General features: G+C 39.4%; 4 protein-coding genes and 2 long non-coding RNA genes across 7 annotated transcripts; 2 read left to right on the plus strand and 4 right to left on the minus strand.

Annotated features, from left to right (window-relative positions):
- Nucleotides 1-7,701: 7,701 nt before the first annotated feature.
- Nucleotides 7,702-14,035, plus strand: LOC133732059 (5-methyltetrahydropteroyltriglutamate--homocysteine methyltransferase-like). The gene is made up of 12 exons (XM_062159514.1): nt 7,702-8,043; nt 8,273-8,632; nt 8,715-8,802; nt 9,433-9,560; nt 9,645-10,036; nt 10,134-10,297; nt 11,966-12,046; nt 12,143-12,309; nt 12,411-12,516; nt 12,628-12,878; nt 13,028-13,229; nt 13,472-14,035. The coding sequence occupies exons 1-12, from the start codon at nt 7,925-7,927 to the stop codon at nt 13,832-13,834; spliced, it is 2,421 nt and encodes an 806-aa protein (XP_062015498.1). The 5' UTR covers nt 7,702-7,924; the 3' UTR covers nt 13,835-14,035.
- Nucleotides 14,036-14,170: 135 nt separating this feature from the next.
- LOC133732060 (double-stranded RNA-binding protein 1-like) lies at nt 14,171-16,616 on the plus strand. Its single transcript, XM_062159515.1, has 5 exons — nt 14,171-14,784; nt 14,886-14,992; nt 15,338-15,560; nt 15,793-15,903; nt 16,018-16,616. Exons 1-5 carry the CDS (start codon nt 14,547-14,549, stop codon nt 16,404-16,406), a joined length of 1,068 nt encoding a protein of 355 aa, XP_062015499.1. The 5' UTR covers nt 14,171-14,546; the 3' UTR covers nt 16,407-16,616.
- Nucleotides 16,617-31,375: 14,759 nt separating this feature from the next.
- LOC133728594 (uncharacterized) lies at nt 31,376-32,603 on the minus strand. Its single transcript, XR_009855919.1, has 3 exons — nt 31,904-32,603; nt 31,700-31,813; nt 31,376-31,626 (listed from the first exon to the last, which is right to left on the minus strand). It is a non-coding gene; the product is annotated as an uncharacterized LOC133728594 (long non-coding RNA).
- A 14,552-nt stretch (nt 32,604-47,155) lies between these two features.
- Nucleotides 47,156-47,551, minus strand: LOC133730648 (uncharacterized). The gene has a single exon (XM_062158200.1). It carries the CDS (start codon nt 47,549-47,551, stop codon nt 47,156-47,158), a length of 396 nt encoding a protein of 131 aa, XP_062014184.1.
- A 3,090-nt stretch (nt 47,552-50,641) lies between these two features.
- Nucleotides 50,642-52,270, minus strand: LOC133732439 (protein RESTRICTED TEV MOVEMENT 2-like). The gene is made up of 2 exons (XM_062159987.1): nt 51,958-52,270; nt 50,642-51,649 (listed from the first exon to the last, which is right to left on the minus strand). Exons 1-2 carry the CDS (start codon nt 52,079-52,081, stop codon nt 50,748-50,750), a joined length of 1,026 nt encoding a protein of 341 aa, XP_062015971.1. The 5' UTR covers nt 52,082-52,270; the 3' UTR covers nt 50,642-50,747.
- A 9,693-nt stretch (nt 52,271-61,963) lies between these two features.
- Nucleotides 61,964-65,926, minus strand: LOC133728380 (uncharacterized). Of its 2 annotated transcripts, none has more exons than XR_009855825.1 (3): nt 64,672-65,926; nt 62,912-64,501; nt 61,964-62,310 (listed from the first exon to the last, which is right to left on the minus strand). It is a non-coding gene; the product is annotated as an uncharacterized LOC133728380 (long non-coding RNA). The 2 variants fall into 2 exon arrangements; XR_009855824.1 differs by having other exon boundaries at nt 61,976-62,310; nt 64,440-64,501.
- Between the last annotated feature and the right edge of the window lie 3,456 nt (nt 65,927-69,382).

A 69,382-nucleotide genomic window follows, 5' to 3' on the forward strand; every position in this document is an offset into this window, starting at 1 on the left:
AGAAAGAAGCAGCCCAGCCCAGAAAGGAAGAAGTCAAAGCCCAGAGAAAATGTCAAAGCCCAACCCACTGACATGAGTGCCACATCATCAGCCATGTCAGCCTGCCACGTCATCACCAGGGCCACGTCATCTCGACACGTCATCACCAGTCAGCAACAGTCAACCCCGGTCAACCCTTCGGTCAACCCTTCGGTCAACATTTTCCGGCGACTTTCCGGCAGCTTTTCCGGCCACTTTTCCGGCCATCTTCCGACCAAATTTCAGGCAACCTATTTTGAGGTATTTTTTTCTAAAAGTTCCAGTTTTTTAGAGTTTTTAAATTCAATTTCTCTTCTTTTTCTCGGGGACTTGCAAACTCCCTTCTTCTACCCCCCTTTCTTCATCATAGGGGAGACCTAATTAAGCTGAACTGTGGGGGTTCGTGCTCACTCCAAGCTTGGAGCTTGTTGAGATCTCCAAACTTAGAGTTTGTGGAGAATTTACGATCGACCACTTACGTCATTGTTTCGATCTAATCTAATACCTCTTGGAATTGAATTTCTTGGAAGCGATTACGCTCAGAAATTCCCAATTTCTTGGAAGTGATTACGCTCAGAAATTTTTATTGTTTTCGTGGTAGCCTTTTTCGCTCCGAAACTAACCCTATTTTCTTGTTCTATTTCAGGATGAGTAACCTAAACAAATTGGACTTTGCTCCATTGGGCACAACTGGCTCTGGATATCATAGGTGGGTTCGTGATGTCCGCCAGCATCTCAAGGTCGATGGAATCCTAGATACGATTCTCAAGCCTAGCCAGGACGTGCTAATTGTTGAGCAAGCTCAAGCTTTGGAAGCAAATAAAGCAGCCTTAGAGGCAAATAAGGTGAAAGCCATCATCCTAATGACTCGTCATATGGATGATTCGCTCCAGTACGAGTGTATGAATGAAGAAGACCCCAGAAGGCTGTGGGTCTCACTCGAAGATAGATTTGGCAACGTCCATGACTCCCTGCTTCCTGACCTAGAAGTGAGATGGCATAGCCTCCGCTTCTGTGATTTCAAGTCAGTTCTTGACTACAACTCAGAAGCACTTCGCATTAAATCCTTAATGGAATTCTGTGGTAAAGAGATCACACATGCGATGTTGATTGAGAAGACTCTCTCTACCTTCCCCGTGCATTGATGGTTGCTAAGAACTATCGAATCGATGTTGCTGCAGGACGGATCACAAGATTTCATGACCTCATTGGAGCCATGAATGTCGCTGAAAAGCATGACAACATCCTTGTGAAGAACTATAATTCGAGATCCGTGGAAATAGAGCATATTCCGGAATCCAATTATAGTCGCGCCCCTAAGAGAAGGCGCCAAGAGCGAAACCCTAACCTTAGGGATACTTTTAGACATTCTGGTCCATATAATCGCTCTACTTGGGAAGGTAACCGCCAATATAGGCTAACACGGAACCGAAGAGGTCAACGTGGAAAGAGAGAGAGAGGCAACGCCTCTGGCCATGTTGGTAGCGCCACCAACACTAAGAGCCATCTAAATGACACTTTCAAAGCTCCTCAATCAATGGAGTTTGAGCAAAGAGATGTATGTTCTCGATGTGGAGTGTCTGATTATTGGGCACACATTTGTAGAGCTCATGAAGAAATCGTCACCGCCTACAAAGCATATTGTGAAGCAAGAGAAGCTCACTATATGGAACAAGAAGATCAAGAAGATGATCTAGAGTGAAGGGTTGAAGACTACAAATCTGGCTGGATCAATAGATCGCCAATTCTGTTTAAGTCTTTATTTTTCCAAGAGATGTAATAGGCAATTGTCATATACTTTGTAGTAAATGCCAATGGTTTAAGTGTTTCTTCAAAGTAGGCTCACCCAAAATAAGTGTGATGTCTAGGAAGGTTCTGAGATTAGTGGTACTTAAGCGAGTCTTGCTCCACCGACATCTCTCTACTCACCTGGTCACATTTATTTTAGAATTACTGAAAGAAGTTAGGCGACTACCATTGTTTTGCATTAGCTAGCATTTTGGATTAGATTTTCTTTGGTCAAAGAGACAATGATGTAACTCTGTTGGCTTATGAATAAAATTTCGAGTTCTTTATGACTCTATTTTGATTCTGAGCATATGACTTTTGTGACTACGATGGCTGGGCCATCAGTATTAATTCAAGGACATGGAATAGCCCAAGTTCCACTTGCCAAATGACACCTTAATTACTGTGACATAAACTCTCTACGTTCCTAGGGCCAATCACACCTATGAATAGCCAACGGATTCCATGCGAAAACGCATGTAGAGAACGGAAATGAGTTCCTTTGCAATACCTCTAATGATTGCGAACAAAGGCGCATCTTAGAGAAGTTTATGTGTCTCTCTAGTGGACTCTATGTCACTATTTGAGCTATAAAATCCAATAAAGTTATGATAGAATATCTCTTGGATTTAGACACATATTGGCTTTATCACTACATGATAGATCATCCTAGTCATGATATGATGATCCGTCTACTAAAGACTTCACATGGACATCATTTCTTTCGAGCGAAACGAAGCATGAATCAAAAGTTGATTTCTGGACTAAGTGTGACCAACGCAGCTGCCTAGGGCACCGCCTCCGTCCACCACCAGCCTAGGGCTAGCGCAGTCCCTATCCATGACGCCATGGATGGCGTCCATCATGGTGATGGCGTCCATCCTGCAATCACCAACTTGCTTCAAATAGCGTTTCAGTTCTCATTGGTTGCTTCTAAAGCCTCTCGTTCGTTTTACAAAGCCCGTTCCTTAGGGAAGTTAGGACTGAGACCGTCCTATACAAAGGATATGAAAATACTCATTCTGTTCTTACATAAAATCCATGGGGATTCTATGGACTGATTCAACCAACTTGCGGGCGTTTAAATATCTCATGATGTTGGTTGACACGCAAACACGCTGGTCACGTGTTGTGCCATTGTCCACTTATAATGCTGCTTATGCTGCACTCCTAGCACATATCATATGACAACGGGCTCATTCCCCGAATCATCATATTCAGTCAATTGGATTTGACTATGCTGGAAAGTTTACATCGAAGACTTTCAATGGTTATTGCATTGGGACTGATGTTGGACATCATATTCTCATGAACACACCCAAATGGTCTCGCGGAAACGACTACGATGGTAGTCCGGACATTGGTAATGCGCATCAATCTCCTTATATCCGCTTGGGGTGATGCAATATCGCATACAGCTATACTAATTCGTCTACGATCCACCGCCACTTAACCTACCTCTGCGTTACAGCTAGTGACTGGGTACAAGTATTGTACTTACGCATATTTCAGTGTGCCTTTATGTGCCAATTGCGCCACCACAGCGCTCTACAATGGGTCCTTACAGACGAATGGGCAACTCATATGGATTTAAGACTTCAACAATCGTCCGCCACTTCATGCCCTTGCTAGGCGATCTCCTTACCGCTAGATTTGCTGATGTCACTTTGATGAGATAGTCTTCCCATCATTAGGGGCAGATAAGAACACAGATGTTCAGCAGGAACGACAGGAATTGTCGTGGTCTGTCCCCACTATGTCTAATCTCGATCCCTACTAAAGTGACGAGATCACACATCTGCTGCAAATATGCCTGCAAGGAAGTACGTCCCTACGAGAGGACATAGCGCCACCCTACACGGAGGTAGGTATGGCGCCAACGCCAAAAAGAATGGCAATCTGGCGTTACAGGCCATGGCCCCAGCTAGGATGCATGGGAGGCCCGTGGGTTCGAAGGATACTTTGGCACATTCCAATCCTTTGATCATCAACACTCAAAATCCGTCTCATGAGAATCTTCCGGATTATGGTTATCGTTGGGGGACGCCTCAACGTCAGAGCCTATTCCTGAGAATATAGAGCTCTATGAAAATTACACTAGTGTACATGAGACGTGGGATAGAAACTCAATCATAATTGATGATGTAGTTGCGCATGAGTTTGTTGAGTCAGATGATATCAAATCACGCTCCGTTGATGAATGAATGCCAACGTAGAGAGATTTGGCATAAATGGAAAGATGCGATCCAGATTAAGTTGGATTCTCTAACGAAGAGGAAGGTTTTTGAGCTGGTGATGCCAACACTTCCGAATAACTGAACATGCAGCTTACAAATGTGGTCACTACGTATCTATATGGGGATCTAGATACGGAATATACATGAAGGTTCATGGTGAACTTCATCTACCCAAGTCAAGTGGCTCTAGACCACGGAGCGCGTTTACAATAAGATTGAAACGCTCACTAAAGTGACTACTTGATTGGGAAGGGATATGCCCACACGTTTCTATAAAAAGTTTCGGATTCTATCGCGGTTCATGTTGGATATGATCTTCATTGGAAACCCTTAAAGAGTTAAGGGAAACCGCTGAACATTTGAAATCTGAGTTTGAGATGAAGGCTTTTGGGAGAACACGATTATGTCTCGGTTTGGAACTTGAGCATCATGTCGATAGATGCTTAGGCATTTTGACAAGGTCAAGCCTTCAAGCACCCCCATGATCGTCCGTAATCTTGATCCTGAAAAAGATCCTCTTCGTCGAAAGGATGATGACAAAGATGTGCTAGAGGCAGAAGTGCCTTACTTAGTACAATAGGCGCATTATTATACTTAGCTCAATGCACAAGACCAGACATCTCATTTGCCATGAACTTGTTAGCTAAGGTATAGCTTTGCGCCAACGCAACGCCATTGGATTGGTGTAAAAGATATCTTTCGATACTAGATGTACGACTGATATGGGCATGCTTTATCCCTACAGAGAGATGATGGATTCAGATCCATCACACACCAGGAACGCCGCCAACACTGACCTGCGTCCTCTATCCCCATCCCAAAACGACATGTATTTTGGAAGGTTTTGCTGATATTGGGTATCTCTCTGACCCATACAAAGGTCATTCCCACACTGGTTAAGTGTTCACCATGGGTAAAACTGTGATATCTTGGAGGTCTATAGAACAGACCCTAGTCGCTATATCTTCGAACAATACAGAGATTATTGATCTTCACGAAGTGATTCGTGAATGTATATGGATTGGATCCATAGTTACGTATGTTGGAACAATTGTGGTTTGAAGTCTACCACAGATGAGCCTACGAGCATATAGGATAATGCTGCTTGTTTTGAAAGCAAGGCTACATCAAAAGCGACTACACCAGGTATAATCAGCAACAACAAACTCTCCTCAAGATCAAAGTGAACTAGGTTCGATCTGAGGACAATATGGCAGGACTTGCTCACTAAGTCATTGCCTAAATTCCACTTTCGAGAAACATGTTGGTAGCATCGTTTGCGGAAGTTATCCGAACTCCAATGACCGTAGTCATCAGGGGGAGGTATCTACATGTATGGTCTCGAAATGTGAAGGGTGTGTTGTGCTCTTTTTCCCCTTCGACCGAGGTTATTTTTGTCCCACATGGTTTTTGTTACTCGGCAAGGTTTTTAATGAGGCAACGAGAGAAGCACCACGTTTGGGCGACACAATGGGGAGTGTTCAAGTAAATCCAGAATATGTGTCTGGCCCAAACTCTAGGTTACTTGACCTAGTGGTAATAGAGTTTAATTAAGAAGAATCTAGATATTATCTTTCCTTGTATGATTCAGACTCTATGCATTGTAATCCTCCATATAAAGAGACCCATATTATCAATGAGAATACACAACAATTTTCTCTCAATTCCCGTTTCTCTAAAACATTTAGCTGATTTTGAAATGAAATAAAACTAATTTCAAAATGGAATAAAGTTGATTTCGAAATGAAATAAAGTTGAATTCGAAATGGAATGATATTTTGAAGTTAAGGGATGTATTTGCGCCCGGGAACCGACCCACCCCATTGCGGTTGTGGACGGAGTTGGTTATTTGCCAACCAACTATCTGTTGTCGTCATAACTTGTGTTGCATGCATTTCCATCTCTTCATCTTCTTCATCGTCTTTTTCATCCTCTTCCTCTTTTGCACGTAACCTTTCTTGCCACTTATTGAACCAATTAGAACTCATTTCGAAAGTGTTTAAACAAAAAAGAAAAAAGTATGAAGCTTTAGGGAGAAAATGAAAGATTTAGAATAGCTATATATGAGGAAGTAGAAGGAAGATGTGAAAAAGAAGGTTGAGGTGATATGTATTTATAGTGTAAAAGTTAAAAAAAAAAAATCAAAACCAACGACTATTAAAAAAAAAAAAAAAACCCAACGGCTAGCTGACGTCAGCAACTAGCCGTTGCTTATGTCACATTCTACTCCCAATCTGTGGGCCACAGCTTCCTGGTCCCATTTGTTTAAAGGGGCAAAGGGTTATCTTTAGGGCTAAATTTAGCCCTCTATACTCACCTTTAGCCCTAATTTTTAACACTTTGATCCTTAGCTTGTTGAGTTGGAGATGGAGTTGGATTGGGCTTAAAAATGGCCCCTTAGGCCATCTCTAACCCAAAGGGCTAAATTTTAGCCCTAAAATATATTTTAACATTTTGGATTGGTTATATATATGTGCTTATTTTTTAAAGTCAATTGACTTATAGTAATTGAAATAATTTTTATGATAAAAAATATTTTTTCTGTTGTATTTTTTTTTAAAGATAATTAAAAATATCTTTAGTGTTGTAGAGAAACTGAAATTGAGAGGAATTTGCTGTGTATTCTCATTGATAATAGGGGTCTCTTTATATAGAGGATTACAATGTATAGAATCTAAATCATACAAGGAAAGTAATCGTACATTGAATAGGAATCTAGATCCTTCTAATGTAACCCTATTACCACTAGGTTAAGTAACCTAGAGTTTGGGCCAAACACATAAAAGAGATTTCCTTAAACATTTAGCTAATTTTGAAATGGAATAAAACTGGAATCATCTTCCAACGGTGATCAATTCACACTTCTTTTCAACGAACTAGCCATTTTCGATACAAGTAAAATAAATGAGAGATTAAGAATAGGGAGAAAATGAAAGATTTAGAATAGAGAGATATATATATGAGGAAGTAGACGGAAGATGTGAAAAAGAATGTTGAAGTCATATGTATTTATAGTGTAAAAGTTTTTTTTATTTTTTTTTAAAAATTATATATATATAAACCAACAACTATAAAAATAAAATAAAAATAAAAATCACATTACCAACGGCTATAAAAAAAATAAAAAATTTAACCAACGGTTAGCTGACGTTAGCAACTAGCTGTTGCTGACGTCATGTTGCTGTCATCCTCCACTACCCGAGTGGGCCAGCTTTAATCTGATCCAGTTTTTTGAAGGGCCAAAGGGCTCCTCCAAGGGCTAAAAATGCCCCTTTAACCTCACCTTTGACCCTAAAAAATGGCACTTTACCCCTTAGCACCATGGGTTGGAGAACACATGGGCTATTTTTTGGCCCTTTGGCACTTTAAACACTTGGGTTGGAGAAGGCCTTAGCACTTTGGTTTGTTGAGTTGGAGGTGGCCTCAGTATCGCTAGACATTTTTAGGTCAGTCTTAATTAATCTACAAATAAGAAAAGAAAGACGAGATTACAACAACTCACTCTCATAGAGAATTATAACTTTTAGATACATTTTTAGGGAAGCAAACTTTGCTGTGGACGCTTGTGCACATCTAGGATTAAACTGTAACAGGGAAAAAGTTTGGGAACCTTGGCTCCCACTTAGTATTTCTAGAGCTATCCTTTTTTATCGTCTTGATCTTGAACATGGTTGTTTAAGAGGCGATTGCATTTAACTGTAGATTTTTTTTTTTGGCTGAGCATTTAACTGTAGTTTGTATTTTCTTATAAAAAAAAAAAAAAAAAAAAAACAAGCTGAAGTTGCCATGCCGCCATGACTGGCTTAGACAAAGAAGAAGGTTGGCAGTGAATCGAATCCATTCGAAGCAAAAGGGATAGTGTGATCGATACTGAAAGAGAGATGAGCCAACTTTCATCTCTTAGTTTCCGGCCTTATTACGGCTCTCTCTGTTTCTCAGTTAACCGGACACCCTCTTTTCGTCGCTTCAACCTCCTCCCCTTCCGATGCCCCACTACCAGGTATTAATACTCTCTCTCTTTTTTCTGGGTTCTCATTTCTCACTTGTCTACTCTTTCATCTGCTTCATTCTCTTTGTCCAATGATGAACTGCAACTGATGGTCTGTAACTGTTATATCTCTGTGTAGTTTCAGTTTTATTGCTTGGATGAACTTGATAGCATCATAAGTAAATGGGTGTACATATAATTCTATAATATTTATTATCTAATTTCGACAATGGTGGTACAGAGCAATGGCATCCCAGTCCCACATTGTTGGTTATCCCCGCATAGGACCCAAGAGAGAGCTCAAGTTTGCTTTGGAATCATTCTGGGATGGAAAGACTAGTGCCGACGAATTACAGGCCGTGGCTGCAGGTATTAGGTCATCCATTTGGAAGCAGCTGGCCGACGCCGGTATTAAGTATATTCCAAGTAACTCCTTCTCATACTATGATCAGATGCTAGACACCACCGCCATGCTTGGGGCTGTACCCCCTAGATATGGTTGGCAACGCGACGAGGTTGGATTTGAGACTTACTTTTCCATGGCTAGGGGAAATGCCAATGTTCCTGCTATGGAAATGACCAAATGGTTCGACACCAACTAGTAAGTGAAAATTTCTAATGGATTTCGATTCTATTTGACAAATTTTTGTAACGGGTAACCAACGACATGCCCTATTGTGCAGCCATTACATTGTACCTGAACTAGGCCCTCATATGAGGTTCTCTTATGCGTCTCACAAGGCAGTGGATGAATTCAAAGAGGCCAAAGCTGTAAGCTTTCCTAGATTTTGAGATATTGTTCTCTTTTGTTCCAAGTACCTGTTTAATATTTTGAGAAATCCAAGTTGTCCACCAAAAATGGAATTCTTTCTCCCACACCAATCCACCTTCCTCTTTTGTATTAGTGATTTGCTATTTAGTTAAGCAACTGCAGAAAGCAGATATAGTGAACATCAGATATTTGATCAGTTCAAATGGCTGAGTGGCCGCTTATCAGTTTGAAAACTTTAAAAGACTGTTGGAATAGTTGTTTCAGAAAATTAAGATGGACTTATCCAATTTTATTTGCGTGAAATCTATGTGTCGTAAAATAGAGGGATTGTTTAAGAGTTAATTCACACTTGATGATCTCCTACTTTATCATTTTGACATTGTAATCTGAGAATAGTATCTCATTTTAAGTACTTTCATTTCTTATGCCATGGATTTTGTGGGTACATATATCATATGATTGAAAGGAGATGAACATTTTTTTTGAATTTGTTTCACAATTTGCTAATACAGAATTAGAACAATTTTTTGATGTAAATGAGTTCCTTTGTGGTTTTTAATTAGATGACCTATCTTTGTATGAATTGTTGATGTAGCATTTCATTAAATTTGGTATTTTATACCATGCAGCTTGGAGTGGATACCGTACCTGTCCTTATAGGACCTGTGTCGTACTTGTTGCTATCGAAACCAGCTAGAGGAATTGAACAATGTTTTTCCCCCCTCTCCCTAATTGGCTATATTCTTCCGGTTTACAAGTAAAGTCTTTACATTTTTGGAAACATTTATTTGTTTGTATTAGCTGTGTTTTAATCATCTCTACTAATTATAAAAGCATGCAGGGAGGTTGTGGCTGAACTGAAGGCAGCTGGTGCTAAATGGGTCCAGTTTGATGAGCCCACCCTTGTATGGGATCTTGATGCCGACCAATTGCAAGCATTTACGCATGCCTACTCAGAGCTAGAGTCATCTTTATCTGGTTTGAATGTTCTGATTGAGACATACTTTGCTGATGTTACAGCTGACAACTACAGGACACTCACCTCTTTGAAGGGTGTTACTGGTTATGGGTTTGACCTGGTTCGTGGAGCAAAGACCCTTGAATTGATTAAGGATGGATTCCCTTCTGGAAAACAACTCTTTGCTGGAGTGGTTGATGGAAGGAATATATGGGCCAATGATCTTGCATCTTCCGTTGGTACCTTGCAGGACCTTGAGGACATTGTTGGAAAAGGTTTTGATTAATAATTGCATTCCTTTATGTGAAGGATGTATCAACTTGCTGGAAGTAGTGCTACTGCTATCTAATTCCTTTTCTTCTTTTTTTGTAGATAAGATTGTGGTCTCTACATCCTGCTCTCTTCTCCACACTGCAGTTGATCTAGTGAATGAGACTAAGTTAGATAAAGATATAAAATCATGGCTTGCATTTGCAGCCCAAAAAGTTGATGAAGTAAATGCCTTGGCTAATGCATTATCCGGACAAAAAGATGAGGTTTTTTTTTTTTTTTTTTCATTATTCTTTATTATTCAGGCATCATGCAAAATGTAATTATAGTTATATATTAAAGTCTGCCATTTTTTGGGTTAATGGTGCATTTTCTTGCATCTGCTGTGTTATGGCTTTGTGCTTTCAGCTCATCATCTTGTTCTAATCATGTACTGTTTGTTTTGTTAGTAAAAGTTTTTTTCTTCTCAAATGACAAAACAAACTAAATATAAAACCTCAGCATGTAGATAACATTGTTAAATATTTTACAAAAATATAAAAAACATTCTCCAGAAAAAAGATAAGGTTGTTAAATATTGAGAACTTTTTTACTTTCTGATGGCAATCTATTTTCATCAATCCTTAAGATATCTGAACATTCCTTTTAACAAGTTCAATATTGAAAGTTACATTGTGCAGTTATGCATGCATTAACAAACTTGGAAGCACTGAGCTTTCAGAGTCCCAAGCAAAGGAAAAAACAATATTGGTTTTGATCTTTTTGAACTGAACACATATGATTTTATTGCATGTCATATCTTCTGTCCAGACATCAGAATACAGAAGGAACAGGTTAACTTGGTGATCTTCATCTCCTCTGGCATGAGCATTTAATCCACTGTTTGTTAGTGTAGTGATTCTCCCCTTTTCTCGCACAGCTGAAATACAAATTTGGTATCTTCCTCATATTGTTTTTTATTTATTTAGTTATTATGGAGTGTGTATGTGGAGGAGGGGGAGGAGGGGGGGGGGGGGGGGTGTTTGGGGCTCATATGGAAGATGTGGGCTACCAATTTGAGAGTAGTCCTCTCTTATTAATCTTGAAGACTTAAATCTGTTGCGATGGTGGTTTGATGGTGAGATGCAAAAGGAAGAAGACCACAGTTTTTGGGGTTGGAAGAAAGCCAAATTTATTGTCGAAGAAAGCAGAGATATTTTAAGAGAAGGTTGGGGATGGACAAGGTGAATTAAGGATTTCAGGGATAGGATTGATTGTGGTCTTCTCTTTGGGCATCGCTTACTTCTGATCTTAGGGACCTCTCATTCTCTAATGTTTTGATTGATTGTGACGCTGCAATGTTGTAAAATGCTGAACTTTTAAGCTCCTATTTGGTTTGCCTGTATTTCTTGCTTCTGCTGTCTTGTTTTCAGTTTTCTTGATGTAACTGTGTGAAAATTTCTTGTCCAGGTATAGTCGTTCTTTTGCATACCAATGCAGCTTTTGTCATTTTGTCTTTCTTCTTTTATATTTTTTTAAAGGAGTTTTTCAGTGTCCTTACCAGTATTAGTTTGAGATGTGCATGAATTCTTGTGTCAAACACTATGTACACCATTTTCTTTTGCAGTCTTCTGTTCTTCACTTGTCATCTGTTGTCGTTTACTTTGATCCAGTGGCATTGTGAACATTGAATTTGTAACCGTAGTTAATAAGAACTTTCTTGTTTTTCAGTTAAAGCTAATTGCTTGTGTAGCAGCTGGTGAGTAACTGCAAATAAAATTGAGCCCAATCATTTTATTTGTTCTCCTATTTGATTGATATTTTCTTTTGGGGTATGATATTAGATGCATTCTTCTATGTTGTGAAACTTTATGGTAATTCTTCAAAGCTTTCGTACTTTTAGAATCTTTTCTTATGTGTAGTCTTTCAGGTGCTCACTACCTATTTATTTGCAGGCACTTTTCTCTGCCAATGCTGCAGCTCATGCTTCAAGAAAATCCTCTCCAATGGTGACGAATGAGGCTGTCCAGAAGGCTGTAAGTGTTAAGGTCTTTATGCTTACATGTTCCATACTGAACATGGCTTACATTTTAGGCACTTATGGGGGTTATTGTCCATGTTTTCTTGCCTAGGCTGCTGCTCTGGATGGCTCTGAGCAGCGTCGGGGCACAGATGTGGGTGGCAGGCTGGATACTCAGCGAAAGAAGCTGAACCTTCCGATTCTTCCAACAACCACCATTGGATCTTTCCCTCAGACGTCGGATATTAGAAGAGTGCGCCGGGAGTACAAGGATAAGAAGTGAGAATCCTTTTTTTTTTTTTTTTTTTTTTTAAAGTTTTGGTACCTTGTTGATTTTCTTATCTACAGTATACAATAGATTGCTCTCTGTATCTTTGTAGACTCTCGCTGGAAGATTATGTCAATGCAATCAAGGAGGAAATTAACAAAGTTGTCAAGCTCCAGGAAGAGCTGGACATTGATGTGTTGGTACATGGAGAACCCGAGGTGAGGTTTCACTAGTAGAATGCTTATTCGCTGATGTGTAGGCCTTGCTTTTCTTGTCGAAAGAGGGTTTTTGATGTTTGATTACATTTTTCCTGTATCTTGCCAACCCAGAGGAATGACATGGTTGAGTATTTTGGAGAACAATTATCTGGTTTTGCCTTCACTTCCAATGGGTGGGTCCAATCCTATGGTTCCCGTTATGTCAAGCCACCTATTATATATGGTGATGTGAGCCGACCCAAACCCATGACAGTTTTCTGGTCTTCACTGGCTCAGGGTATGACAAAGAAACCGATGAAGGGAATGCTCACCGGACCAGTTACAATTATGAACTGGTCTTTCGTGAGAAACGACCAACCCCGGTAAGAATATTGGAATCATACTCCTTTTTTTTGGTTGAAGCATACTAGTTTAGTCCTGCATCTTCTTTTTTGGGGGCCATTATTTTTTATTTATGTATTTATTTGTTTTCTTTTGTGTTCTTCAATGATGAGTATACACCTGTTCTTAGATTTGAGACCTGCTATCAGATTGCTTTGGCCATGAAGGATGAGGTTCAGGATCTTGAGAAAGCTGGTATTACTGTGATCCAAATTGATGAACCTGCTCTAAGAGAAGGTTTACCTTTGAGGAAAGCTGAGCAGGCTTTCTATCTAGATTGGGCCGTCCGCTCCTTCAGGATAACTAACTGTACTGTTCAAGACACTACGCAGGTTCCTTCCCCCCTTCTCTACCATTCATTTTGTGTCTGTCAATCAACAAGCTCGAACATTTTTAATTTTAATGCTATGTTTCTAGTGCTTGACTAGGTAAACATGTGTTCAATAAGGAAAAAGAAAAATAAAGAAATAAGTTCCAGCAACTGAAATACTGAATATATTGGAATTATGATATGAATTGGCCTTCTTGATGAGAAAATTAAAAGTATTATGCTCGACATTCTTGTTTTGGACAGATACACACCCACATGTGCTACTCAAATTTCAATGACATCATTCACTCTATCATTGACATGGATGCCGATGTGATCACGATTGAGAACTCCAAATCAGATGAGAAGCTGCTATCAGTCCTCCCTGAGGGAGTACAATTTGGTTCTGGCATTGGTCCTGGTGTTTATGATGTTCACTCACCAAGGATCCCATCTGACAAAGAAATTCGTGACAAGATTAAGAATATCGTTAAGGTCCTTGAAAACAACAATGTCTGGGTTAACCCAGACTGCGGTCTCAAGACACGCAAGTACTCTGAAGTACGGCCTGCGCTCAGCAATATGGTTGCTGCTGCCAAGTACAATCGGGAGATGTTGGCAAAGTAGATTCTATGGTCAAAGAGTGGCAGTTTTTTAGTCTTAAGGTTGGTGACATCGTTTGTAGCAGTCTTTGTATATGCTTTCTTAGCTTTTAGCGTCTCCCACTCTACTTTTCCCTTTTATAGTATGCTTCTGCTTTATCTTTATATTCTAGATTGTAAGATCATTGAATCAAGTTTTGAGTAAAAAGCAATTAGCTTCTTTTTATGACCAATTGTTTCTTAGTGGCCTGAATGCTGTGACCATCATATGCTAAATCGCAGAGATGAATCAATGATTTGACATGGAAATGGAAGTGACAGCCAAAGAGAAGTCTTAATGATATAGTTATGAACCCATGATGAAAACACCTTCTCTAATTTGATCGGAAACATATTTATGATGACGAAAGTTAAATAGATTAACTTATATTTAGAACATGTAATTTAAACCCACCATGTATTTTTGATTGGTCAGAAATGCAAATAGAATGCATTTTCTTCATGCTTTTAACATGCAGAAAGAGTGATATCTGGACCTCACTAAACTAGCTCCATACCAAACAAAATCACCTGATTAGCCTTGACCATTTCACTCGGAAGAGCGTGGAAGAAAGAAAAGTAACACAGACAATATATGATCATAAAACATGCGGGAAGCATTTCATGTTGTGTTAATTAGAGAATGAACCAAAAGGGATTTCATCCATTGCAGAGAAAGAGAGAGAAATTAAGAACACATGATGTACAAGAGTAAGCTGCAGGAGCTGTGCCATGAAAAGAAGTGGGGTTTGCCAAGATACACTGCCATGAAAGATGGACCGGATCACAATCCTTGCTTCAAGGCTTGTGTCTCAGTAAATGGCTACTCCTTTGACTCGCCAGTTACTTGTAAATCTTTCAAACAAGCCCAGAACCAAGCTGCCATGGTCGCTTTTCTTCACTTCACCTCTCCACCTTCTTCTTCTTCTTCACCGGGTATGATTTCTCATCTGGTTTCTATTTTTGCTGTATTAATTTTTTGTAAATGGACCCTCTATTAGTTCTTGAAGTTGGGTTTAAGGCTAGTACGGTTACAGTGGATGAGCATAGCACCTCGGAGAGCCCAGAGTTCAACACTAGTACTTTAAAGAAGGCAGAGAATGCTGCTTCTATGTCTATTTCATTCTCAGACGGGTTTCAGGATGTAAGTTCTCGGCCCTACTTCCTGTCATTATGATATCAGTTTCTGTTAATTGGTTGCATTACTAAACAGAGTAGTATCTTGTGGCTCGTCTTGTTATGTACATGACATTATGGATGTGAAATGTTGCATTTGCACTGTGAATTGGAAGTAATTCTTTGAATTAGAAGACAAGTAAAAGAAAAAGAAAAAAACAGATAATTTGCAAATGATTTCTTGTGAATTGTTATTCTAAATGCGTTTACTCAATCATATTCGTTCAATGCAGTGATTTTCTATAATTTCATTTAACCCGTTGAACCTTGTGCCGAAGAAACCTCTGATTTCTTTCTGCCATTCTATATACAGGACGAACCTGGTCGTCTTTACAAGAATCTCTTACAGGAGTTGGCTCAGAAAGAAGGTTTTTCCATGCCAGCATATACAACTGTGAACTCGGGTGCATCTCACATGCCAACATTCTCTTCCACTGTGGATGTAGAAGGAGAGAAATTCTCCGGACATGTGGGGAAATCCAAAAAACAGGCAGAGTTGAGTGCTGCGAAGGTTGCTTACACCACCTTAAAAGAGCGTAAGTTAGTTATGGTTTTCATTTACTGTGAGCACTGGCAAGAAGTAGATCTGACCCATTTTATCTTCTGGGTATCTAATGTTCCTATCTTTATTGTGCTACACATTGTTGCAGTGCCAATCTGTTTATCTAAGTTGGAGTCATGTGCATGCTTGATTGCTTCTAATAATGCACATTTTCCTGGCAGAATGTGTGTCGCACATTGACAGTAATAAGGTTAATTTCTGTGCAGGTGCTCTCAAAACCACTCAAAGCACTAACTGGAGAATGAATGTTGTTTCTGAACAAGATTTGGTTTCTTCTCCTACTACCAAGAATAAGGAATGTGCTTTAGAAACTAAAGGTGGAATATTCCTCTGATACCTAGCACAATATTCAAAATCCTCCTACAGATTCTTATGCATTTAAAAACATTTTCGTGTTGTTTAACCAAAGCGCTTTTACATATTTCATGCAGAGATCGATGAAGTTAAAGAGTCAGACAATGTATCAGACAACATCAATCTCAAAGCTGTGTACTGTAATGCACCTGATGCAATGGTACTGGAAATCGATAATATGAATAAAACTGGAAAGCCTTCCTCATGCTTGGAACCAGTGCTCTCTTCAACTAAAGAATACCCTTCCTCTCCAGCATTTATGCATACTGATCTTTCGGCAATCTCAATTGCGGATAAAAATGAAGGGAAATTAACGGGATTGAAAAGTTACTTGCTGTGCAACAGGTTTAGAGTCTACACACATTTTCCAGATATTGCATTCCCCAAGTGCATAACTGCGCTGCCCATCAGTGATGACAAATGGGTGGCTGTCAGGTTGGAGTTCCCCAACGAAGAAAGCAATTAGGTTGAGGTGCTTCTACCATCCTATTTATATAGATGGTATTGAATAAGACTTGGATTTACAATGTGATATCCAACTAGACTTTCACAATTCACATATTCTACAAGGAACTAGAATAATAGTTATGTTTAATTCTTCAAGTTTATGAAATGTAATTATTGCTTCACATGCTACTTATAACTAAGAAAAAATAGTCTTAGTACCGTGAAATTAATTTTCGAAAACAAAGCGGTAAAGTTTACCTTCAGTGATTTAAGTGTTCTCCAGAAAATTGTGAAGCGTCCCAGAAGTACATGGCAAGGTTCTCCGGAGAATTGAGAAGAGCTGATTCTTCTGACCAAAAAATAGCAGAGCTGGTTCTAGAACCAAAATCCCTGCTACTTCATGAACTAAGATTCCACAAAAGGCGAATGAAGTTCAGTACGTTGACTAAAAAAGAGAGGTACCAAGAAGGTCTAGGGTTTAGGCCACAAGTATTCAACCTTCCCTGAGCTATAATTCAAGGTAACACTTTACTATGAGAGCAAAAGAGATAGAAAAGGGTTGTCCATTATTTGCTAGAGAAGACCCCAGAGCCTCCAACTTCCATACTCTTCTCTTCTATCTTCCCAGTAGGAAACAGCTTACAATTTACAAGGCAGCCAATTCTATGAGCTCCCCCACCTCTAGATCACCTAGATTTCTGCGAAACTCAGTAAAATACTACGGATATTTCCACAACAATTTCATATAACATCTGCTAAGATACTTAAATGTTATCTAAAACTAAGATCATCTGAAGAAGAGACTCTACCTCGTTGTCCAAAACTAAGAGTCTACCTTTTGTTGGTTGAACATTAGAGGTGGCAAGTTGATCTCCAGGAATAGTGTCCATTACCAAGGCCGCAGCATTAATGTATCAAAAATCTTGGACCAGTACCATACTCCTCCTCGCCTACATATATGACATGATTAATATTTGATACAACTATACAAGATCAAATTACACTCCAATTTGATATAGTAAGAACTTAGAGCAGCATTCCCCTTATGAAGTCCACTGTGTCTTATTTTTACATAGTACAGGTTCTCAAAAGAACAACTTTCTTGCACATAGCAGCTACAGATATCAAGGACTGAATGGTTTTAGGATCTAATGAATTATCATAATATCAAGATATTTCATTTCTAATGCACTGTATGAAAACTTGAGGGTGTTCAATTAATTACTAGAAGACTTCAGAGTGGCCTCCAAGCTCTTCTGATCAATAGAATATCCCAACTTCCTCTCATTCAACCAAAACAATATTGCAGTACCAGTACCAAATTAAGAAGTAATGAAAAATGCCTAACAAACGTCAAAATCTTTTTCTGATGCAGACCACTCAACACTTTGATTTAAGTCAAGAAAAGATATCATTGAATTAACTCCAGCCAACTAACCAAGTCATCTTATGGTGCAGTACAGCTGTACAGAGAATGACCGGAGCTCGAGTGTGACATTATTAATCTTAACTTGGAGTTAAACTTATGCCTTCTTCTGTGTACTACACTATAAGATGACTTAGTTGAACAAGGTACAAACACTATTACTCGTTCTCACCTTCTTTAATTTGAATGAACATTCCGAATAATACACATATCATTGAGCACAAAATTCAAAAACAGAACAATGTTAAAATTAAAGCTATCGTTTTGAGAATGTTGATGTTAGAGAGACAAAATCTTCTCCTGAAATCAAGTCATCTAATTCTTCTCTATTGATTTGTTCATAGGCTGTTTTGATACTGAGCTATAATTGCTTATCAGTTTTATTCTAGCTGTACATATATTTTAATGTCTGCATTGTAACATCAGTTTTTTTTTTTTTGAGAGAAAATAGGTCAGCCCTTTCATTAGATTCAGCAAGCAGTACAAAAACGAAACACCCCTATGGGGTCGACAGAAAGCAATCGTTCATTAGAACCTCAAGAAACCCTATTCTAGAAGAATAAAATCCCAAAAAATCCCGAGTACACCCACCTTTTAGGAAATCCACGCACCATTATTTTAACAAAAACCAAGAAACCTCTAAGCAGACATAAAAGGGAAACAACTAAGGCACTGGTTTTTGCGACCCAAACAAAATTAAACAATACTATGGGTCATAAAGACCCATTCCATTCTAACCCACAACAAAGGTGGATTCCCACTCCCTAATCCAGTGAGCCCAAGAAAAAAGCCCACAAAGCATTCCAAGGCCCAAGGGGCCCAGTCCATCCACAGTTTGAGTGGAGCAATGGAGACAACGGCGTTGCCGCAGCACCAACCACCACCTCCACATCCATCTTGCCCGTCCATGCAGCCATTTCCGATACCGTCATCAATAGCCACCTCGCCCCAGTCATCACCACCAGATGTCGAATCCAAACCAAGGCCCGCATCCCCTATAGCAACGCCGACATCACAAGCCGCACCACCAGTCCGCCACAAACCATCGCTGGTCTTGCCTCCATGCTCCCCATCGTTATCACGACGCTACTACTGAGATCAGGAAACCTGAATACCATAGCCACCAGTGCAGCCAACTTCGTTGTCGCCCAACACGGTAACAAGAAGGGGACACCAGTGCTGCGACTGCTGCCTCCAACCCATCACTCCAGGCTCCCTACCACCGTCGGAAGTCAGACGATCCCGATCCACAACCCAGTCGCGCCGATCTAATACAAACCCTCCCAGAACCACACCATCAGAGCACGGCCTCAGATCAGCCACCCAAACATCAAACCTACCATCCCAAACAGCAACCCCAGGGAACCCACACCAAGGCGGCCGCGATCCAAGATCCAAACCGATGCCAACCGGTCGACCACGATCCACGATCCAGACTCGCCGATCCGCCGTAAACCAACATAGCTCCACTCCCTTGGAGCTCGGCTTCAGATCAGCCATAGCCCAACCAGCACCCCCAGACATCCCCATCCAAGGCGGAACATGATTTGTGTGCTTAAATGCAACTTACGCGCAATAAGGGCACGGTCATCAAAGAAGTGGGAAATATTTGAACCCGAAATTATCGTACCACGGGGATTGAAAAGCTAACTACAATCCTTGGTTATGCCGATTACTAAGTCACCAACAATTTAACAAACAAAACCTAAAAATAGCACCAAACTATTTACATGCTCGGCTCGGACAACCAAGCCTAAAATTGGTCAAGAGAACCACAAATAAATGCGGAAGCTCACAACCAAATGGTATGGACAATGAAAGTGGTTTGCAAAATTTGATTTTTTTAATTGTGAAAAAGAAAATTGACAATTGAAAATTAATATTGCAACTAAAGATAAAGATAATAGAAACTTATCAAGAAATGGAAATTAGGTCACTAGGGTATCCTCCTAGCCAAATTTAATGCATAAATATATTCCGACAATGGTCATTCAATTCATAATGGTATCAAGAACCGCACCCAAGGCTTTTCAAGGCTCATGGGTCATTAGATTCCTTAAATGGTATTCCTACTCCGGATCAAGGGTCGTAGAAACTCAATTGGGACAATCTAGAGCCTTGTTAGGGCCTCGAGTTGCACCAAAAGGCGAAGAGTCCTAGAATCAAGGTTCCCAAGCTAGCCAATACGGCAATCGAAATTGGTATTGTAACTAACCATGTTCTAAACAAGTGTCCTAGCCATAAATTAGAGAAGTGATTAGGTCCCCTAATTTGTTCTAGATATGCTCATCTACACATTCAAGAGTTAATCAAGCTCCTAAGCATGCATCTAAACCAAATATTATAGAATAGAATATATGCCAAACACGAAATTAAAAACCATTAAATCAAAACATATTTATTACATTAAATCCATGCTAGGGCTCAAACCCTAGCTTCCTAAATAGACTACTCACAACCCATCCACATTTTATTCATCAATTAAAGAGGTAAAGGTAAAGAGGAGTGGAAAGTAACAAGAACAAGTCACAAATTGCTATGGAGCAATTATGACAAGCCTTGATTTATGGCTTCCCACTATACCCAATCTCAAGTCTTGATGTAGATGAGATCCCTTGAAGCTCCTTGAAATCCCTTTGAGAAATTGATGAAGATTTGATGGAATTTTGGTGAGGTGAATCTTGGTGAGGAGGAAAATGGATCTTGGTGAGGTGATGGTAGATCTTGATGAGGAGGTTCTTAGTGAGGAGAAGAAATGGTGTGGAGGGGTGGTTTTGGGTGTGTTGGAGAAGAAGAGAGAGAGAAGGGTGATGGTGGGGAGTGCGGCAGGAGGTGAAGAAGAATAGAAAAGGTAGTGTGTTGCGGCTCTGTAGCTGCTGTAGGGTTGATGGATATGAGGTATAATTAGAATTGATATATATATATGGTTCTCGGTGGTGGAAGGCTGGAAGGAGAAGAAGATAGAATATAGGACACGTGGCAGCTAGTGATAGGAAGAAAGGAAGAAGATAAAAAAATAAAATAAAAATAAAGAGAAAGGGGAAGAAATGGTGAAGGACATGCACCGGGGGGGGGGGGGGGGGTGGATGGATTCTGATGCATGACGTCAGCAAGGTCATTATTGCTATTATCATTTTTTTTCCTTGTCTTTTTTTTTTCTTTTCTTCTTTCTTCCTTCTTCTTTCTTCTTTCTTCTCAATTCATTTCCGCAAATACTATCGGAGGCAATTAGATTCCGTTCCCTTGATTGGCATTGACCATGGTTGATCCGCATTGACTATTTCGTCATTTTGTCGGAAACTCCAATTTGCTCCAATTTTCCACAATTTTCCCTTGATTTCCGCAATTCCGCTTATTTCCTACACAATAAATAAAAGTGAATTAATTACATAAAAATTGACTTGAGGATTAACTTATTTATAGTGTTTTAGATACAATTACATGCATAAAAATGCGTGTAATCAGAACACCTAGTGCCAGATCGAAAACAGCAAGAAGAAATAGAGAGGTAGCCACAAGGCTAGCAATGGCCATGACCAAAGAGGTCTGGAAGGTTTGAGAATTTTGTCGATGGAGGAGGCCAACGATAACCCTAGCAGAGCACTAGGTCGCTTTTTTTCTAATTCTATTTATTGTAACAGCAGTTTATTTCTGCTATATATGTGTACAATTGTAAACATCAAACTCAATGAAAAAACACTTTCTACATGGTATCAGTAGTTTAGGCCATCTCCAATCGAAAGGGCTAAAAATAGCCTTGGGGCTAAATTTTAGCCTTAAATTTTTTACTATTCATCGATGTGACATCAACCGTCTCCAATCCGTTAAAACTAAATTATAGCTCTAAAATATATTTTAAACATTTGAATGTGTTATATATATATATATTCTTATTTTTTTATCAGATTCTTACTTATAGTAATTGAAATCATTTTTATGATAAAAAATATTTTTCCGATTGTACTTTTCAAATTCCATGTGTTGCTTCACAAGCAATGTTGTAGTTTCTTATACGATTTCATATATGTGGCATAGGTCATGAATAAAATAAATATTGAAAATATGACACATGGTAGTAGAAGGATGATGTGAATAATAAGCTTGAGGTGATATGTATTTATAGTGTAAATTTTTTTAAACCATATGTAAAAATAAATATAAAAAAACCCAACGGCTACATGACGTCAGCAACGACCAGATGCTGACGTCATGCATTGGTCAAGCTGACCCTAAACGTGGGCCATTGTAGCTTTCTGATCCATTTCTTTATAGGGCTAAAAGGCTAACCAAAGGGCTATTTTTGCCCCTTTGGGTTGCCCTTTGGCCCTTTAGCCCTCTCCCTCATGGGTTGGACACCATTTGGGTTATTTTTTGGCCCTTTAGCCTTTTCCCCCCATGGGTTGGAGAAGGCCTTAGGTTCTCACCTTATTGATCCTCTTTCGTCTGTCCTTCTTTTCCATGGCTTCCATCAACTCTTCCTCCAATCCTTCACCAAACACCTCCAATTTCATCAAACTTACAGAATCCAACTACTTAGTTTGGCTTCGGCAGATCAAACCGTACCTTCATGGCAATAATCTTTGAGGCTATATTAATGGCTCCAAACCATCACCTGAACCCACCATCATGTCCACTCCAGCTACTCGAATCACGAACCCTGCATATGCTACATGGTTCCAACAAGATCAGCTCATTGTTAGTACTCTCACCACCACCTTAACTGAAAACATTGCCCAACTTACCATAGGATTTGACACTGCCAAAGACATCTGGGATTGCCTTTCCCGACACTTCTCCCAGCGTTCTGCGGCTAGCGCTGCCAGTCTCAAGCTGCTAGATCTTCAAAAAGGAAATCAATTCGTGGATGACTACCTCCGCCAAGCCAAGTCTATTGTAGATTCCTTGTCCTCCATCAACAAACCCGTTCCGGCTGAAGACTTGGTACTTGCCACCCTCCATGGCCTTAGTCCTGATTATCTCATGCTTCGAACTGCTCTCACTCAGAAATCACCTCTCCCAGACTTTACGGAGCTGCGTGCCCGGATTCTGTCCTTTGAAGCTTCTCAATCTCGCTCCTCTGTTTCCACTCCGGTCGCTGCTCTCTATCATCAAGGCCCAGTTCCCTCCCGTCGTGACAATCGCTCCAACATCGGCAGAAATTTTCCCAGAAGCGATCGCTCCAACACTGGCCGCTCCAACTGTGGTCGTCAATCTCAGGTTGTGTAACGCCCCAAGCTGCACCTCACCAGCTTAAGTATGTCACAGTGCCGCGAGTCTCTAAAACATAAACCGAACGCTCGATTTACATTCTAGAGAACCGCTAGGCAATTTGTTTGAAAAAACTTTTCGCAAAACACAGCGGAAGCTACCAATATTTTTGAGGTGAAAATCCGTGAATCGCTAAATTCAATTTGTTCGTCTAGACTTGAAATGAACGCTCGCTCATGAGGTACAAACTTCAAGGAATAAGACATTAACTAAGTTCGCCACAAGAATAGTTTCACTCGAGTTCCGAGATACAAAATTCGAGAAATAGATATTAGAATAAAGTACAGAAAACGGTTTACCAAACTTGTTCTACACACCCAGCTCCGTCCGTCATTGTCCCGTCACTAGTGCACAGTATCTGCATCCACACTGATGGCCGGTCCCATAGACCCACTACACGACCTTACCTCAAATTAATTTATCACCAGGTAAGCGTAGCGAGAGCGTCCACTACCTAGCTACACACACGTACCGAGTCCGTGATTGCGGATACTCGGACGACCGACATAGCTAACCCTCCAGAGGTTTAGGGAATCGAACCCAAGGAAGTCAGTGCCCCTTTCGCTCTCAAGCCATCACATTTCTCACGATTTGGTTAGTATGCGTTGCATTTTAACATAACCAAACCATACCACTTAACATGCATCACTTTAATAAAATAAAATATAAGAAAACCACTGACCGAGGAGAGTCCTGAATCCCTACCTGGATTCCAATGCTTCCTCCCACGTACTCTGAGTGTCGCGAACCTTCTGTTCTTCGGGTAACTGGAGTCCTAAGTTCCGACATTTCGATCGTTAATATCTCATTGACCAGGAGTTGACCAATTTGACCACATTTGAGCAATTGCAACAGGTTCGATAAGTAACCCAAAATACCGAACATTCACTTGAAGTTTACGATATCGACCAAATATATATTAAGTGCACCCGATTTACTAGGGCCACCCAATATATATTGATTTTTTTTTCTTTACTTAACGATTGTGTCGCATAGTAATTCGACGGAATTACTAAGGACACCCATACATCACTTTAGGCCACTTTCACCATAATTTCACTTCAACACTAAACCCAAATACTAGTGAATAAAAATGCATCAACAATATCATTCAACCAACAGCCAAGGCAATGCAAACAAAACATAAACTTGATCATCAAAGTCCATTCAAATCAAATACACGACAACCCATTCTGCCTATGCATTCAAACTTATAACCAGGATATCTCAATCTCAACCACAGCACAACAATTCATTCAATTCAAAACACCACAACTCATCCAATCTGTCCTCCCAGTTCCAACATATTGTCAAACCACCAAAACTACACAATTCAACCAAAACCAACCGGCAACAGTTAACCAAAATACCAAGACGGAAATAATTCAAAAACCCTTCAGCCCACAAGTTCGTATTCGTCACAAGAACAACCTTTTCATTCAAGGTTTGAAATTATACCTTCGAAACTCTACGTTGATCAAGCTCGGGTTTACAGAACCTCTTGCCGGAACTGGAACGTTAGTGAGTTCAAGATTTTGATGCCAACAACCCAGCAAGCCTCTTAATTCCTCGTCTACAGGTGAACTCGAGATGGAAACTAAGCCCAGAAGTGACCGAAACGTCACCGGTATCGAAGAACACGGTGAAGCCGTGGCAAATGAAGCTTAATCGGTCGCCGGAAGTTGCAGAGGTGGCCGGAGAAAGTTCGGGGCTTCCTGTCGTTGTTGCTCCGTTCACCGTTGGTGCATGGACGATCTGAGGATGTAGGGAGGTAGGCGACGCGGAGATGAAGCAGATGGTGGTCGTCCGTCAGCGATCGGTGGCCGGACGGTGGCGCGGCGGCCGGGTCTCCTTCTCGGGTCGGTGGCGTCCGGGTCAGAGCTCCCAGCTCTCTCTCTCTCTCTCTCGTGTTTTCTGGAACTAATCCCCATCCTTGATCAGATCAAGGAATATAAACACCCCAACCTCAATTGAAATCAAGGGCTAGGATGAAGCGGTGTTTGATCAATGGTCCAGATCGCACCGTAGAAAATTCTATTTCTTTAAATTATTTTCTAAAATCCCACAACTTCGGAAAATCGCTATAAATAGCTCGAGTATCCGGAAAATTCCCCGAAAATTTCCACGAACTCGTCGTGTCGTGTACTTTATTATCCACCTCCTAAATCGAGGATTTCACATTTTGAAAATTTCTGAAAATTCTCTTGAGCACGTGGATAATTATTAAGATCGTTAAACAATTTCTCGAACTATCTCTACTAAGCTCGACACACTTTTCCGGGGCTCACAGGTTGCGGTCCCTTTTCCTGCGCAACAGATGCATGCGCCCTCGATCTCTTGGGCTATTTACTTCTCCTGCTTGGGCTATGCGCCCTTCCCCACCTAATGGGCTTCTCGGCCCAGCTCCCACTTGGTGTCCCAATTGCCATACCAATCAACATGGGCTGCATCAATGTCCCCATCGATTTCCTGGGCCATCTACTAGTGCACCTTTTGCTAGCGCCCATTTTGCTGTTGATCCCACTTGGTATCCGGATACGGGTGCTACTCATCACATGACTGCTATGCCTCTCAATAACTCTCAACCTTATGGTGGCCCGCATAATGTGTATATGGGTAATGGGGATTCAATGTCCATTTCTCATACTGGTACCCTTCCTTTATCCTTAGGCTCTTCTCAATTCTCTTTATATGACGTCTTTCGTCTTCCATCTATTCGTAAAAATCTCTTGTCCGTTGCTCGATTCACGAAAGATAATCGTGTCTTTTTCCTTTTCGCTCCTGATTTTTATCAACTCTATTGCTTACTTACTGGTCGTCTCTTGTTTCAGGGCCCCGTAAAGATGGTCTCTATCCCTTAAATCTATCCCGTGTATCTCCTACTCCCCATGCTCTTGCATCCACTCACTCCACCGTCTGGCACAACTGTTTGGGCCACCCTTCGTCAAATGTTTTAGCTCGTTTAGGATCGTCTATTGGTTCTAAATTATCTTTTCGGTCATTTTGTAACGATTGTGCGTTAAGCAAATCTCATCAGTTGCCTTTTCAATCTAATAATGCATCTGCAACTACTCTATTTCACATAATTCATAGTGATGTTTGGTCTTCTTCTACTTCTTCTGTCAGTGGTTCCAAATATTATGTGCTCTTTACTGATGAATTTTCTCGGTATACTTGGATTTATCCCATGCGCCGCAAAAATGAAGTTCTTACTCATTTTCAAACCTTTGTCGCTATGATCCAAAATATCTTCCACAACTCCATCCAAATTCTCCAAAGTGATAATGGTACTGAATATATCAATCATGCTTTCTCCCACTATTGTAACTCCTTGGGAATCCAACAGAGGTTTTCTTGTCCTCATACCCCACAACAAAATGGCCTTGCCGAGCTTAAACACCGCCACATTGCCACCATGGCTCGCGCTCTTCTTCTTACTTCGGGTTCTCCACATAATCTTTGGGTTGAGGCCGTCTTAACATCCGTTTATCTTATTAATCTTCTTCCTACACCTGTCCTTGATTGGGATACACCACATAATCGTCTCTATGGTACTCCGCCATCTTGTTCGTCTCTTCGCGTCTTTGGTTGTTCTTGTTTCCCTCATCTCGGTCCTTATGTCTCAAATAAACTCTCTAGTCGTAGTCTTGAGTGTGTTTTCTTAGGTTATCGGTGTCTAGACCCAACAACTGGTCGTGCCTACGTTTCTAGGCATGTTTTATTTGATGAAACTAGTTTTCCTTACAAAAAGTTGCAGGACTCGTCAGTTCAAGACTCAAACTCATTAGAGTTCACTCAATTAAGCAGCCCGGTTCTCATCCCAGAGACCCACTTGCTCAACGGCCCAAGCTCTCAGCCAGACCCATCTATTCAACATCATTCTTCGACATCACCAGCCTCAGACTTGGTCGCGCCTCCTCCACCCATTCCTTCGTCCTCTCCACCGATTATCACATACCGTCACTGTGGTGACCCGGGAGAGGGGTCCCCCAGCGCTGCGACCCAGAGCCAATGAGAAACCGACATGTCACGAATGACATCCCGGTAACTCATCAACCCGAAATCGCAAGGCCTTTTGGGTTCAGGTTGTTGGTTTACAAAACATTTTCTTGGACAAATCGTTCTAGCAACCGAACAACATATTTTCAAAAGCGGAGTTTAAAGTGGGCTAAAGGATTTGGGCTTACAATAGGAGCCCAATTTGGAAAATAACAAATCACTAAATAAATAAAAGTATGGGAGACGCGCCCCAGGGTTACGGGTCTCCCGAAATTTGGTAAATAAGCGAGTAGAAAACAAATAAAAAGTAAATAAATAAGTGACTTCAAAATCCGATAAGGGGTCAAAACCTTCTTTTAATAAAGTCAAAGAAGAATACGCCAAGCCGAGCCATGTGCCTCCCCTGTACGCTCCCCGACCACATGCTCAAACCTGCACACTATTGTAAGGGTGAGCTTTCGTCCTCGCATGCCCAGTAGGGGCCGACCCAACCATGCTAGGTTTGAAAAATAATATACTTGAAAATATTTACTACATAATATTGTGCACGTTTATCGAAAATACTTTAAAAAGAGACAACCACAAACATTTATGTCTTTTATAAAGCATATGCAGTATGCTTCACACGATTTGGAGCTCCGAGATACTTACCTGCCGGCTAAACTCAAATAAATCGGTGACCGACCATGTTCGTCATCCTTCGAGAACCGGCCAACTACTCTGTAGTCCTTGTGACTACAAGTAGCGAAAGTGTCCATTTCCTGGCCCTGAGTCTCCTATGACTGGTTCATTTTCTGTACTCACCCTTCCTCGACAAACATAGGAGCACGGCCCCCTCCGGAGGTTCACGGTTATCGACACCATGGGATCCCTAGGAATCTACGCGTCTAGGTCGCATTCACTTTCAGGTCACAAGTACAAACATACAATGGGGTACAGTATCTCAACATACAAGTCTAGCCTCGATTTTCGTAATCAGTAAATATCAGTTATGGAAACACAGATATCACGAGGCATCGACTAATGAACAACCAAAAACATATTTACAGGCAACATACTATTTTACTAGTGCATTCCACACACAGAAAAGCCTCTAACAAAGAAGGGACAGCTCACCCTACCTGGATATGGAGTGCTCGTCCACATTCGGGTTCGTTCCCGACTTTCGATCATTTGTCCAAATCCATGTGCACACGCTCGAGTCCTTTGAGATAAAATTAAATCAATGAGTACATTGACTACACTATAACTCAATTAACCGAGCAACCAAAGCATTTATTTAATTTCCTTGAAGTCCATCGAATTTTCCTTTAGTCGTTAAAACCTATTATCCATTCCCAAATAATCCAAATGATGTAGCATTTGAATCATTTAGGATATGGTGATCAAACTTAACACTTGTGTCCATTAAGCATAGTTTGGATCAACTCATTTAACCTTTCTTTGTTTAATTAGCATTCTTTCGATAAGGAAAACAAAGGATAACTTACCATTCCCGAATGATTTTATTTACTATATTCATTCCGGGATATGATAACTAAGAGAATACTTTAATTACTGTTACGTCCCAAACCTAAATTTACCTGTTTACTAGTCATTGGTAAACGGCAATTACTTTCACTTTTTACTTTGTTTTAATACTTTTTAGTGGCCCTAAAAGTTAACTTTTTGTTCGGGTCAAAATTTGAGAAAATTTCCTTCATGAAAGTTGTAGAGCACGTTAAACCGAGCGCGTGCATATGTGGTACGTAAAAATCGGAGGTCGTATGCGGAAGTTATTAGTGAAATACGGAAGTTACTGTTTATAGTAAATTGGTTATAAATATGAGATTTTTACTGTGGCAGTTTCCAAAACCGGAAACCCACCGTTCTCTCTCCTCTCCCCCGAGTTCTCCCTCTTTCCCCTTTCGGCTTTCTTCTTCTTCCTCTTGATTCACAGCCGTCCGGCCATCAACCGGTGAGCAACCGGTCACCACGTGATAGCCTCTTCCTCCTCTCCACGCTAGTGCCCTTGGGTTTCGGCGATTTGGCTAGAAAACCCCGAATCGAAGCAAGGAACCTCACGGGGGTAGTTTGAGCTTTTCCGGCGATTCCGCCATTTCCGGCTGTTTCCGACCACCAAATTGGGTCAGTAGAGGCGCCCCGAGCCAGTGATCATTTCCCTTAAGGCCATTGACTCCGATTTGCAGCGTAGAGGAGAATCAAGGAAAACCCGATTCTAGGGTTTGGAGTTTTCTGGGATTTTTTCACTGGCTGAATTCGTGCACTTAAAGGTAAAATTGGAATGTGTTGCAGTTGAGAAAAATGTTGGGCGTGTTGAATAGTTGTTGCTGCCAAAATTTGGTGGCCGCCGGTCAGTGGGCCCCACGCGCCGCCACTGTAGGTCGCGCGTGGAGGCGCGTAGGGCAGCTTTTTAATTTCAATTTTTAGCCTATCAAATCCTATAAATGTTGTAGAGCTTATATATGAAGTTTGGTGACGATTAGGGAAGTTTTGAATCGATTATAAATTCCTGGAAATTCAGAATTTCGGTTATCAATTTATGAGAATCCGATTGTCGGATTTCTCTCGAATCTGCGCTAGAACTTGTAAATTGATGAAATGGTGTTGGTGGTAAAGTTTGGGTTGAATTGAAGGAAATGGAGATGTTGATTTAAGAGGATTGATTTTGGAATCGTATTTAATTGTCGAATTGTTGTTCACGGAATATAATTGTGTACAGGGCGCTATACCGAGTTACTGCTCGACGAAGGAAACTCGTATGCGTGGTCGCCTATATAGTACTGTGAGTGGAATTTTGTTTTAAATAATGATGCATGCATTTATTTTCTCGAATTAATGCTTTATTTAATTATCATATTACTTTTCGAGCATATGAATTGATTTCGGAATTTGTTTTCGATTTATCTCATATAATTGCTTTCGATAATGTTTTGTTTACGAAGTTGGTTATGATTTATAATATTATTTGACGAATTATTTATTTCCGAGGTGATTTTCAGAATTATACTATTTAATTATATTTCTATTCGTCGATTTGAGATTTTTAAAGGATTTTCGAAATGGGATTTCGATGGAGTTATATTTTTTTTTTTTATTTATCGACTTTCGGTTTTGGCATTGGGAATGCCTTGATGATGATTTTGGAATTTGTTTTGTTTCGATCTATGGAGATTATGTTTTATTTATTATTTCTCGCCTATTTGTTTATGAATTTGAGAATATTTTGGCGTGCGGGGCCACGTCATTGGAATATACTTATTTTCTCGTGAGATATTGGGGAAGCTTTATGAATTTATGGATTTACTGGTTTTCGATTGTTTTTCCTCACCATACTCGGGTCATTCGATTAGTGTCTCCTCCTCACTTACTTTGTGTTTGTGAGTGGCAGTCGAGGATTCTCCTCCTCACGTGAGTAGTAGTCGAGGTTATTAGTTCTCCTCCTTACACAATCTATGTGTGAGTGGCAGTCGAGGGTAGGTAGAGCCTAAGGGGCTCCTTTACCCGTATGGTGATATCTCTTCCCCATATCCTATTATTACTTGACTAGCGAGGCCTAGTCCGATTTCTCTTAACCAACGGGGCTGGTATGTTTTCACGAGATTTTGAGTTTAAAGAAATATGTTTTATAAATGTTGCATGCATCGGGGTTTTATAAATTTAAATAAGTGGGAAAGTATTCAAGTTTTCTTCATTTAAATCATCTTAATTATTTATTTTTGTCCACTCACACTAACGTGTTTTAAATTACTTTCCCCTGGGCCCTTCGGTATCAAATGTCCAGTTTGCAGGCGAAATTAGTTGAGGTCAGGCGTACATGGAGCTGAGGCATAGTTGTCACTGCTTCCGCATTGTAGGATCTATCGATCCTTCACCCTCTTTACTTTTATTTCTATTATACCTTTTGTTTTAGAATTGCTCTGATAACCGTGGAATTATTGTTATTAAGTTGGGAATTGTGTAATGGAATTGGAGAATGTTGTGAATTGGGGAGCAGGGTGGCTCCAGGAGAATAAGGATGGATGGTTTAGAAGTGTAAATGTTTTTCTACAGGTTTTGGGTAGTCCATTTTTAGGGGAAGTTCTGACAAATTTTTTGGTAGAATTTCTTCTAAGGTGGGCCCCTCAGGGCCACTTCGGATTTCAGGGTGAAATTCGGGGCGGGTCCTGTCACTTTAATTGTATTTGTTTCATTAACTTTAATAGAATAACTTAATCATATGAAATCCACCATTTTCTTTACCAGCAGCTTGTCAAAATTAACATTAATCACAACATTTTGTTTATGTCGTAAAATTGATCCAATCTCAATTACCAAACTGTTTAAGCATTTAACCCAAAATAAAAAGTCACTTCAATTCAACCTCCATTCAATCCCATTTTCCAATCATCTTACAACATGCACAATTCACCATGAATTCATGATTTTGCTCAATTCAACCACAACAATCTCAAGATCACCAAACCAAGTCCTTATCAATCTTCTCTTTCAAACTAGAAGCTAATTTGTCGCTGCTGCAATCCACCACCTTTAACCTTTCGGATCCCTAATAGACAAAACGAGATCAACAATCCATTCTCAACCAATCCATATCCAAAACAAGGTCTCAAGTTTCTTACCATTCCTCAACATCAACTTAGCTGACCCATCAGCTCCTCCCTTCCAAAACTCCAAATTCCCGAACTTCACAGACCTCATTTCCTCTGAAAGCTCCCGAACATAGATTTCAAGTCCTTCACATTCCAAATCAAACAACACAAATTAGGGTTTTCAATCTAAATCGAATTGGAGGCCTCAACGGAGAATAGGGCGACGCAAATTACCTAACAGAGACGATCTGAAAGCTCAGCGAATGTGAGCGGCGGAGCTACGGTGGTCCACGCGCCTGCAACGGCGCGTGCGGCGGCTCTGGTCGGAATCGGAGGTCAGAACTAGGGGATTTGGAGGATTATGAAGTGCTGATTCTATCCTTGGAGGTGGTTTCGCTCGATTTGGACCGGAGGTCGGAAAACAAAGACATGCAGAGCCGAGAACTCCGGTGATGCTCGAACGGCGTCGTCAGCCGTCGGCGGACGGAGGGTTTATGGGTTTTTCTTCGCTCTGCTTGCTGAGTGGATCGGCGGTGGCAGTGTGGTGAAGGGATGGCTGGAAACCGGCGAGGGTCGAGCAACAGTGGCGTCGCAGCCTTGGGTTGTTGCTCATGGAGGCTGCCAGCGGTGCATACCGACGGTAAGGCTTGGGTTATGGTCGGGTTTGGGTGTTGCGTCGACTGGTGGAGGCGGTGTGATGCGATGGTGGCCGGAGCTGGAGTCTCCGGTGGTGGCAGAGAGAAAGAGAGCGGAAGAGAGAGGTCGGGGTCGATGCATGGCTTCGATTTCTCTTGGGTTTGGGTCGCATCTTGCTGCTGCATTGATGGGTGGTGGCGGTGATAAGAGGTGATGGCCGGAGATGATGTTCTCCGATGGTTGTAGAGGGAAGAAGAAGAGAGGGAGATCGATGGGAGAGAGAGAGTGATGCGGCCGAGAGAGGAGAGGGAGGAGAAAATGATGCTAGGGTTTTCTCACTTTCCCATTTATACTAATGCGCGCGAAATACCCATCTTGCCCTTGCGACGAATTACGGAACTCTCCTAGCTTACTGCTTTCGGTTTTGGGCTCGTAACATTTCTTTTATTCGTCTTTCGTTGGCAACACCCTTTTTTTTAATTCTCGACTTTGCCTTAAGTCCAAAACTCGATTTCGGAAAAGCCCAAAATCCAAGACTTTGCTATAACTCAATTTATCGTCTTCGAAAATTCAACAAACTGTCGCCTCACTAAACTCCTGTAACCTTCTGGGCCCAAAACGAAGGACTCTGGCCCAAACTTAAATTATAAGGCCCAAATCGAAGTCTCGACACCGAATTGATCTCCAAGGTCAATTTCTTCACTTAAATCACTTGGCGAAAAAATCTTATTGGCGAAAAATTACCTTAAAAAATTCAACAAAATTTTCTGGGGCTCACAGTCGCCAACCTCGACCTACCTCTGATGTTCCTGCGCCGTGGCTCCGTGTTGCCTCTCCTCCCGGCAGCGATGGTCCTGCCATCCACCCCACCACAGCAGCGACGGCCTCTGTTGCTCCTGCTCAAGATCCGAATCCCACCGACGACCCGTCTCTCCCGTCCAATTCTCCACCTCCTCCTGCGTCGGTTGACACCAATCCTCCTCCAAAACACGTAATGGTCACGTGCCTCCAGGATGGTACTCAAAAACCCAGAATCCCAAGTGATGGCACAGTCAGGTATCCCATTCCTCGCGCTCTCCTGACAATGGTTGACTCGGTTGAGCCTACTTGTTACTCTCAAGCTTCAAAGAAGGCTGAATGGCTTGCTGCTATGGTTGAAGAAATCAATGCTCTGATGAAGAACAACACTTGGTCTTTGGTTCCCTCTTCTCCCACCCAGAACATTGTTGGTTGCAAATGGGTTTTCAGAGTGAAGTGGAATCCGGATGGCTCCATCGAACCCTTTAAAGCTCGATTTGTGGTCAAAGGTTTTCACCAACAGCACTATATTGATTTTCATGAAACCTTCAGTCCTGTTATCAAACCTGCTACCATACGTACTGTTATTAGTCTAGCTGTGTCTCGTGGTTGGTCTCTTCGTCAATTAGATTTCAAGAATGCTTTTCTCCATGATTTTCTTACGGAGGATGTCTACATGACTCAACCTCCTGGTTTCATTGACCAATCTCGGCCCACTCATGTCTGCAAACTCAACAAAGCACTTTATGGCCTTAAACAGGCTCCTCGAGCGTGGTTTCAGAGGATGACATATTTTCTATTGTCTGTTGGGTTTACCCAAAGTTTGGCAGACTCTTCCTTATTCATATTTGCTCATGGTCAACACACTATTTATTTTTTGTTGTATGTTGATGACATTGTGGTCACGGGTAGTAATAATTGCCTTCTTCAAAGCTTCATTGATACTCTTGCCCGTGGTTTCGACATCAAAGATTTGGGGCCACTGCACTACTTTCTTGGTCTGCAGGTTCACACCTTTTCTCATGGGCTTCACCTTAATCAGGTCAAATATGCTCATGATCTCCTTTCTAAACATGATATGTTGCTTACCAAGCCGATGAGTACCCCTATGTCTGCCAAAGATCCGCTCACTGCCACTGATGGTGCGTTACTTGCTAATCCCACAGAATTCCGGAAACTCATCGGTGCCTTACAGTACCTCACGATTACACGTCCGGATATAGCTTTTGCGGTCAACTCGGTTTCTCAGTTTATGAGTCAACCTCGTCTTCCTCATCTTGTTGCTGTGAAGCACATTCTTCGCTATGTCAAAGGAACACTTGGTCATCGTTTATCCTTTGCTCCTCAGCATCAGCCAGTCCACCTCTCCGCCTACTCTGATGCGGATTGGGTGGGCTGTCCTCACTCCCGCCGGTCGTCGGGTTATCTTGTGTATCTTGGTTCCAATTTGATCTCTTGGTGCTCCAAGAAGCAGCCCACGATTGCCCACTCGAGTGCCGAGTCGGAGTACCGTTCTCTTGCTCATGCCTACGCTGAAACTACTTGGTTAGGTTATCTTCTCTATGAACTTGGTGCTCGCATTCAGTTCCCCATCTTATTGCATTGTGATAATCTTAGTGCTACCTACATGGCGTCCAATCCTGTGTTTTATGCTAGAACTAAGCATATTGAGCTTGATTATCATTATGTTTGCAAAAATAGTTGCTCTTGGCAGTCACCGAGTCTGCTTCATTCCCTCTGTTGATCAGCCAGCTGATTTACTCACCAAACTGCTTCACAAGTCCTGGCATCTTCTCCTTTCCGACAAACTTGTTCGTCCGGAGCCACCAAGTTTGAAGGGGGGGGGGGTGTTAGAGAGACTAAATCTTCTCCTGAAATCAAGTCATCTAATTCTTCTCTATTGATTTGTACATAAGTTGTTTTGATACTGAGCTCTAATTGCTTATCAGTTTTTATTCTAGCTGTAAATATAGTTTAATGCCTGCATTGTAATAGCAATTTATTACTGCTATATATGTGTACAATTGTAAACATCAAACTCAATGAAAAACACTTTCTACAGTTGATTTGTTCAACATTTCGTCCAAGAGAAAATGTGTTCAACTACTTAAACTCCTTGGTTGCTAATGGATATTTTGTTTATATTTCTAGTTGGGGCGCCAATCCCTTTTTCTCTCTACTTTAGCTGCTCTCCGTTTGATCAGTTGGGGGGGAGGGGGAAGTGCAAGGAGTGTCTTTTTTTTTTTTTTTTTTTTTTTTTTAGGGGAATGAGAGAAATTTTCATTGACTGAAGGGTCATTACAATAAAAAAGTATCATCTCCCCAGACTTGAAGAAGAGACTCTACCTCGTTTTCATTTACTTGGCAAGGTTTTTGTCATTTAATAGCAACATCAATTACTCCTACGTACAAGTCTATCAATCACTAATCGATAGGGATAGGCACATATCCACTCTACATCTATTTACATGATTTAGCCATAATTATTTACAACACTCCCCTTGGATATTTCATGTCAATAGTGTTGCCTAGGCTGTGCCCTTCTAAGTTGCCTCGTCAAAAACCTTGCCAAGTAATCAAAACCCTGTGGGAAAAAACAACCTTGGTCGAAGGAGAAAAAGAGCACAACGCGAGTGCGTGTGGAGTAGTCGTATCACAACTTCAGAGATACGTGAAGTCTTCTTGTTAGCATCATAAGTAGGTAGTATGTCTACGAGAGGGATGCATCAGAGTTGCTGCACCAAAACCTTGCCCGGTAAACTCAGTGGGAAAAACCCGTGGTCGAAGGGAAAAGATGAGCAAATGCATATATGTCGAATCAAAGCATCTTCAGGATGCAGTAAGTGGGGTGACCATGCCAAAGATGTGCCTCGTCAAAACCTTGCCAGGTAACAAAACCCAGTGTGAAAAAATAACCCTGGACGAAGGACAAAAGGAGTACACGATGGTCAAGTGGGTATGCTTCGGGATACTCCCCCTGAAAATTACATGTTAGGTAATTCAGATAATTTACGTAGACTAATACCTTGTACATGCTTCTGGAATGTAGACTTTGGTAGTGACTTGGTAAAGAGGTCTGCACGATTGTCTTCAGATCGAATTTGCTTGACTTCAATCTTCTGATGCTCCTGTTGTTGCTGATTGAAGAAGAACTTCGGTGCAATATGTTTGGTGTTGTCTCCTTTGATGAAACTCGTCTTCATTTGCTTGATGCAAGCAGCATTATCCTCGTGGATAGTGGTTGGTTCATCAGTGGTGGAATGCAATCCACATGTGCTTCGAACATGCTTTGTGATGGCCTTCAACCATATACATTCACGTACAGCTTCGTGAAGAGTTAGAATCTCAGCATGATTCGAAGAGGTAGCAACAAGGGTCTATTTTGTAGACATCCAAGAAATTGTAGTATTCCCAATGGTAAAGACATATATAACCAGTTTGGGAACACGCATTGTGCGGGTCTGATAGATAGCTTGCATCAGCATATCCAACAAGGTGAGCATCATTATGAGGATCAAGGGGGTTTGATCCATTTCTTGATACATAGGGATAGAATAAGCCCATATCAATCGTACCTCTAAAGTAGCAAAAAATGTCTTTTATGCCATTGCAGTGGCGACGTGTTGGCGCATTGCTATATCTAGCTAACAAGTTTACAGAAAATGAAATGTCTGGTCTAGTGCATTGAGCCAAGTACAATAATGCGCCTATTGCACTTAGATCTGGGACTTCTGGTGCCAATATCTCTTCGTTATCATCTGCAGGACGAAAATGATCTCTCTTAGGATCTAGACTTCGGACGACCATAGGAGTGCTTGAGGGCTTCACTTTATCCTCATTAAAACGTCTTAACATCTTCTGGATGTGGTTTGATTGATGAAGCAAAATCCCATCAACACGGTGCTCGAACTCCAGGCCAAGGCAGTAATTTGTTCTCCCAAGATCTTTCATCTCGAATTCAGACTTCAGGTGCTTGGTGGTTCTTTGATCTCTTCAGGAGTACCAATCAAATTCATGTCATCGACATAGACCGCCACAATTGCAAATCCAGAACTTGTTTTCTTAATAAACACCCATGGGCACAGTTCATTGTTTGCATATCCCATCCCGATCAAAGATTTACATAGATGGTTATACCACATCCGTCTGAATTGTTTCAATCCATAAAGTGAACTCCTCAAACGAATGGAGAGTGTGTTCTGTGGTCTAGAACTATTTGCATCGGGTATCTTAAGTCCTTCAGAAACTTTCATATATATATACATACATCAGGATCCCCATTGAGATAAGCTGTGACCACATCCATTAGCTGCATACTCAGTTTTTCAGAAACTACCAAACTAATGAGGTAGCAGAACGTTATGACATCTATTACGGGAGAATATGTCTCCTCGTAATCAATCCCAGAGCATTGAGAAAATCCTTGTGCATCTAGACGAGCCTTGTATCTCACAATCTCGTTTTTCTCATTACGCTTCCTTATAAATACCCATTTAAATCTTACAGATTTAACATGGGGAGGTGTGGGAACGACATGCCCAAACACCTTTCTCTTTGTCAAGGAATCTAATTCAACCTGGATTGCTTCTTTCCATTTTGGCCAGTCGTCTCTACGTTGACATTCATCAACAGAGCAAGGTTCGATGTCATCGCTAGTTATAATTTTGGTAGCTACTGCGAATACAAATATATCATCAATGATAATCTCATTCTGATTCCAGATCTCACTTAAGCATGCATAATTTACCGAGATATCTCTATTCTCGGGAGTGGGTTCAGACGTTGGAGCGTCCCCCAATGTCGTCTCTTCTAGGACAGACCCATAATCCATAATTATCTCGTGAGATGGATCAGTTGATAAGAATTGCAATGTCTAGTGGATTCGTTTATGTTGGTTTTACCCTCTTCTGAGGATAAGAATCCTTCGAACCTAGTGGTCTACCTTACTTTTGGGCAGGGACATGTGACTGGTTAGCCGCTATGGTCGTACCTCGTCTATCTTGGACGAGACATCCTACAGGGATATCTATCCTTGCAGGCATATTTGCAGCAGGTATATGTGATCTAGTCACTTTAGCTACATGATGGACTCAAAATGAGTTCTCAAAATTAATCATGTTGACAATTGTTAGTATATAGCAAGTAGGGATCGTTCTATCAGGGGATTAAGAGTGCTCTTGTCATTTAAACGTCAAAGAAAGAAATATTAATTACAATTATACAATATATACGAAAAATACAAAGAAATGAGTTTTCGAATTGTTTTTATTTCTAATCTAAATTAAACTAATTACATTGATCCTTTCAAAAAAAAAAAAAACTAATTACATTGATCAATCAAACCATGAATCATAGATAATATGGACGACAAAATTGTATGATGTAGTCAACAACCATCAACACGAAAACAAGATATCGAACAACAAATCATGAATCAAAACATGCACTTGGAAGAAATCAATCAAGAACAAAGAGGGACACCTATAAGGTTTTTATTACTTTCCCTAGTTAAATTAACTAGATGAACGCAACATAGTTAATCCTACTAAACATGCAATGCTAGTGAGTGATCAATCCATTAACAAAACACATTCAACGCAATAAACACTTAGAAAGTTTGATGATTTAAGAAAAACACACAAGTTAGAACGCTAATCAAGCATGCAATTCTCTTTGTTGATTTATCTAAGGAAATATAGGTTTTCCACTTAACAATTAAGACCTAGAATGACATGACCCAACCCGAAATTTCCCCTGAAACCCGAGGTGCCCTGCGGGGCCCACTTTTCGAGAAAGTTCTGCATAACCTCCCCTAAAAGTGGACAACCCAAAACCTGTTAAAACACATTTCACTTCTAATAAACCAACCTTATCCTCCTAGAGCCACCCTGCTCCCAAATCCACAAAAAATTATCAAAATAATTCAAATATTTCAAGTTTACAACCAACTCAGGAAGAAAAAATTCTATCTCCAACCAATCCATAATTTACAATATTAATACATAAAAATCCCATGATTATCAGAGCAGTCTAGGAATAATAGAAAAAGGGTACACAAAGTAGGTTAGCAAGTAACTTACGAATGATAGAGGGCAGCGGAGGTGGTAAGCCTCAACTCCTAATGCTGACGTACACATTTAGTGTATCAATTTAAAACCCTATCAATGTAGTAAGAATAAGTAGGGATCGTTCTCAACTGGGGATTAGGGGCCTAATTAATTCCTGAAAAATAAACGTTAGCAAAACAAATTAAAGAATATATATTCACAATATTTACGAAATTAAAAGGGGGATTTTGATTTGATTTATCTAACAACTAAGTAATTATACACATGTGACACATCAAAACCAAGAATCAAATAGAATTAAATGAATGGAACGAAAATAATATGTAATTAACTACTATTAACATGTTGGCAAGGTTTCAAACATCAAATCACGAGTCAAATTATATTCAAGCATAGAATCGATCAAGAACAAATCATGAACGCATGCATAAGTTCTTATTACTTCCCTTAGTTAAATTAACTAGATGAACGCACCATAGTTAACCCTATTAATCTTGTAATTACTAGTGGTAGCTAATCACTAACAAAGACAATCATAACGCAGTAAACACATTGAAAGTTTGATCAATTCAAGTCAAGAACACAAGTTAGAACGCTAATCAAGCATGCAAAACTCATTGTTAATTCACCTAAGTATTTATAGGTTTTCCACCGAAATTATTAAAGCCTAGAACGCTAGCACCTTAATATGGATTCAATTACATGTTCATCAACCTAAGTATGCATCCAAAGATCAATTAACACATAACAATTGGGATTGAAGTTCGAAATTAACAATCATGCAAGAACACTTTGAAATCGCAATTATCTTTTTGAAAACCTAAAACCGAATTCATGCTTCATAGTATTTGGAAATCACATAACTAAATTCAATCTTTCATCCACCATAGAAATCGCAAGTTATCAATCCAAGAAAGAAAACCAAAATCGAAATTTAATAAAACCTGAAATAGAATTCTTATACAAAACCGAAAACAAAGTATGGTGTTCATGGTTACACTTTTTGATCTTCAAGGACGCAAGAAGCTTCAAAAGGTGGTGGAGAGGATGAATCCTACGGCAAGGATGCTTGAATGGATGAATGGATGTTTCACGGTCTTGAACTTTGGATTTCTTGAAGTTGCCGAAACTTTGGAAGAGAAAGGTGAGTGTTTGTGGCTTTTGATTCTGAATTTTGTGGTGTCTAATGTCTTCACAAAGCCTCCCTTATATAGTGAACGGCAAGGGCTAGGGTTCCCTTGAATTTCTCTTGAATTGCATCACTTCGACCAATAGAAAAATAGCATATGAACTTGGAGAGCAAGTAATCTTCTATTGCCGAATTCTTCCATGTATTTAGACTTAATTTCGGCCTCCCTTGTATGTAGAGTCATAAATCAATTCTTATTCCTCTATTTTCTCTCATAAAATCTCAAGAAAATCCAATAAAATCCCTTAAAGATAATTGCCGAAAATGTTTAAGTATTTCTTGTATATATCACGGCAAAAAGCAATCTTAATGGGCCAAGAATACCTCAAGACGTCAAGAAGGATCTAGAGACTCATGTGCAAGTCACATGCTTCAAACTTCGGGCCAAACTCTCCAAAATGGGCCAATTCGAAATCCCTTTATATTATTGCCGAAATTCCTTCAATATTCTAGAACAATCTTGAACCATCTTGAGTCATCTTCAAGACACAGCATCTCCTAGCATCACCAGGACTCCTAGTGACATCATGTTTCCTCATCCAACTAGGACTCTGTCATTTCTCAATTCTGAACATCATTTTTCCGAGCTTACTCCTAGTTGCATTAGGATTCCTACTTCGACTGGGATTTCCTGTTTCAGAACAGGAAAGTTTCCATTTCTCCATTTCTTTCCCATTTCTACTCCTCATTTCCTCCTTGCCTTCATTTCCATCATTTCTAGCTCTTCTTAGCTCATTTCTTGCGTTTGAAGCTCATTTCTACCTATAAACACAAAACTAAGTTAGAAATGATAATGTTAAGAGAATAACTAAGTAAAATGTAGAGGAAATGATACTAAAAACATAGAAAATATCACTCCGATCAAATGCCGAACAGCTACACTGTGAACTGGGCATTTGAAACCAAAGGGCCCAGGGGAAAGCATATAAAAACGTTAGCATAAGTGGACAAAAACAAATAAACAAGATAATTTAAATAAAGCAAGCTTTAATACTTTCCCATATGTTCATCCTTTAAAGCCTTGATGCATGCAACATTGCTAAAACATTTGGGAAAATAATCCGAAAGATGTTCAGCTCATGAAAATCGACTAGCGCCGCTAGTCACAAACAATCAAGTAAGCAGAATGAAACTCTGATACTCAAGAAAATAAGACCAGCGCCGCTAGTTAAATAAGATCAATCTAGTCCCACTAGTCAAGTAACAGAAGGATATGGGGAAGAGAATATCACCATACAACGAAGGAGCCTCCCAGGCTCTTGAGCATCCCATGCTCTATCCTCAACTTCGACCCACAAACACAAAGTAAGTGAGGAGGAGCCTCAACTGCAACTCACGTGGGGAGGAGAACTAAAAATAAAGCAACCCAAGTATGGTGAAAGAAAACATTCGAAATCCAGTAAATCCATAAAGCCTTCCCCAAAATCTCTCAAAAGAAAATCACGAGTATGATTCCCAACTGTACTCAGAAAATTTCAAGATAAACAAAAGAATCAACGACGTGTCCCACACGCCAAGATATTCTCAAATCCATAAACAAATAAGCGAGAAATGATAGATAGATATAATTCCATCGAAAATCACATTTTCGAAAATATTCCAAAAATCTCAAAGTCGACGAATAAAATATAATATGCAATTATCACCTCGGAAAAAATAATTTGTCAAAAATCAACATAAATCATAAATTCAAATCCGAGCATAACAAATTCGTATCCGAAACTCATGACCGAGATAAATCATAATCAATCTCTAAAAATCATCATTGAAAGCAAATCCACGAGATAAATCAAAATCAAATCATATGCTCGAAATATAATATGATAAATAAATAAAGCATTAATTCAAGAAATAAAACATGCATCATTATTTAAAACAAAAGTCCACTTACAGTATACAGCTAATCTTGCCGTCAATCGGCACTCTCCTCATACAAGGTCTCCTCTCGTCCTGTACAAAGTAGCAATCGTAAACAACTAAACTATTTCTCAGAAAATACGTTTACTTTAAATTATAACGGACTCTAAATATTACTCCCGTAAATTAACACCTCCATTACTCCTCGGATTTAATCCAACTTCACCACGAACATCAATTCATTAATTTAAAGGTACCAGGGCAGAACTGAGAGAAATCTGACGGTCGGATTCTCGTAATTCGATAATCAAAACTCCACACTTCAGAGAAATCAAAATCGATATCAAAACTTCTCCAATTTCCACCAAAATCATCTCTACAAATTCTACAACTCCCAATTAATTTATCTAGCCAAAAACAGCAAACCAAAATCTGCCCTACACGCCTCCACGCGCTACCAACAGCGGCGGTCGGCCAACTCCAAACTGGGACACCAAATTCTACCAGCAAGATCATCTCAACAATCCAAACAACTTTCTATACCTTGGTTGGCTGGAAATTGAGCTTGATCGGAAAAAGGGCCGATTTGAACAGTAAAATCTTCAAATCTTCGATTCTCCTTCAACATCTCAAATTGGATCATGAAACTTGGAGAGATTCATCAGCAAAGGATGGGTTTTTGATTAGGACCGGTTTCGTCATCGATGGTGGCAGGAATCGGGAGAAATCGCTAGAAAATCCCGAACTGCTACAGTGCACTTCCAAGCTTCGATTCGCTCTTCTCCGGCCAAATTGTCGTGACCCACTGCTATAGACTTGTGGAGGATGAGAAGGTGGTTCTATCAAGATCGGTGGCTCGCTGTTTAGTGGCTGGACGGCGAGGAACCGACGAAAAAAATGAAAAGGGCTGAAGAGAGAGAAAGAGAGAGAGAGGGAGGAGAGAGAGGGAGGAGAGAGAGAGAGATTTTACTGGGGTTCTAGGTTTTGATTATGATTTTCACGTCTCATACTCCCCTCCTTATATAGTGCACGGCTAGGCTTGGTATCCATGTCTTTCTCTACTTGTCTTGCATCGATATTACTGGGGTTCTAGGTTTTGATTATGATTTTCACGTCTCATACTCCCCTCCTTATATAGTGCACGGCTAGGCTTGGTATCCATGTCTTTCTCTACTTGTCTTGCATCATTCGACCAATCAAAATATTTCATGAGAAGTAGAATCCATATCTTTCTCTTGATTGCCGAAATCAACAATGAACCTAGACCCTATTTCGGCCAACATTCATGTAGAAAGTAATCAAGAAACCTAAATTGATAATTATTCTCTTTTATTTTCTTTTCCTGATTGCACACGAAGTATATTTTCTCCCAAACTCTCCCAAATTGACTCTTGCCGAAATCTTCTTGAATCTTCTATCTATTTTCATGAACAAAAGGAATAATATTGATAATAAAACTCCTTGAGACGTCAAGAGCTGTCTAGAAGGTTACATGCTTTAATCTTTTGGGCCAGGCTTCTTCAATTGGACATTTTTGAAGCCCACTTTTGTATATGACGCCATTTTTGATTCTCTAAAACATTTTTGAACAATCTTGAGTTATCTTGAAGCTACAACATCTCCTAGCCTTCCCAGGTATCCTAGTATCATCAGGACTCCTAATGCAAACAAGTTTCCTAATCCAATTAGGACTCTTCATTTTTGAGATGTTCTGGAACCTTCCTGAGCTCTCCTTGTGTAACAGGGACTCCTAGTTATGTTAGGTTTCATTTTCCTCGTAGGAATGGGTTTCCTTGTCTAACTGGGATTCTGTCATTTCTCATTTCTGATCATCATTTCCACAAGCTCACTCCTAGTTGACTCAAGATTCCTACTTCAACTGGGATTCCTTCTCCTAGTCGGATTGGGAAAACTTCATTTCTCCATTTCTTGTTCATTTCTGAGCCTCATTTCTTCCATGCCTTCATTTCTTTCATTTCCAGCTCTTGATAGCTCATTTCCTGCGTTTGGAGCTCAAATGTACCTAATTACAACAAAGTAAGTTAGAAATGATAATGTTAAGGAAATAACTACGTAAAATGTAGAGAGACTAGATCAGAGAAAGCGTCTGGCATATTTTGGGCTACACATTTGATATGTAGATTTCTCTGCACTTCATTATCGCATTGTGCGGTTCGGGGATCAAGATGAGACATAGTGGGGACATTCAATTCACGTCGTTCATCAGGAACGGTAACGTTCTTATCTCCCCCTAACGGTGAGAAGACTGATTCATCACAGTGATAATCTGCAAATCTAGCGATAAAGAGATTGCTTGTCAAAGGCTCTAAAAAGCGTATAATGGATGGGGATTCGTAACCAACATATATGCCCATCCTTCATTGAAGACCTATTTTTGTACGTTGTGGCGGCGCAATTGGCACGAAAACTGCACACCCAAATACATGTAAGTGCGAAACATCAGGTTTGTACCCAGTCACCAATTGTAATGCGAAATAAGGTTGGGTGGCAATGGGCCTCAGTTGGACCAACATGGCTGCATGCAAAATTGCATAGCCCCACGCAGATACTGGAAGCTTGGTGCGCATTACCAAGATCCGTGCGATCATTTGTAATCTTTTAATGAATGCTTTTGCGAGACCATTCTAGGTGTAAATATAGGGAGTTGGATGCTCAACATTAATCCCAAGGGACACGCAATAATCATCAAAAGATTTCGATGCAAACTCTTCGGCATTATCAAGTCTTATGGACTTTATTGGATAATCTGGGTGGTGAGCCCTCAATTTAATAATCTGGGCAAGGAGTTTAGCAAACGCAACATTTCTTGTGGGTAATAGTGTAACATGTGACCACCTTATCGTTGTATCAACCAAAACCATGAAATATTTAAATGGTCTGCATGGTGGTTGGATAGGTCCACATATATCCCCTTGTATCCTTTGTAGAAAAAGGTTGGAGTCTTTTTCCGTCTTTGCATATGATATTCTTACATTTAATTTTCCCACTGAGCAAGCTTGGCAATATGTGTTACTATACACGAGATCCTTATTGGTAAGGGGATGTCCTTGGGATGAATTTAGGATACGGCGCATCATACTTTGACTTGGGTATCCCAAACGGTCATGCCAAAGCAATTAGTTGCTCGAATTGGTTAGCTTCTGGCTAATTATGTGATTTGCCTCAATCGAACTAATGGTAGTCATATAGAGACCACTTGAAAGGCATTTTAGCTTCTTTAATGTATGCTTCCGGCCATACAAATTGGAGGTTATGCAAAGATATTCCACTCATTTTTCCTCAGTGGTTTCAACGTGATAACCATTGGCTTGAATATCCTTAAAACTCAATAACGTTCTTCTGGAACATGGAGAATATAAGGCCTCATTAATGGTAAATTCAGTACCATTGGACAACATAAAATGGGCTTTGCCATGGCCCTCTATTAGGTTGGATTGACCTGATATAGTTGTCACATATGTATGAGTAGGCAATAAGTTTGAAAAATACTTCCTATCTCGAAGTATGGTGTGCATAGTAGCACTATCAGCCACACAACAAACTTCCCTACAAGACATGCCTATTCATAAATTTAATTCAATGGATCACATGTATGAAAATAAATAACTTTATTGAATTAAACAACCAAGCATAACCAAATTATATAAAACCCGTATTCCAAAAATCACCAAAGATAATCCGAAAAATAGAAAGCATTATTTATAACAATAATATAGATATGGCACAAGTGCCTATTATGTCCATGACCTCAATTTTTCAATCCTCGATGTATCCATTGGCTGCTTGGAAATCAGTAATCTCCAAGGTGGTATCCATATGGACTGACTCTTCCACAAGGTTGGCCTCACGGGTTTTGCGTCTGACGTGATACTCTCCTATCTCTTCATCTGTTGCATGGCAGGTGCGGAACCAATGGTCAGTGCCTCCACATCTATAACACATATTATGCTGATTCTGAGGACGACGGGTCGAGCCAGCATTCTCTCTGTACATACATGTACATTTGCAAGCATAATTAGCTATAATGGGCCACGCTCATTGTACCGCCAAAGGTACTAATTCCAACCAAAGGAAGGACATGCAGACACACCGCCAGGCGGGCTACAACCTCAGCGTCGGATCACCGCCGACGCACCGCCACGCACCGCTCCAAGATAGCATCAGAAGCTTCTGAATCTGGGAACTGAAGCACGTCAGTCCCACATCGAAACAAGGAGAAGGTCAGCCTCCTCCTCACCTATAAAATGTTCTCTCTTCTCTCCTCATTAATTACGCATTCAATACTTACCTACTGTTACTTTGTCAACATAAATACATTGACTAACTTAGGCATCGGAGAGTTGAAGACCGCCCAGCGCGGTCTCCCTCTGACGCCCTTTGTATTTTACTTGACAGGTAGCGGAGGCTTTGAGTACATCACAAGCATCGATCCGCCCACCGGATCAGCGTTAAGAAAGGTTCAGCTACCGTCGAACTTTTAGACATTAACACTCTCTAATTTGAGCTTATTAGACTTGGGCATTTCGGTTTCTACCACATGGGTCTTTTCCATGTCCTCCTCAACCCCTTGGGCCATTTCCTGGGTGGTCACGGTCATAGGGCCATTTCTGGGCCCATTTCTCCTTCCATGTCTCAGATGTTCAAACCTTTTTCCCCTTCCACGGCCCGGTTCCTCCTAGCACGGTTATTTTCGTGATGGGCAATAGCATTTGCTTCAGTCAAAGGAACTGCTTTGGTACCGGTGGGCCTTGCTTGATCATTCCTCAAAAGTAGGTCGTTGTTCTTTTCAGCGAGCAACAGGATGGTGGCCAATTATGAGAATCTAGCAAAGTTTCTCTCCCTGTATTGTGGTTGCAGGACCATAAAGGAAGGAGGAAAGGTAGAGAAAGTTTTCTCCAATAGACTAGCTTCTGTGAGCTATTCTCTACAGAATTTTAGGAGTGACTGAATCAGACAGATTTCAGAGTTATACTCATTGACAGTCTTGAAATCTTGGAAACGTATGTTCTGCCAGTCGTGCCTTACTTCCGGCAAGTAGATGTCCCTCTGATGGTTGAATCGCTCTTCTAGAGCGACCCAAAGAGACCGTGGGTCCTCTTCAGCTAAATATTCCACCTTGAGTGCTTTCTCCATATGCTTCCTGATGAAAATCATAACCCTTGCCTTCATATCTTCAGGGGTGATGTTGTTAGCAATAATCGTTGATCTCATCTTATTTGCTGTCAGATGAAGCTTGACATCCTGGGTCCACTTGAGGTAGTTCATTCCGGAAACTTCCAAAGCAACAAATTCAACATTGTTGAGATTTGACATTCTCTACAAGGATTTAAAGGGCAATAGTTAGTGCTATGGGTAATAACTTCCATAAGCAATCAATAAGAACTTCAGGTTCTATAACATGGTATGAAAAATAGGATTAAACATGTATGGTGAATTTGTGAAGGAAACTTAAAGTTCCTTATATGGCATTATCGAAATTACAGGTTCGATACACATGAAATGTTATTACTCAACCCTTTCAATAACTCCAATTAAACACGACCAGGTAATAGTATGAGGTTTAGGTAGAGCGAGGCTCACTTGAGTACACAGCCTTAGTGGATCTTACCTAGACATCGCATCCAATTGGATGAGCCTAGTTAGAAAGATTCATAACCTTTCAATGTTATCGAAACTAAGGGTTCGATATGTGTGAACTTCTGGTTCAATATTTATGTATGAACTTCTGGTTCAATAATTATTTGTGAACTTCTGGTTCATTAAGTACCTGCATTCTAAGCATATATATTCTAATGCAAAGTTTAAGCGAGTAAAATATTTAAATTTAATATGATCAAATAGAGAAGCAGGTAACACCACAAAATCATTATGATTTTTTTTTGAATCAGGGAAAATATATTCATCGTAAGCCAGAATAGGCCGTTACATACCCTTCCACTGTCATTTACCATAGACAGACAAGAAGCTAGTGGTAGTACCCACAAGTGGTACGTACATATAGTCCTACTCATTATACAATCAAATACGTAGAGGTAGCGGAGACCCTCCTTTGGTACTACTCCAACGGCGCTAGAGATACATAGAATGCACATCGGTGCTTAGCTTCCTAAATACAAGGAATTTATTGTAATTAGATAAAACTAAAAACATAAAGAGACTAGGGCAATTACCCGGCCCAAATTGCCAGCCCACTAGGTCTAAGGGGAAAAGCTCAGAGCCAAAGTGATGGGCCCACGCCCAATCTCAGTTCACCACCTCCAGTAGAAGTGCAAGCCCACCGCCGCCGCCCACACCACAAGACTGCAACCACACCGTCATGACCCATCGCACCAAAGACGTCACCGTAGCCGCTTGCAAGAGTCCCAATCCAACCGGAGTTGGAAGAAACCAAAGCAAATGGAGCAAGAAGACATCTTCCTAGCTAGATACGCCCTACCGCTGCCGCCGCATTCCGGAGCAAATTAGATCGGTCCCCAATCCAACCCCGACGCCAATCACCATCCTTGCGACGATGCCCAGACCCAACTTGCCACCGAGAAGCTTCGAACCAGATTGAGAGCACCCACCACAATTATCTCCAAGCCATCAATCCTAAGAAGCCAGGGCAGATGAAATACCCGTCCGACAGCAAACCCAACTGCAACCCGGTGACACCGACGCCATCAGCGGTCGCCGCCGGACAGGAACGCTTAGGTGAGGAATCCCACAAAATCATTATGATAATACATAATGAAGGAAATAAATACCACAAAATCGTTATAGTAATAAGCGCAATATACGTCATTAAGATGAAATAATTAAATAATAAAGGATAAATTGTGAAATTATTATGGTAATGAGTGCAAATTATTATGATAATTATTTTAGATAAATGTCAATCAAAACCAAAACATGGATTGATCAATTGCCAATTAAATGGCGTTGAATCTGCTTCTGGCAGAATTAATATTAAATGGTGTTGATAAATACCAATTGGCCATAATGGCACAGTGAACAACATGCTGGATTGGTGCATATGCTGGATTGGTGCATGTTGTGGCTGGGTTCGAATCCCAAGAGCAACACTATCTGTTTTTGCTTGTTTTTCAGTAAACAATCCAAAGCCAAACAAACCAAGACACATGAACGAATATATACAAATATATATACCAAATAAATAAATCATTTGGTATGCACTATTTGGTACTACTGGACCAACTGTTATAAAATGCTGCAATCTAAGAATCCTAATTTTTTTTTTTCTTTTCCAGTAAACAATCCAAAGCCAAACAAACCAAGACACATGAACGAATATATACAAATATATATACCGAATAAATAAATCATATAGGATTAGGGTTCATGCATCATGGTGATTTTTCATGTTCAATCAAAGGCTTGATAATCATGAATGTGAAATTCAAAATTTAGAAAGCCTACTTGGTTGTAGAGCTAGTAGGGTGACGTTGATTGAATGATGAACCGCCTCTTCTCCGCAACTCAAGAGTTATTCGCCTCTTCTCTTGGCAATCCGCAATCCGAGTCCTAGAGCTATTCGTGCTGATAACGTGTTGTAAAATGAAAGTAAAAGTATTTCAGAAAGAGTGAGAGTTTGGACACATAGAGATCTATGGAGTGTATCTATTCATCTCATGAGGAGGTTTATATAGGAGTACATGGTGTACATAAAAAGATAACGTTTAATAGCAATGTCAATTACTCCTACATACAAGTCTATCAATCACTAATCGATAGGGATAGGCACATATAACTCTACATCTATTTACATGATTTAGCCATAATTATTTACAACAGGGAGAAATTTATAGCTTTTGTTGTTTTATTTCTAATCCAAAAAAAAAAAAAAAAAACAAGAAAATTACCATAATAGCCAAAAACTATCTAATGTCACATTAAAGGGTAATATGGGTTTTTAAGTTTAGAAAAGAAATCCTCTCTTTTTTAATAGAAGAAAGCCTCTTTTATTAAGAACAATTCGTAGGTTCACCCCTAGGATGAACGAGCATATTCATTCCCATTGTCGATTAACATACTTTTACTTAATAAATTCATAATCCAACGGTCCATATCTTAAATAAGCCTTTAAAGATCATATCTGTAAAAAAATCAATCGAATCAAAAATCGTTTAGTTATCTAATTGAATCAAACAAATAGATGGTTCTAACAACATTTACTACTATTATGATGAACCGTCCATGTATTTTATAGAAATGAATAACTAAAAAGTCTTTAATTTGATTGGTTTTTTACAGAGCTAATCTTTGTATTACGTTATACAACATGAATGGTCGGATTAGAAAATTATAAAGTTATTATGCCTTTATCGCAAGTCATTCACGCAAAGGGTGAACCTAATAATTATCCTTTTATTAATAAATAAAATTAAGAATAACCCATAATTATATCAAATTAAGCTAGCCCTTTTTATTCAATTTATGCAATGTATATTGTAATCTTGCATATGATATTGTGCCATGCACATCGATAGCAGTACTGTCTTACATTTAGTTACAGCTCTTGGCGTTTGAATTCCTCAATGGAATTGATAGCATATTTAACATATAAGCCTATTACTAGAACAAATCCAATTGCCACAGCCAAGTTTACCAATTTCCTCGGCTCCTTGAGCTCCATGACCAACCCATCAACAACCTGCCTGAAATAACCACGCCCTCGTGGCCTCATACTACAGTACTCCTCAGTTTTTGCATCCTCCTTTGTTGAATATTCCTGATCAACCCTTTTACCGCGATTAGCATCTTCAGTAGTAGGTGATTTTTCTTCGACATTTTGAGCATTTGCCGAAAACTCATCACTCTTTTCTTTCTCCATTGATGTCTTCTTAGAAGTACCACTAATGCTAGCCTCAGCTGCTCCCTCAAAATTAGTACCGCTCTTATCCACCTTACTTGGTTGATCAGTAGTAACAGCTGCATATACCTTCTCCTTCTCTAGAGATCCATCGGTTTTGTTCTCCTGAATGGGTTTTGATTCTTTTGAAGGCGGTACTTGTTCTTGAGCCGCAGCATTGGTCTTTTGAGCATTGTTGATCTCCTGAGCTGAAGCTGCTGCGGGTTGTGGTACATAAGTAGTAGTGCTGCTTGTGGGCTTTTGAGGCTTTGGAATTTTTGCTTCTGCGGGTGGTGGTGGTTTTTCAGTTGCTGGCTTTAGTGGTTTCTGATCCTTTTGTGCTGCTGTCTCGACCGGAGCTATGGTTTTCGGAATCTTGACGTAAAGGAAGCCGTTGTCAAACCTGGCAGAGGTTTCATTAACATCACAGTTTGATGGAACTTGAAATTCTCTGCGGAAGCGCTGCCATACATTGTTTTCCGGACGAACTGGGCGTTCACCGAGTACCCTTATGTTCCGAGTTGAGGTTACTTGGATCCTCAGATTCTCCTTCATATATCCTGCATCAATGCATTACTTCTAGCTTTTATACACATGAATTGTATGTACGTATATTCGAAAATTATGACAAGTACTAATGTACTATGCATCTCTATGAAATTAATCGACTAATTATTTTGTATATCGAAACTGACTAAAATCGATGGGACTGGTGAAGTTCCTGGTTAAATAGGGTTTAGCAAAATATTATCCCGATGCAGTCTGCATATATATAAGGCTTTTCTAGCTCATTCGTCACCATCAACCCTCAACCTAATTATTGTAGATGATAATTTAATAGTATATACAATAGGGAAGTAGGACAAACCCTGTAGATTGACAATGAGAGTGTCATATCCTTCGTCTTGAACCCACTCTGCTGATGACGGTAGTTCAATATCTTCATAAACCCGATTAGCTGTTGCTGCAAATGGCCTTCCCTCCGTTGTCATACCTTAAGTAATTAGTATATATTTGACTTCTCTCTCTTACAATATTGATCGATGTATTTCTGAGGGAAAATGGGAGCTGTGGTTGGATGGATTTATACACATATAATTGGCTTCTGAAGATTGGCTTGTGATTTCTTTGGATTTGGTTATTCCTTTTCTGTCTAGCTAGCTTTCTCTAGGTCGGAGATCGAGTGCTTTCAGTGCCTTTGTGTATATAGAAATCAAGAAATGATATGCTGCAAGCATGAAATATGCTTTAGTTTGTTGCATGGAGTTAATTAATGGGTGACTTCATGCAAGGGCAAAGTGAAGGTTCACATATTCCTTGTCTCTTTCACCTACTTTTCTTTAGTCTTTAACTAAAGTTTCTTGCTACAATTGGAATCTTCATTGTTTTAGGACAAGGATTATGATCGAATTGGCCACAACATGATTTCACATTGGATCTATCTAACAAAAAAAAAAAAAAAAAAAAAACTTTTTAATGTAAATATTATTACTCATTAATTATATACATATAATGTAAAAGAAAATGATATATTGTTGGCCTCAATAAGGCATAAGATTTGTGGCCTCAATCCTAAATGTCATGTCATGTCACCTACACACATCATCTATTTGTCAAAGGAAAATGATTTGTGGCCTCAATGAGGCCTAAGATTTGTAGCCTCAATCTTAGGTGTCATGCCATGTCACCTACACACATCAACTATTTGTCAAATCATGCTATATAACTTTTGAGAAAAATATCATTTTATCCTTCCAAAATCTAACGACTGTTATTTTGGCTTTCTAAAAAAAATTATTTTAGTTTTTTTTTTCATTTTTTCTTTTCATTACACTCATGTTTAGATTTAAATAACAATTTTTTTCTCCAATCAAGAATAGAAAATTTTCATGTAATTCAGTCAATGGATTTGCACATAAATTCGATCACAATAGATTTGCTTAACACATGTATATATATATATATATATATATATATATATATATATATATATATATATATATATATATATATATTTTTTAATCCCCACCCCCACCCACCCATGATGGGGCTCTAACTCCTGACCTCCCAAATGAGAGTTCAGAGCCTTACCACCCCACCAACACACACACATGTATATGAATTCAACCTTTGTTGGGTTCTTGTAAATTTTGAAAATATAGTGTGAAAAATACATATTCATACGATTATATATATATTCTTTTGTTCATTTTTTTTTTCTCTTTATTAGCTAGGGTTTAAACGTTATATTTGAGTTTTTTATTTTTTTATTTTTTCCCCCATATTTTTAGATTGTAGATGATAATTAATGGCTGCTACTAACATGAAATTTTTTCTTACCTCTTAATTTAGACATATGTATTTTCCAAAATCAATTTATTAATGCTAGTTTTTTGGATGAAATTAATCAATGTTTGGAAAGAAAAGTTAATGCCTATTTCTTGACACATAATTCAATATATTAATACTATTTGGAAAGAAAAATTATAGGAAAGAATTTAATTAAATTAAGAAAAATATTGGTCAAAGAATTTGTAGACATATCTCTTAAATTAATACATAATTAATATCTTATCTTTTTTTTCGTCACCTAATTAAATTCATTATTGTAATTAATTCACCCCCTAACATCTAAAAGGAAGTATAAAAGGGTAAAGTTGGTGTTGCAATAGTATGATATGGCAAGATATATTATGTGGAATTGAAAATAAAATTTGTATTTGCTTACATGGCATGACACCTAGGATTTGAGGCCACAAATCTTAGGCCTCATTGAGGCCCTATATCATTGCCCTTTGTCAAATCATGTTAATGCCTCTAAATTATTTTGTTTTTTTTTTTTCTAAAAATAAATATTATCTTGGCTTTTTTTTTTCTTCATTTTTTTTCATTACACTCATGCATGCTTAGATTTAAACAACAATTTTTTTTTTCTTCGATCAAGAATATAATAGATTTCATGTAATTCGATCAATAGATTTGCACATACATTCGATCAATAGATTTGCGTTACACATGTATATAAATTTGAAGTTTGTTGGGTTCCTGCAAATTATGAAAATAAAATGTGAAAAATACATATATTTTTGAAAGTATACTTGGTCAAAAATGTGAATTCATATGAATACACACACACACACACACACATATATATTGAAGCCTTGAAGGAAACTCAAATTATGTGTGCCTGGCCCAAACATGATTACTTAATTATTCTAGTTGTAATAGGGTAGAATATTATTCTAGATATCCTAATTCGTATTTGATTTGGATTTCTCCAAGATATTGTACATGTAATCCTCTATATAAAGAGGCCCCTATTATCAATGAAAGTATCTCAGTATTCTCTCGAATTCTCTTTTCCATAAACATGTTATCAGCACGAAGCCCTAACTCTGAATAAATAGCCAAAAACCCTAGAAAAAAAAATTGCCGTTAGCCTCGCTAGGCCCTGCCTCTGCACATTGCCACAGTACTTGCATAACCCCCACTACACTGCTTGTTAGCCTCGCCAGTAATTTTTCAAGCCTTGCTCCGAATTGGATTCGTGGTAGCATTGAACAAAGATTGTTCCTTACCATTAATTGAAACATCTTTGTTTCGGTCTAATCCAAAACTCTTGGAAATTAATTTCTTGGTAGGATTTACGCTCAAAAATTTACTTTGTTTTCGTGGAAGTATTTAGGCTCTGAAACTAATTTGTTCTTGTTTTCCCTTTTCAAGGATGTCAAACTCGACTCTGCTTCACTGTGGACACTCTACTCGAGTATATGGTTGAAAATAACCCCAAGGAATCTATGGGTTGCGCTTGAAGAGTGCTTTGGGAATATCTAAGACTCCCATTTTCTAAAATGACAAAATCTCCGCCTCATAGACTACAAGTCAGTACTTGAGTATTATTCGGAAATCCTCAACATTAGATCTATGATGCGATCCTGTAATCAGAATATTATAGATGAGGAATTGATTGAGAAAACTCTCTACAACTTGTGAAAAAGATTATAATGGCACACCTAGGGGAGGTCACTGTGAGCGAAACCCTAAATCTAAGGGTAATCAATTAGGACATTTTGGTGTATCTAATCGTTTTACTTAGGAAGGAAACCGCCACAACAATCAAGCGGACGCACGGCCGTGAAGGCCTTGGTGGAATAAGTGGGATCGCTACCACCATCAACAATGGTGGAGCCACTTCTGGCCATAGGGCTCGTAATACGCGTACATTTTGCTCTTCAATCACGATAAGGTCAACCATAAACTGAGTTTTAATGATGAAGTAATTGATCATTGGGAAAAAATGTGTCATGTATCTGCTTTAATAGCTGCTACCTACATAGCTTGAAGGGAAGTAAGAAAAGTTTATCACGTAGAACAAGAAGATCAAAATGTTGAGCTCAATGTTGCATATTTTTTACTCTGCCAATATCAAAAGGCATAGAAGTACCCCGATTTTGATTAGAACCTTTTATTTCCAAGAATGATTGCAATGGCACTTGCCATATATAGTCTTATTGTTGCCTTTGCTTTCTAGCTTTTCTTCGAATAGCAGGCTCATCCAAGTTAGATGCGATGTCAAGGCAAGAAGTTGAGATTAGTGGTAATTAAGTGAGCCTCACTCCACCGACAATATCTCTCATTTCTTACCTGGTCGTGTTTATTTTGGAGTTACCGAAAGAAGTTGAGTGACTACCATTGTGTGCATTAGTTATTTGGATTAGACTTCTAGTCAGAAACTTTGATGTAATCGTTGGCTTCAATGAATAAAAATTTCAGTTTTTATTCTATCTCTTGATTCTATTTGAGCATTTTAAGAATGGACTCCAGAGAACTACATTGTCTCGCGGATAGTGCAACTACGCACACTTCGCCATAGCAACCAATTTTAGATGTTGCCTATACATTCCTATGTGACACATATGGCAGGCCCACCCAGATTGATTAAAGGATGTGGAATTGCCTAATTTGCTTTGCCTAATGGCACCATAATGATTGTCACAAAAAACTCTCTACGTTCCTAGAGCTGGAAGAACTCTTTTGAGCTATTGAGCCAACGAATTTCATACGGAAATGCATTGTGAGAATGAAAATTAATTCCTTTGCATTGCATCTAATTATTGCGGACGTTAGAGCATCTTAGAGAAGCTTATGTGTCTCTCTAGTGGACTCTATGTTACCACTATTCAAGCTATTGAATTCAACTATGTCATAATGGATGACTTATGAAATTCTAGGACACATATTGGCTTTGGCACGATAGATTAGGTCCCTGGTCATGATATGATGATCCGTCTACTAAAAACTTCACATGAATATCTTTCATTTTTGAGCTACAAGAAGAAAGAATCAAAAGATGATTCAAGGTGGAACTCGGTCCTCCACCGGCGTCGCCGCCATCCCCTTGCAACTTCCTGCATCTTCTGACGCCAATAGTGATGTCATCACTTCCTCCTATGCTTCTAATTGTCCAACCTAAATTCTCATTGGTTGCTACTAAGACCTATAGCTCATTTTTGCAAAGCCTGTTCTTTAGGGAAATTAGGATCGTCACTCAACTCATTGTTGTGTCACAGTTGGTGACTGGGTACGCTCCAGATGTCTCGTACTTACACATATTTGGGTGGTTTATGTGTCAAATTGAATGGCCACAGTGCATCAAAATGAGTCCTAAATGACAAATGAGTGTCTACATATGTTGGATATTATTCTCCAACCATTATTAGCTACATAGGACCCCTAACAGGTGATCTCTTTACTGCTTATTTTGCAAAATTGTTACCTTGACAAAGTGTCTACATATGTTGGATATGAGACAATCTTCTCGTCGTTAAGAAAGATATGAATGTCAACATTCAACAGGTTTGACAGGAATTATAATGATATGTACCCACTTTGTCTCATCTTGATCCCCAAACCACAAAATCTGAAGTGCGGCGGATTATCACATCGTTAAAGTGACGAGATCACACATACCTGCTACAAATGTGCTTGTAAGGATTGATGTTCCTACGAGTGGACGTGGCACCACCCTAAATAGAGGTGGATATGATGCCAACGCCATAGATAGTGGCACTTTGGAGTCACAGGTTATGGCCCCAGCTAGGAAGCTTGGGATTCCCGTGGGTTCAAAGGATACTCACCCTAGAAAGAGAGAGACTTTAGCACAACTTAGTCCTTTGATCATTGACACTCAAAATCCGTTTCATGACAATATTTCGGATTATGGTTATGTTCAAGAGACATCGCTGGGGGACACCTCAACATCATAGCCAATTCCTAAGAATATAGAGATCTTTGTAAATTACACTAGTGTACATAGGACGTGGGATAGAAACTCCACCATTATTGATGATGTAGTCGCGTATTCTGTTGCACGTGAGATCATTTGAGTCCAATGACATTGAACCCTACTTTGTTGATAAATACCAACATAGAGAAGATTGGCCCAAATGGAAAGATGTGAGATCCAGGTTGAACTTGATTCACTAACGAAGAGGAAAAGTTTTCAGGCCAGTGATGCCGACACCTCCTAATATAAAACCTATTGACATTAAATGTCTTCGTTAGAAAGTGTGATGAGAAAAATAAGGTTTAGATTCATCTCGTAGATCAAGGCTTCTCTTAACACCCTGGAGTCGAATACAAGGAGACATATTCTCCCGTAATGGATGTTATAACGTTCCACTACCATGTCAGTTTGGTAGTTTTCGAAAAACTGAACATGCAGCTTATGGATGTGGTCGCAACATATCACACAATAAAGACTCGCCTTGTAGCGCAAGGCTTCTCTCAACTCCCTAGAGTCGACTACGAGGAGACATATTCTTCCATAATAGACATTATAACGTTCAACTACCTTGTTAGTTTGGTAGTTTCTGAAAAACTGAACATGTAGCTTATGGATGTAGTCAAAACATATCTCTATGAAGATCTAGATACAGAGCTATAAATGAAGGTCCTTGATGGACTTTGATTACCCGAATCAAGTAGCTCTCGACCATAGAGTGCTTTTTCAATAAGATTGAGACGCTCACTTTATGGATTAAAATACTTTGGATGGATGTGGTATAACCGTTTAAGTGATTACTTGATCGGAATAGGAAGTGTCAATAATGAATTATGCCCATGTGTTTTCATCAACATGACAAGTGTCATGTTTGCTATTGTTACGGTATATGTCGATGACATGAACCCCATTGGAACTCTACATGAGTTTGAGGAAATCGCTAAGCACCTAAAATCCGAATCTGAGATGAAAAGATCTTGGGAAACATAGTTTTGTCTCGGTTTAGAACTTCAGCACCGTGTCGATGAAGATGTATAAAAGATACATAGGCACTTCAATGAAGATGAAGCGAAGCTTTTTTAGCACTCTCATGATCGTTTGAAGTCTTGATCGTAGAAAGATCATTTTCGTCCCAAGGATGATGGTGAAAATGTGCTAAAGGCCAAAGTGTCCTATCTAAGTAGAATAGACGGATTATTGTACTTAGCACAATGCACAAGACTATTTATCTCATTAAAGGTGAACTTGTTAGCTAGATATAGCTCAGCGCCAATGCAATGACATTGGAATTGTGAAAAGATTATCTTTCGATACCTAAAAGGTATAATAGATATGGGCATGTTCTATCCTTACAGAGAGAAAACCAAAACTTTGATATAGTGGAATCGGACTCCACATATCGAAGAACCGCCACCATTGCCGGCCTTCGTGCTTCCTCCTTCCATCAAAATCTGAGTGATGTTTGGATGGGTTTTGCTGATGTTGGGTATGAGTGACCCCAAAAAAGGATCGTTCCCAAACTGGGTACTTGTTTACAATGGGAAACACCACGATATCTTAGAGGTCTACTAAACAAACTCTTGTCGTTACTTCTTCGAATCATGCAAAGATTATTGGTTTTCACGAAGCTATTCATGAATGTATATGGTTAAGATCCATAGTTACACATATTCAAAGTACATGTGGTTTGAAGTCTACCATAGATGAACCTATGAGCATTTTATGAGGATAATGCAAATGAAGCAAGGTTTCATTAAGTATATATATTAATATCATAATTCTAACCCACAAAAAGTTAAAAAGTTTTGATAAAAAAAGTTCAAAAATTAAAATTGGATCCACAAAAATAGAAAAAAAATATATTAATATTGTAATTCTAACCCATAAAATCTGTTAAATGGAAGTAATATTAAACTCTTTTAATAAATGAATTTAATAAAATTAATGCAAGGTAACTAATCATCCTTATACACTAACAGTTTTCAGCTGTCGGTGAGTTATGACCTATTGGTAAGTTATAATTCCAACTTTGTAAAGGTCATGGGTTCGATTCTCACTGACATATGTAAGGGTGGGGATGGTTAAGGTTTTTTTTTTTTTTTAAATAAAAAAAAAAAAACAGTTTTCAGGTGTCGATGACGAGTGAGGGAGTTCCTCAAAATCCTAGAGCCGCCACTAGCGGCTTACACCCATGGAAGCATCCCCTACTTCTCTTTGAATGATCGTATTGGTGCTCAGCATATCAGAGTGTCTAGTGTCTCAGCTTAGCGGTGTTCAGTCGCTTCCTTCTCTATTTCGACCCGAATCGAAACCTCATTTTGCTGGTGGTGGTTGAGCCCGATTCATTGCAAATTTCCTCTCTTGGGTGGATGATAGTGGGACAGCCTCTGTGGGGTGGCCTCTCGGTGGTTTGGCTTGGCGGCGAAAGGTTAGCAGGGTGGAAGCAATCTACCTCTTCTTGTTTTTGGTGGAGGCTCGTTGATGCAACGTGCTGATAACAAGATGATTAATGCTTTTTTGGTGACTCTGCCGGCTGCAGTGAGGGCGGGGAGGCTAGGCCAATGGTCGTTGTGGCTGGTGGTTAGATGGAGGTTGTTGGGCCGGCTGGAGTTGTCGGAGACATCTTCATTTTGGCGGCCAACAGTGCGGCTAGGGTTTATGTGCGATTGGTTGTTTGGGCTTCTAACTGGCCCTATAGCCTTGGTAGTTTCTGGGCTTACTTTTGGGTCTAAAATGCCCATTAGATCATCCTATTCTTGGGTTGGTGAGAGCTCCTTCCCTATGGGGAAAGAAATTCTAGATGCATAGTTGCTTTATTTGGAATAATGTCTATTTTAGGAAGTCTTTATAGAAGTATTTGGCTTTAGCGTACCACAATGGCGTGCTTGGTGTTTAAAGTCAGAGAGAATAGATTGCCTACGAGGTGAGTTGATTTTGTTAGCATAGACTACTTTAAGCTATCATTGTCTAAATAGAGTAGTCTTCTTTGTACTATTATTAGCTATAAATTAAGAGACATACTTTATGTATGCTCTCTTTTTATCAAAAATAAAAATAAAAATAAAAATAAAAATAAAAATAAAAATAAAAATAAAAACACTAACAAGTTAATTAGAAAAATAAAAAATTAAATTGGATCCACAAAAGGTCTATGCCGACCGACATATGAGGAGACGATGGCTAGAGGGTACTGCTAACTAACCATCTGGAAGGTATTGCCGATCAGAGATGCATCGGAGGGTATTGCATACTGGAATACTATGAGGCGATGGCTAGAGAGTACTTCCGACTAACCATCTCATGCCATCTAAATGGTACTATCGATCAGATGACGCATCAGAGAGTACTGCCAATCGGAATATTGTCTGCAGAATACTGCCGATTAGACTATTACCTGGAGGGTACTGCCAACCAGATAATACATGCATGCGCTAATATCATCATCTTTCATAATTTACCTCCTTTAATTCATAAATTCAAGCTCGTTAATTTCATATAATTTTCTTAATTCATCCACTTTCTGAAAGAAATTTCTCAATAACTCAATATTCAAATTTCTCGACAATTAAATAAAAGGTTTCGAAAAGAAAATTCAATATCAATTTCGTAAATCATTAATAAATCATCGAAAATACGATTCATGAAATCTCCATAGATTATTCATACTCAAACATCATCATAAAAATATCAATAACTCATCAACTTTCCGAAAATAGAATCTCGATAAATCAACTAATCGCATAAACTTCATAATGACTCAAAACTCAAATAAACTCAATAAAAATATTTGAAAAAGAAATCAACACTATGCCAAAAAGTTAATCAGACGACAGATCATCTCTGTCGTCTGATTGCATGATTTTCTGTCGTCTGAGGCGCTGCCGTCTCTTGTGCAATCAGACGACGTAGAAACTCTGTCGTCTAATTGCACTCAAACAACATACATGTTTTTGGTTTTCTATTGTCTGATTGATTCCTCACATTTATAGGTGTGTGTTATGAAGATTTCAGACGACAGAAATGTGTTACCTTATATATAAACAGACATCAACAATTTTTATTTTCTATTGTTTAATAGCTATAATTTCAAAGACAGTATTCATGATATTTCTGTGGTGTGAATGAACTGAAGTATTAAGTGCTGAGAACTTATTTGTTGTCTGTAATGGTTATAAACTACACATAATTGTGGTCTTAAGTATGTTTCAATTATATATAACTGCAGTCTGAAAAGATAAGAAACATCAGTTATTTGTTGTTGTAGCGACATTTATGATTCGTTTTTATGTTGTCTGAATGTATATAAAACTATAAATAATCCAACTATTCTATTGTCTATGTCTATTAAATATAACAGATATTTGTCGTGATTTTTTAGTTAAGATTACATTTTTCTGTTGTCTTAACCGGTATAAGAGAATAGTTATCTGTGGTTCTATGTATCTTTGAGTGACAACTATCTGTTGTCTTAACTAATATAGGAGGATAGTTATTTGTGGTTCTATGTACCTTTGGGCGACAATTATCTGTTGTTTTAATCAATATAAGAGGATAGTTATTTGTGGTTCTATTCTATTGTTTTTCAGTTGTTCCAACAATATATTGTTCTTCAAGTTTGTTGTTGCATTGCATTTCAGATGACACATATAAGTTTGCTCTTGCCATTCATTGAAGTTCTCATTCATTCTAGAAACTCCAATGTCATTACAACCATTAAAATACATTTACAATAGTCATTAATTGTTCCATGAGACCTAAGTAGTACTATTGAAGCTGAATAGCAAAATAATTTGCAATGTACTCTAGAGCTTGGACATTTGTTTTTTCTTCTCCTGTCGTGGCTTGGCTGTAGAATATATGAAATGCTCCTAGCTCCTTCAAGATGCCAATCACTTGCCTTTAGAGTTTGCATAGAATTTTTCACTGCATGTGCTAAAACTGCAAGGTGTAAAGCAAAACCTAAACAATTATCAGCCTAATGATATCGTCAAAAGAACAACATGGGCATGTTTGATGCGTTTTTGAATGAAAACCAAACATTGCAGCAACTATTGTATAAAGAACTCATCCTCTAGTTCGGGGGTGAGAGAGAGAGAGAGAGAGAGAGAGAGAGAGAGAGAGAGAGAGCATGAACATCTCCATTACCGGTCAAAATATAAGCAAATACTATTCCCACCAAGTAAATAATTGCAAGCATTTCAAAATTTCAACATTATCATTGCCTTCTCTATTAAAATAGACAAGAGTAATAGCATGGAAGACTGGAAGTTGAGAAATCTACGAAGCAATCAACACATCCAGGCAAGTTGTGATTAAAAATCATTCCATCGCAAAGCTGGTCTAGACAATCAAAGAGAAATAAACAACAAAAAAAAAAAAAAAAAACCCAACTGACATACCACGTATATCAATTACTACAATGAAACTTTGAGACCCAAAATGATAAAACAATCATGTGTTTTTATTCCCTACGTTGCAATGCACATAAAATCTCTAATTATGAAGATTTCAGAAGTTCTTGATAAGCATAGGTTGTAACCTTGATTCAAATAGCTAGATAGAGTATGTATTCAAATTTATCTCATGCCCAGAGGCCTTGACCAACATCTATCTCTCTGTCCACTGTCACTACCTGCTTCTCCTTATCAAGCACAATCCATAAGAAACGTTCAGTCAAAAGAAATAATTTACAAATTGCGTTGTATAAAAGTAGGACAGCACTAACTAAACCACACCGCGCAGAGAGGGGGGGACGCCTGGTTCAGAAGTGCAGATTGCTATCAACTTGATTTGTCATGGGAAGAAAACAAAAGGAGCTGAATGAATGACAATTTGTGAACTCTAGTTTTTAATATGTTTTCCAGAACCTAATTGATCTCTCTCTGCAAACCAATTTTAAAAGTTTGAGGAAAGAAATGAAAACAGCAACTGAACATTCCTTCTATGAATTCTAGTTTTTAATGTTTTTCTGAACTAATTGATCTCTCTGTGCAAACCAATTTTAAAAGTCTGAGGAAAGAAATAAAATACAACAACTGAAGATTCCTCCTGTGAATTCTAGTTTTTAATATGTTTTTCTGAACTAATTCATCTCTCAGTACACACAGTTTTTAAAGTTTGAGGAAAGCAGCAAAATACAACAACTGAAGATTCCTCATATACTTCCTTCCAGTACACCACCACAGATTGACAGGTCCAGGCTTAGTTTTGGGTATAGTATTCTAATTTTCTGTCACTACATATTCTATATACTTCATGTTCCGCACGTGGTCAAAAGTCCTAAACCTGATCTTCATAAATTCCAGGAAAACAATCAGTCCCACAAAATGTTCCCCATCAAGTAACTTACTCTCTAATTGTGGTGTACTGTTAACAATCAGTCCCACAAACTCTCAGGAACTTGACACAGAGTTCTGTTTTCCTTTAAAATGTAAACAGAAACAAATGAATGTGTAGTGTAGCACTTTTTCTTTTTTCCTCTTTGAAAAATGATTGAGTCGCTAATAAGAACTCATAATCATATAACTGCAGAGATAGATTTCGCCAAGCATTGAAACCAGGTCCAAACGAGTTAAAGACAGATCTTAACAAACACATGGATAACAACCCCAGAACAGAACTTAGTAAAAAAGGGCTATAGACATTACGGGGGGCCAAACAAAATGAAAAAGCAATTTAGCTACTAAACTATATATAGCTGAGAATTACACCTCTATAGTTTAGCAACTAACATAATCACCATTCAACAATAAGAATTTAGCTACTGAACTGTGTGACGGACCAAAATAACTTTGAATAGCCAAATGCGTGAAATTTTCTACTCTAATAATTGATTTTCTACGTAGTCGCTTCTCACAACTACGTAGGTCCATTCCAATCTCAACAACACAACAAAAACTAAAATTGGAGTACAATATTCAGAAATGTAAAATCAAGCCACTCACTAGAAGCACAAAAGTAGCGACAACATGCTTCAAATGATGCAGCAAAACAACCAAGAGAAGTAGAAAATAAATCCAAAGATAACAAGACCACAGACGATGGGGGAAAAAAACCTAGCTACGAACCTGCTTTGTAAACTCTTTCGGTCAACTAGCTTCACAGGTGCAGACTTCATGAATAAGATTCACTATCAATAAACACAATGGAATTAGTCAATTATCATGGAGTCAACATGAATGACAAATACAAAAACCTGATCCTGATTTATATTAAGGTGCTTAAATTCCTATAGCACAACTTGACATGCATGAATGACATATACAAAAACCTGATCCTGATTCATATAAAGGTGCTTACATTCCTACAGTGCAACCAAGTAATCCGGCGTCTTTCAGAGTAAGGACTCCATTAGAGACTATTCGAGCAACAAAGGAGGTGGGTTGATTGTTGGTTTGATGAGAGCTGCTGCTGCAGGGGATGTGGTCGATAGTGAACTTGTGGCAATGAAGCCGATTAGCCGACAATCATCATCTTTCACGGAATGTTCCTCCCAAACCAGAGCAAATCTTTTGGTTCCGATTTGGAACACGCGCGGTAAATCCTCGAGATAAAGGTGCCTTTCCCAGGGCTCGTACGTGTCTGGGATAACGGGAAGAGCATCATCAAGGCCCTTAACTGGTTCATCTAGCCACTGACGCTGGCGAATATCAAAAACGTAAACACCAGGCTGCCCGGAGAATCTTTCGGTGGGTTTCATAGTGCCAAAGCATAATAAGTAGGAGTCACCGGAAATTACCACTCCAGGGCCCCAGAGACCCCAGAAACTGCTAGAGATGCAGTCAAACTCGTTTTTCTCCAAATCATAACGAGACAGGTGATTATAAATACCAAGGGAATAGGTGTAAATATACTTGTTCGACATTCCAAGCTGTGTTCGAAACCCGCACGTGGCGGGAAACTCCGAACGGACACCAGAGCGAGGATCGAGACGGTGACAACCTCCATGTCCCAAGGTATAGATGAGACCGTCTTTGTAGCAGGCCACCGACTGTTGCGAAGGGAATGAAACCCCTTGTTCAGAACGCCATTCCTTGGCTACATAGGAGGAGGGTTTCAGGTCCAAGTAATCATACCCAATGTAGGGTTCCACACCAGAGCAATCTCGCTTTCTACATTGAGATCCACCAATCATGAATAATCGGGAGTCCAAGACCACAACGCTGCGAGGAAGGCGCAGGTAATAATCATCAAATTCGGGAAGATCTAGGCGACGGAAGATTATCTTATCATCGTCATCAATCTCTTCAGATCCACTGATTTGCCTCGGCCGCCGTCCACGACACCGAGTTGTCGTCTGCCTTGACCTCTACGTACAGGTACATGGGCCTGTCCCGCGCAACCTTCTTCTTCTTGTCCCTTGTTTTGTTTTTCTTTCCCATTCTCCCGATCCTTCTTGCTTTGCTCTCCTATCTGATCTCGATCGCAAACCCTAGTTCGACAATTCTCTTCTCTCGCTTTGCCTCTGTATATCTATACTATTATTAAGAGAAAAGAGCTTGTCAACCAAAACAGAAATATTTTACCAAATTAGCCCTCAAATATTAAAAAACTTATCTATACTATTATTAAGAGAAAAGAGCTTTTCAACCAAAACAGAAATATTTTACCAAATTAGCCCTCAAATATTAAAAAACCTATGAACTGAAATATTCGAGAATGACAAAAAGGCCAATTCACAAAATAAAATAAAATATATTATGTATTTTAACAAAAAATAAAAATAAAAACAAAAAAAGGTGGAGTAGTTTTCTCCACATTTTGTGAAATAACTGCCTACGTAGTTATCCACACTCATAGGGTGTGTTTGGTATCTAGTATATATATATAATCTCAAGCACTGAACCGCACAGGCCCAAAGACCGCCTAGGGCCCAAGAGCAACGGGTTTGCTTTCGCATTCATAAAAATTAAAAATAGTGCTTGTATTCATACCTCCTATATGGTTATTTGGACCTCCTCTTATTTTTGAATGTTTTAAAATCCTATTTTGCTCTCCTAGTAAACTGAAGGGGAAAAAAAAAACTATGAACCTTAAGATCCACTGTACTCGGATCAAAACATATTCTAACATGTTAGTTTGGATGATAGAGGAGGTTTTGGTGACTGCATATGTTTCTAATATATTTCGATGAGATTTGATGTTTGTTGCTGACATGTTTTTGAAGGGATTGGAGTGGAGTTCTTATGGCTGTACTTAGTTTTCTTCCTCCTCTTCTTCTAAAGCTTCGATCTTAAAAGCTCGTTGTTTCATTTTTGGTTTGACTTTTGTTCAATTTCTAATATAACAAGAAGAAGATGCATCCAATTTAGCAAAGGTCTCTCTCTAGCTGGGTGCGAAGAAGAGGTGAGACTCCAGAGGAGTTGCAGAGTTGGGAAGAAGGGAGGTGTAAAAAAATAAATAATAATAAATAAATAAAATGCAAAGGACAAAAGTGGAAGTTTGATAATAAAAATTATCATCGGAGGTCTAAATACTAATATGGGAGGTATGAATAGAAGCACTCAATTAGAAAATCTAAACTGAAAAACGACGTTCGGGAAACATGGTATACGTGGTGGTTTAAACTGTTCTTTTTTTTTTTTTTTGGTTACAAACGGGGCCTAGAAGGCCCAAACACAAAAAACAAACAGACTAAGAATTGGAGTAAGCACTTCTTCTTGCTCTAGACATAGAGGCTATGTCATCCTGGTAAGGTTGAGCAGCATGAATGGGAGTGTCATCAAGAGTAATGAAACCAAGCTCATGGTTAATACTATCTTTGGCCAAGGCGTCTGCAGTCATGTTGCACTCTCTGAAGATATGCCTAATATGAGCTCATGGTTTAAACTGTTCTTATTGATCAAAATAACATGTACTTATTTCTTATTGGCTATGTTAATTTAACCTCTTTTTTTTTTCTTTTTACCTCCTGCAAGTTTCTTATCAAATTCGAGTGATATTATTAGGCTTAAATCGCAACATGACACGCCACGTAGTAATCTAGGACCATAGAGCAATTAATCTATAGGGTGATTCCCACTTCATATTTGAGAAAGTCAAAAAACTACTACATATTTTGTGGGATATTGTAAATTTTTATGTTTTTTAAATTAAAATTATAGTTTTATCATGATTATTAAATTTTGGACTAAATTTAGGTTACCTCTGTGGTTTGGGGGTAACATCATTTCAGTCTGTGTGGTTTCACTTTAATCAATATTACCCTCAAACTTTCCAATTTCATCAGCCGTGTGCATTCTCGCTTGCTCCGTTCAATTTAGACATTGACTGCTGCCTTGGACCCATAATTGGGCTAAATTACGCTTGTAGCACCAAACTTAGAAATCAACCCCATCTTTTTTGTTCTTTCTCTGATCCTCCTCTCCTCCACAACTAGCTCTCCCGCGACCAAAATCACTGCACACCCATACCAAAATCAACCCCATTTATGTGAATCAATTAGCATTTATGTGAATCACACCCATACAAGGAAAGCTGCAGCCACAACAGAAGCCCTGAAATTCTTCGACAGAGTGCTTTGGCGATTGGGTTGGTTGATTTGGGTTCTAAGAGCATCTCCAACAACATACTTATTTCTGTTCAAGTAAATCCAGAATATGTGTCTGGCCCAAACTCTAGGTTACTTAACCTAGTTGTAATAAGGTTAGGAATTAGAGATATTCTCGGAGATATTTATAGATATCTGATTAATTGTACGATTAACTTTCCTTGTACAACTCTGATTCTATGTCTTGTAATCCTCTATATAAAGAGACCCCTATTATCAATGAAAGCACGACTCAATTCTCTCCCAATTTAGTTTTCCTTAAATACGTTATCAGCACGAGCTCTAACCCTAGTTTCTAGAAGCTAAAAACCCAAAAATCCTTCTTCCCATTCGCTGTGCACCTCTCCTACGAGCCCGTGCACCTACTCCTGCTGCAAGCCTCTGCCGCTACTCGCATGCCCCTGCAACACCGCATCCACCTAACACCGGCTTCGACCAGGATTGCAAACCAGTTGCAAACCAGTTTACTAGTCATTTGGACGGTAATCGGCAATTACTTTCACTTTTTTACTCTGTTTCGAAACTTTTAGTGGCCCTAAAAGTTGATTTTTTGTTCGGGTCAATTTGAGAAAATTTCCTTCATGGAAGTCGTAGAGGACGTTAAACCGAGCCTGTGCATATGTGGTACGTAAAAATCAGAGTTCGTATGCGAAAGTTATGGCCTAAAATGTGGAAGTTACTGTGGTAGGTTTCCATTTCCGGAAACCTACCCCGACTTTCTCTCTCTTCCTCTCCCTCCTCTCCCCGTCGGCCTCTCCCTTCTTCCCTTCGATTCACCGCCGTCCGGCCACCAAATGGTGTGCAACCGGCCATCCTAGGAGCGCCTCTTCCTCCTCTACACACTAGTTATCGTGGGTTTCGGCGATTTGGCCGGAAAACCCCAATTCGAAGCAAAAACCCTCACTATAGCAATTCAGTGTTTCTGGCCAATTCCGGCTATCTCCGGCCACCAAATCAAGTCCAATGGGAGCGCCTCGGGCCATTTATCTTTCCCCTCAAGTTTCATGCATCAATTTGCAGTGTAGAGGGAGAATCAAGCAAAAACCCGATTCTAGGGTTTTGAAATTTCTGGAAATTTTTCACCGGCCGATTTCAAGCACTTCAAGGTAAAATTGGAATTTGTTGTAGTTGAGATAAATGTTGGGCTTGATAAGTAGGTGTTGCTGCTAAAATTTGGTGACCATTGGAGGTGGTGGCCGGTGACGCATGAACCCCACGCGCCGCCACTGTAGGTCGCGCGTGGAGGCGCGTAGGGCAGCTTTTTAATTTCAATTTTTAGCCTATTAAATCCTATAAATGTTGTAGAGCTTATATATGAAGTTTGGTGAAGATTGGGGAAGTTTTGAATCGATTATAAATTCCTGGAAATTTAGAATTTCGGTTATCGATTTACGAGAATTCGACCGTCGGATTTCTCTCGAATCTGCCCTAGAACTTGTAAATTAATGAAATGGTGTTGGT

Source organism: Rosa rugosa, chromosome 2, assembly GCF_958449725.1.
Source record: "Rosa rugosa chromosome 2, drRosRugo1.1, whole genome shotgun sequence".
NCBI classification, from domain to species: Eukaryota; Viridiplantae; Streptophyta; class Magnoliopsida; order Rosales; family Rosaceae; genus Rosa; species Rosa rugosa.

Excerpts from the sequence above, each read along its gene's own strand:
- LOC133732059 (XM_062159514.1), top strand. The coding sequence starts at position 7,925 with ATGAGCCAACTTTCATCTCTTAGTTTCCGGCCTTATTACGGCTCTCTC. Across the intron at positions 8,044-8,272 it reads TTCCGATGCCCCACTACCAG|AGCAATGGCATCCCAGTCCC; the intron begins GTATTAATACTC and ends ATGGTGGTACAG. Across the intron at positions 12,517-12,627 it reads TGGTACATGGAGAACCCGAG|AGGAATGACATGGTTGAGTA; the intron begins GTGAGGTTTCAC and ends TTGCCAACCCAG.
- LOC133732439 (XM_062159987.1), bottom strand. The coding sequence starts at position 52,081 with ATGACAACGGAGGGAAGGCCATTTGCAGCAACAGCTAATCGGGTTTAT. Across the intron at positions 51,650-51,957 it reads TCTCATTGTCAATCTACAGG|GATATATGAAGGAGAATCTG; the intron begins GTTTGTCCTACT and ends GCATTGATGCAG.
- LOC133732060 (XM_062159515.1), top strand. The coding sequence starts at position 14,547 with ATGATGTACAAGAGTAAGCTGCAGGAGCTGTGCCATGAAAAGAAGTGG. Across the intron at positions 15,561-15,792 it reads TTACACCACCTTAAAAGAGC|GTGCTCTCAAAACCACTCAA; the intron begins GTAAGTTAGTTA and ends ATTTCTGTGCAG. Across the intron at positions 15,904-16,017 it reads ATGTGCTTTAGAAACTAAAG|AGATCGATGAAGTTAAAGAG; the intron begins GTGGAATATTCC and ends TATTTCATGCAG.
- LOC133730648 (XM_062158200.1), bottom strand. The coding sequence starts at position 47,551 with ATGTCAAATCTCAACAATGTTGAATTTGTTGCTTTGGAAGTTTCCGGA.